Genomic DNA, 72,089 nt, shown 5'->3' on the forward strand with positions numbered 1-72,089 from the left:
CCATCTGTGGATGATCCTGGTATTCTCTGGGATGCGGTGAAGGGGTTCATTAGGGATAAAACTATTGGTTTTGCCTCTAATCTACACAAATCCAGATTAAAACATATTCAAGACTTAGAAAAGAAAATTGCTGAACTGGAGATCACAATGACTCCGCATGTTACCCCTGAGCTAGTTCTTGAGAGAGAAGTGTTATTTAAAGATCTTAACCATCTTCTCAGACATAGAGCGGATTTCCTCATCCATAGAACTAGACAAAACCATTACTTGCACAGCGCACAGCCAAGCCATTTACTAGCCTCAAAACTTAAAACCAATGAACAACTAGCAAACATCTCTTCAATTAAAAGTTCTACAGGTACTTTGTGCACTGATCCAACAGAGGTTAACAATAACTTCTGGGCATTCTACTCGGCTCTATATACTTCTGAGATTGATTATAATGATCAAGCTGTTAGTTCTTTCTTGAACCCCTTACAGCTCCCCCAGCTTTCCCAAAATGACTCCCTTGATTTAGATTCTCCTATTACGCTATCTGAACTATACAAAGCTCTTTCATGCATGAATAAAGGCAAGTCACCAGGGTTAGACGGTCTACCACCTGAATTGTATCTGGCCTTTTGGCCCCAAGTTGGCCCCTTGCTATTGGGAATGATTCATTCTGCAATCAAAAATGGCTCCTTCTCCAAAAACAACAATATAGCTATAATCTCTTTGCTCTTGAAAAAGGGGAAGGACCCTACTGACTGCGGAAGCTATCGCCCCTTGTCAATTTTAAATACAGATACTAAACTGTACGCCAAAGTTCTAGCCTCTCGACTGGAACCATTTATGACTACCTTAGTGCATGAGGACCAAACAGGCTTCATTAAAAATCGCCTTGCCTCAGACAATGTTCGCCGCCTTCTCCATATTATTGACTCTTCGAATATTACTGATTCAGCAAATGCTATTCTCTCACTTGATGCTGAGAAAGCCTTTGATCGTCTCGAGTGGCACTTTTTATGGGCGGTTTTACGCTATATGGGCTTTGGAGATCATTATGTGGATATGATAAAACTACTATATTCTAACCCGACAGCAATGGTTCTGACAGGGAACACATGCTCTAAACAGTTCCCAGTATCCCGCAGCTCGCGCCAGGGTTGCCCTCTCTCTCCTTTGCTGTTTGCCCTATCTCTGGAACCTGTGGCCCAGGCCGTTCGCCAGTCAGTCACCCATGATCCTATTACGGTCCAGAACACCAAACATCACATATCTCTGTATGCTGATGATATCCTTCTTTTTATTCAGAATATCCCTCAGTCACTCCCTCACCTTCTAAACATCTTTAATAATTTTAGCCGAATTTCAGGTTACAAAATTAACTGGGGAAAATCAGCTCTATTGCCACTGAATGCCTCAGCTAGACAGTTAGATATCTCACTGAACATCCCAGTGGTCCAGAATATTAAATATCTAGGTATCACTATCTACCCCTCAATTTCAAACACAGTATCAATTAATTATAAGAATGTGCTGAAGGAGGTAGATTCTGATCTACAAAGGTGGAAAACTTCACCCCTCACATTTCATTCCCGTATCTCAGTTATTAAAATGAATATTCTTCCACGAATAAACTTTTTTAGTTCCATGCTCTCTCTAGCCCCACCAAGTGGTTATTGGAAGAAACTACACTCTATCTCTTCTCATTTTATATGGAGGGGGAAGAAGCCCAGACTCAAATTCTCAACCCTCCAGAGGCTAAAAAACGAAGGGGGATTGGGGCTACCAAACTTCGAATGGTATTATTGGTCCTTTGTGCTGCGTCCTCTCTCCACATGGTTTGATCCGGCTGCTCGTGTTTCTTGGCGCCCCTTAGAGGAAAACATTGTCCATCCTCATAGGTTACAAGATGTAATATACTGTAACATTTCTATTAAACAGTCCAAATTGAAATTCGGCACCATCATCACTGAATTAATCTCAGTTTGGCGATGCGCAGAAAAGCTCTGCAAAATCTCAACCAAATGGTACCTCCATTCGCCTATATTTAAAAATTCAATTCTCCAGTTGGGAGGCCGTCCAATCTCATTTCCCCAGTGGAGTGACAAGGGAGTTCACACATTCTCAGATTTATTTGGGGCTGAGGGTCTCCGCTCATTCCAAGACATTCAGAGAAACTTTAATTTACCGGGTACGTCCTTTTTTTTCTACCTTCAATTACGTACAGCTATGCGCACATACGGGGTACCCTGGAATAGCTCATTAGACATACATCCATTTCACATAGCATTCACCAGACCCAGGGGTCAGGTCTCAGCTCTTTACTCCATCCTGGTTAAGGCTTCTTTAAAACCATTACACATTGACAGAGTGTGGAAAGATACTTTATCACACAATAACTTAAATTGGCAATTAATTTGGCAAAACATATCCCTTTCCTCCAGAAATCCCAACCACCAGGTTATCCATTTCAATTTTACTCATAGGACATACTTCACTCCATATCTGCTACATAAAATAAAGACCATACCTTCACCTAACTGTACTCTTTGCACCCGAAATACAGTTGGCACCTTTTTTCATATGGTATGGGAATGCCCGGGAGTGGCTGATTTCTGGAGGACAGTTTGTGATGCTTTGTCCCTGATCCTGTCCAAACACATTCCACACTCACCATTAGTCCTATTGTTAAATGACAGTTCAAACCTGGATCTAAACATCAAACAAAGACGCATCTGGCTGGCCGGCCTTACAGCAGCCAAAAGGCTTATAGCTTGCAGGTGGAAGTCACCCCATTTCTTGACTACGCAGAGATGGATATTAGACTTCATTGACATAGCCAGCATGGAACACTGGATAGCCAACAGGCATCATGCAATTTCGGACAATGTTTCATGCTGGGACCAAACTATAACCATCCTCAAGACACTATTATAGGCTAATAGATTTGCTCCTTCCATAGGGTCCTGTAGGGAGGGGGGGGGGGGGGCGGGGGGCTGTGATTGGGTGGGGGGTGGTGGGCGGGGGGCTGTGATAGGGGGGGGTGGGTGGCGGGGGGGTTGTGATTTGGCGGGTGGGTGGGAGGTATCTGGCGGGAGGGACATTTGTGGGAGGAGGGGTAGGTGGGGAATTATTGGGGTAAAGGGAGATTGGGAAGGGAAGGGGAGGGGGGGGGGTTGAAAAGTTTTATGCGCATTTTGTATTTGTACTGGTAAACCGTATTTGTGTTATTCTATTTTCTCCTTTGTTTATTTGTATGTTACCACTCCCCTTGTTTTACTCCCTGAAATAATAATAAAAAATTGATCACAAAAAAAAAGTATGCAGACGACACAAACATAACAGTTAGGGATGTAGACAGTGTGAAGAGAGTAGTCAAGTTATTAGAAGTATATGGGAAAGCATCAGGGGCCAAAATGAATGTAGAGAAGTCAGAAATACTGTGTGTAGGGAGTGTAGACATGAGTGAATGTGATATACCTTTGAAAGTGGCAAAAGGAATGATAAAAGTGCTAGGAGTGAATGTGGGTGTGAATGAAAAAGCAGCAAGGGATGTAACATGGACAGGGATTTTGAACAAGGTGAAACAAACACTGAATTCATGGAGAAGGAGAAAACTGAAACTAAGGGGAAAGGTGACGGTAATAAACTGCCTGATCCTATCAAAGGTGAATCATGTGTTGAGTGCACTAGATTTACCTTTGTGGGTCACGAAAGAATTGAATGGGGTGATAAATAGTTTTTTGTGGGATAGCAAGCAGGCACTAATTAGGCACGGGGTGTTAATAAATAGTTATAAGAATGGGGGGTTAAAATTGATAGATATAGAAGTGAAGAAAAGGGCACTTAGGGTCAAAATTGTGAAAAAGTTTTTGTATGGTAGGGATGAATATTGTTGGATGGGTTTCTTTGAGGATTATTTGCACAGATATGGAGGGTGTGGTGTGAATGGTCTTTTAATGGTTTTTAATAAACCACGGTACGAGGGAATGTCACTGTTTTATAGAGAGGTGTTTGAGGCATGGGGGAAATATTTAGAGCAGGTAAGGTACAAGTGTGTAGGGAAAGATGAGGTTTTAAATCAGCCCATCTTTTTCAACCCCAAGATCAAGTACAATAGCAAGATGATAGTTAGTAAGCATTTTGAACAGGCAGGGTTTAGACAGATAAAACATATAGTGTCAGAGAACAATTTCAAAACAGAGCAGGAGATAGTGCAGGAAATAAGGGCAGTGAATAGGGATATAAGAATAGGTGGGATTGCAGGAGTGTATAATAGAATTAGGGACAGTATAAGTAGGGAATGGAAAACGTTAATGTTAGGACAGGGAGAGGCAGGTGAGGAAAAAAGTATGGTAGAATTAAGGGTAGAAAGGAAAGGTTTAGAGGTCAAGTTTGAGGATGTGAAAACGAAAGGGATATACATGGATTTACTGGGTGATGGGTTGGTGAAGCCAGCGTCAGAGAAGGTGTGGGAAAGGGTTTTTGAAGGTATTGATGTGGGAAAGGTATGGGCAAATCTGGGTGTGAAATATAATAGCGTAGAATGTGAGCACAATGATTTTAAGATTAGGCACAATAGGGTTTACACAAATGTCGTTTTGCACCAAATGGATAGGAATGTAGGTAGGGTATGTGATGTATGTAAAGGGAGGGATGAAAACTTTGACCATTTTTTTGTTGAATGTCCAAGTTTGTCTGTCTTATTTGTGAAAGTAAAGGGGTTGTTAAGTGTACACTGTGGGGTTACCGTCAGGAATGAGATTGAATGGAAGGAATTGTTATTGTTTGGGGTGGTGGGAAAAAAGAAAGAAGTGAATGTAGATTTGGTAAATTTTTTGTTGAGTCACGTAAGGTATTCACATTATGAGGGGAAAGTTACCAGGGTGTGGGAGTTGTTTGTGTCACTATTTAAAAAGGATGTTAGGTTAGTGCACACACTGGGGAAAGCAGATTTTTGTAAACACTTTGTCAATAATAGCACTTTGGTGACTATTACAGGATCAGGGATGTTAGGTTTTAATATAGAGGATTAGTATCTGTGTTTGGTTTTGAGTCAGTGTTTGTTTGTTTTATGTTTTTTCTGAGTTGACCAAGGGCTGCCAGGCATAGATAAGACCTGGTATGCTACTTGGTCTCATGTTTGTTTTGTCTATTCTGGTTTTGTCTATTCTGGTTTTGTCTATTCTGGTTTAGGTTTAGGGTTTAGGGTTAGGGTTAGGGTTGTGTCTGTCCCACTTTTTGCGCTGTCTGTCATGAATCACCCGTTTTTTATGTGTCGTATGTCCTTTGCTTCATCATTCTTTACTGTTTTATCATTTCTATATTTGTTGTAGCATTCTTTTTGTCTCTTTGTTTGGATTATTTTGCGTATGGTTTATTTGTTATGTTTGACGTTATGATTTTTCTGATTTGACCAAGGGCTGCCAGGCATAGATAAGACCTGGTATGCTACTTGGTCTTTTTTGTTCTCGTCTTTTGTCTATTCTATGTCTGTCCCACATTCTGTTTTGTGCTGTCTGTCATGTCTCACTGTGTTATTTACGTATCGTATCTGTATGTGTTTTGTGAATAATGTAAATAACCAACTGAACAAATTATCTGTGAAATGTATTTTTGATAATAAAAGATTAAAAAAAAAAAAACACGCCCGATCTCGGAAGCTAAGCAGGGTCGGGCCGGGTTAGTACTTGGATGGGAGACCGCCTGGGAATACCCGGTGCCGTAAGCTTTTCTCAACCTCCACCAGTAGAGTGCACTATGCAGGGGCGTGTCCAGGGGGGGGCCAGCTCGTGCCACCCCTGAAATCTGATTGGCCACCCTAGGTGCCACCCTGATTGATTGGCTATCTGCCTAGTCACTCAGAGCAGAGGTCACTTCGCGCCACGAGACGAACTTTTCGAACAGAACACATTTTTGATCAGCGGTGAGGTGTGGTCTTGGCGCTCCTGAAGAAATGTGAGTACCATTAATAACGTTAGACTTTTGCATAGCTACATATAGGCTACGGTGTTGTGCTAGTGGTTAAAACGTTTTGCTTAACTTGGAATCAGAGTTTAGGATAAAATTCGCTTTGCTCTGCGTTGTTTGGAGCTGTGAGAACGCAAATTCGAAGTCACTCCCGGAGCAAACAACCAACACATGCTCCGGCGCTTAAAAAGGGTGGTTTCGCTCCGGTTAGAAACGACGCATCGAGGCTGTCCATAGGAAAACAACAGCGCATGCGTGTTGATCTAGATAAGAGGGGGACGAACGGGCAGTTTTCTATTTTCCTGACCAATCAACTACCACGTCTGTTGCTTCAATTGCCTATGTTACTTTGTTTACATAAAGGGCTGTGAGAACGCAAATCAGAAATAATTTATGCAACAATGTTGCAAACTCATCCGCTTGCTCTGGGTCATGATTCAGATGTTCATGTAAGAACATGACCTTAGTAGCCCAATTAAAGTATACAATGGGGAGTGGAGACAGAAATGGTAATAAAAAGCACAACATGGTGTGTACAAATTCACCAGAATGCAGGGAATTAAGTGTTACATTCTCAAAATTGTGCCACCCATGCATAACAAGGTGCCCCACCTGGGCCACCCCAGTGAAAAAGGTCTGGACACGCCACTGGCGAGGAAGCAAGGAAAGCCTTTTTGAGATTTGGCCTTAGGATAACTTTACCTGCTGCTGCCAATCCCACCAGCCTCCCTCTGTGCCCTCGGTGTTCCAAACCTCTAACTCAGTCACTCTGCTCCTGTCGACTTCCCCTTAGCTCTGAGAGGTTAGGGTGTATTCAAGATAAAGGGAACTCCGATTAGCCTAACAGAGGGCTAGGCAGAACTGTTTGCCAGTTTTTATTTACCTAGCCTCTGTATCACACTTGTGTGCGGCGTGCCCTGGGATGACTAATTCAATGCTTGTAAACCCACAAGGTGGAAACAGTGAGGTCTTAGTGAGTGAGTGAGGGAATTGGAACACACCAACTTTCTTCCTCATGATGACACACCTCAGCCTCAGTGTGGAGGGGTCTCCCCAGGAATGGAACTTAAGGATTTTGGCGACTGGCTAGCCGCAATTTCTACTGGCCTGGCTGATGTTCTATTAGCCCACAGTCTAAACCATGCTAAAGCTTACGTTTTTGAAGTGAATACATGTACAATATTTCAATTCAATTGTGCATCTACACAATTATTATTTCCCATATACAGCTACATAAAATTGTGACTGTTGGGTTATGACCTAGCTATTCTTTTGCAATGAGAAGACAAACATTTTAATTGGTTTGCTGGGATGGTTGTTCACTAGCCAGATCTGACAAATACTAACCTGGGGGCTAACAGGCTAGCTTAACTTCCATCCCTGCATGCCTTACACCTATTTGTAGTTGTGACCTTATCGATAACCTCCGTCCCTTTATAAGACCTGAGAGGACTGGTGAAGTGAAGCCTTCTGTTTCAACTCAGTTCTGTGCCTCTGTTTCGTTTGTTTAAGTAGAATTGAGTTCTAATGGTTTCAGTAACCAAAAAACTAAGTGTGCCCTACTACTACTGCTGTATAACAATACTTTTCCTATGTTCTCCTTCCAGATGTAAGTTGTGAACGTAATTTGCATGACTTATCCTGTGTTTAAAATAAACCACTTATTCATAAAAAATTAAAATTAAAATTAAAAATAAATTAAAAAAGCAACCAAGAACAAGATAGCCCTGACAACTGATGCCTGGACCAGTGTAGCGACAGAGGCATATCTTGGCATCACTTGTCACTTTATGAGTGATGACTGGGAGATCACCAACTTCTGCCTCACAACCATGCCACTGGAAGAACGGCACACTGGAACCAACATTGCTGCATGGATTGAAGAGGCAGTGGAAAGGTTTGAGCTCCCTCCAAGCAAGATTGTGGCGATTGTTCATGACAATGGCTCCAATGTTGTACTGGCTGCAAACATCTTGCAGGAAAAACATGGATGGTTGTCCCTCCGCTGTGCAGGCCACACTTTACAGTTGGTTATCAATCGTGCACTGAAACACCCTCAGATTAGTAAAGCTCTAGGAGCAGCGAGGTGTCTCGTCGAGCACTTTAAAAGGAGCGAACTGGCTTCAAGCAAGCTGAAAACCAAGCAGAAACAGATGGGGACCCCGGAACACAAACTTATCCAAGATGTGTCTACCAGGTGGAACAGCAGCTACTATATGGTGACTTGCCTGCTGGAACAGAGATGGCCACTGACTGCGACTCTGTCGGACCCGGAAGTAACACAGAGAGGGAAGCAATATCTAGACCTCAAACCTGATCAGTGGACCCTCCTAGAAGAACTGGCCAAAGCTCTCCAAGCCTTTGAAAGCGCCACTGTCTACTTGAGTGGTGAAAGCTATGTGACCGTCTCTGCCCTGCCTGCTCTAGTCAGAGGACTTTTGAAGTCCACCAACTCTGTCTATGATACAGCTCCTGTTCAGGCGTTCCAGGCGACTGCTTCAGAGGAGATCACTGCACGCTGGTCAGAAGACGTCAATGTCACAGATGACCCAAGCAAACAGCTAATTGCAGCCGCACTTGACCCACGGTTTCGAAAACTGAAATTCCTCACACCAGGGGAGAGGTTCAGTGTTCAGAATAAAGTACAAGCTCTGGCCCAACAGTCCAATGAGGTGAATAACCAGTGAATAACCAGCGCACCAGTGAGAATGAAGAAGCCACAGCGGCATCAGCTGACAAGGATGCCACAGTCTCAGCTTTGGATTCACTTCTTGGAGGAGACTCAGCAAGCAGTGACGGTGAGACCAATGAACAGGAGGCGCACAACCAAGCGATCATTAATGAAGTGCTGATGTACTTCGGAGCACAAGCCATCTCAAAGTCAGAAAGTCCCCTGCCAAGTATTTGACCCTTGCATCACAAGCCAAATCATTCTTGTGTATTCCAGCTACCTCTACTCCCTCTGAGCGTCTCTTCTCAGCAGCTGGGAACATCGCCTCAAAGAAGAGAGCGAGCCTCACCCCAGAGCACGTCGATATGCTCACGTTCCTGCACTGCAATTTAAAGCACTTGTGAAGGGGGAGTCATTTTGAACTGGAAGAAGTTGTTTTATTTACATTTGAGACCTTATTTGAACTTTGTATTTACGTTAAATGTCCAGGAGGGTGGACTATATATTTTTTCTCACTTTTCTGGACTTGAACGTCACTAGAAGCAATATACATTATTCTTGAGTCATTTTTGGACTTCCAGACCCAGCAAGATTTCAAATAGGATGGACTATTTTCTTTTAATAACTTTTTTGGACTTGAATGTCACTTAGTTTTTGAAGAGTTACAACTCCACAACGTGCAGATCATCAGAGTAAGACACACACACACATGCACTTTCTCTCACTCACACACAGCAAACAAAAGACCTAGAAGTCTGTCTGCTTTAACTCATCCTCCTTTCCTCTCACCCCCCCCCCCCCCATCTTCTCCCCCTACAGCTGTTGGAGATGGAAGGGTAGTGTGCGGATCCATGTTCCCCCTGGACCGGATTAACAGCCGCATCCGAAACGTGGTGCAGGGCAAGGCAAAACTTTGAGTTGTTATTTTATTTTAAAACATTTGCACATTACCAAGTTTTTATTTGCACTTTCATTTAATTATTTAATTTATTTATTATTTATTTTGTTTCATTGAAACAGAGTAGCCAATCCCACCAGCCTCCCTCTGTGCCCTCGGTGTTCCAAACCTCTAACTCAGTCACTCTGCTCCTGTCGACTTCCCCTTAGCTCTGAGAGGTTAGGGTGTATTCAAGATAAAGGGAACTCCGATTAGCCTAACAGAGGGCTAGGCAGAACTGTTTGCCAGTTTTTATTTACCTAGCCTCTGTATCACACTTGTGTGCGGCGTGCCCTGGGATGACTAATTCAATGCTTGTAAACCCACAAGGTGGAAACAGTGAGGTCTTAGTGAGTGAGTGAGGGAATTGGAACACACCAACTTTCTTCCTCATGATGACACACCTCAGCCTCAGTGTGGAGGGGTCTCCCCAGGAATGGAACTTAAGGATTTTGGCGACTGGCTAGCCGCAATTTCTACTGGCCTGGCTGATGTTCTATTAGCCCACAGTCTAAACCATGCTAAAGCTTACGTTTTTGAAGTGAATACATGTACAATATTTCAATTCAATTGTGCATCTACACAATTATTATTTCCCATATACAGCTACATAAAATTGTGACTGTTGGGTTATGACCTAGCTATTCTTTTGCAATGAGAAGACAAACATTTTAATTGGTTTGCTGGGATGGTTGTTCACTAGCCAGATCTGACAAATACTAACCTGGGGGCTAACAGGCTAGCTTAACTTCCATCCCTGCATGCCTTACACCTATTTGTAGTTGTGACCTTATCGATAACCTCCGTCCCCTTATAAGACCTGAGAGGACTGGTGAAGTGAAGCCTTCTGTTTCAACTCAGTTCTGTGCCTCTGTTTCGTTTGTTTAAGTAGAATTGAGTTCTAATGGTTTCAGTAACCAAAAAACTAAGTGTGCCCTACTACTACTGCTGTATAACAATACTTTTCCTATGTTCTCCTTCCAGATGTAAGTTGTGAACGTAATTTGCATGACTTATCCTGTGTTTAAAATAAACCACTTATTCATAAAAAATTAAAATTAAAATTAAAAATAAATTAAAAAAGCAACCAAGAACAAGATAGCCCTGACAACTGATGCCTGGACCAGTGTAGCGACAGAGGCATATCTTGGCATCACTTGTCACTTTATGAGTGATGACTGGGAGATCACCAACTTCTGCCTCACAACCATGCCACTGGAAGAACGGCACACTGGAACCAACATTGCTGCATGGATTGAAGAGGCAGTGGAAAGGTTTGAGCTCCCTCCAAGCAAGATTGTGGCGATTGTTCATGACAATGGCTCCAATGTTGTACTGGCTGCAAACATCTTGCAGGAAAAACATGGATGGTTGTCCCTCCGCTGTGCAGGCCACACTTTACAGTTGGTTATCAATCGTGCACTGAAACACCCTCAGATTAGTAAAGCTCTAGGAGCAGCGAGGTGTCTCGTCGAGCACTTTAAAAGGAGCGAACTGGCTTCAAGCAAGCTGAAAACCAAGCAGAAACAGATGGGGACCCCGGAACACAAACTTATCCAAGATGTGTCTACCAGGTGGAACAGCAGCTACTATATGGTGACTTGCCTGCTGGAACAGAGATGGCCACTGACTGCGACTCTGTCGGACCCGGAAGTAACACAGAGAGGGAAGCAATATCTAGACCTCAAACCTGATCAGTGGACCCTCCTAGAAGAACTGGCCAAAGCTCTCCAAGCCTTTGAAAGCGCCACTGTCTACTTGAGTGGTGAAAGCTATGTGACCGTCTCTGCCCTGCCTGCTCTAGTCAGAGGACTTTTGAAGTCCACCAACTCTGTCTATGATACAGCTCCTGTTCAGGCGTTCCAGGCGACTGCTTCAGAGGAGATCACTGCACGCTGGTCAGAAGACGTCAATGTCACAGATGACCCAAGCAAACAGCTAATTGCAGCCGCACTTGACCCACGGTTTCGAAAACTGAAATTCCTCACACCAGGGGAGAGGTTCAGTGTTCAGAATAAAGTACAAGCTCTGGCCCAACAGTCCAATGAGGTGAATAACCAGTGAATAACCAGCGCACCAGTGAGAATGAAGAAGCCACAGCGGCATCAGCTGACAAGGATGCCACAGTCTCAGCTTTGGATTCACTTCTTGGAGGAGACTCAGCAAGCAGTGACGGTGAGACCAATGAACAGGAGGCGCACAACCAAGCGATCATTAATGAAGTGCTGATGTACTTCGGAGCACAAGCCATCTCAAAGTCAGAAAGTCCCCTGCCAAGTATTTGACCCTTGCATCACAAGCCAAATCATTCTTGTGTATTCCAGCTACCTCTACTCCCTCTGAGCGTCTCTTCTCAGCAGCTGGGAACATCGCCTCAAAGAAGAGAGCGAGCCTCACCCCAGAGCACGTCGATATGCTCACGTTCCTGCACTGCAATTTAAAGCACTTGTGAAGGGGGAGTCATTTTGAACTGGAAGAAGTTGTTTTATTTACATTTGAGACCTTATTTGAACTTTGTATTTACGTTAAATGTCCAGGAGGGTGGACTATATATTTTTTCTCACTTTTCTGGACTTGAACGTCACTAGAAGCAATATACATTATTCTTGAGTCATTTTTGGACTTCCAGACCCAGCAAGATTTCAAATAGGATGGACTATTTTCTTTTAATAACTTTTTTGGACTTGAATGTCACTTAGTTTTTGAAGAGTTACAACTCCACAACGTGCAGATCATCAGAGTAAGACACACACACACATGCACTTTCTCTCACTCACACACAGCAAACAAAAGACCTAGAAGTCTGTCTGCTTTAACTCATCCTCCTTTCCTCTCACCCCCCCCCCCCATCTTCTCCCCCTACAGCTGTTGGAGATGGAAGGGTAGTGTGCGGCTCCATGTTCCCCCTGGACCGGATTAACAGCCGCATCCGAAACGTGGTGCAGGGCAAGGCAAAACTTTGAGTTGTTATTTTATTTTAAAACATTTGCACATTACCAAGTTTTTATTTGCACTTTCATTTAATTATTTAATTTATTTATTATTTATTTTGTTTCATTGAAACAGAGTAGCCAATCCCACCAGCCTCCCTCTGTGCCCTCGGTGTTCCAAACCTCTAACTCAGTCACTCTGCTCCTGTCGACTTCCCCTTAGCTCTGAGAGGTTAGGGTGTATTCAAGATAAAGGGAACTCCGATTAGCCTAACAGAGGGCTAGGCAGAACTGTTTGCCAGTTTTTATTTACCTAGCCTCTGTATCACACTTGTGTGCGGCGTGCCCTGGGATGACTAATTCAATGCTTGTAAACCCACAAGGTGGAAACAGTGAGGTCTTAGTGAGTGAGTGAGGGAATTGGAACACACCAACTTTCTTCCTCATGATGACACACCTCAGCCTCAGTGTGGAGGGGTCTCCCCAGGAATGGAACTTAAGGATTTTGGCGACTGGCTAGCCGCAATTTCTACTGGCCTGGCTGATGTTCTATTAGCCCACAGTCTAAACCATGCTAAAGCTTACGTTTTTGAAGTGAATACATGTACAATATTTCAATTCAATTGTGCATCTACACAATTATTATTTCCCATATACAGCTACATAAAATTGTGACTGTTGGGTTATGACCTAGCTATTCTTTTGCAATGAGAAGACAAACATTTTAATTGGTTTGCTGGGATGGTTGTTCACTAGCCAGATCTGACAAATACTAACCTGGGGGCTAACAGGCTAGCTTAACTTCCATCCCTGCATGCCTTACACCTATTTGTAGTTGTGACCTTATCGATAACCTCCGTCCCTTTATAAGACCTGAGAGGACTGGTGAAGTGAAGCCTTCTGTTTCAACTCAGTTCTGTGCCTCTGTTTCGTTTGTTTAAGTAGAATTGAGTTCTAATGGTTTCAGTAACCAAAAAACTAAGTGTGCCCTACTACTACTGCTGTATAACAATACTTTTCCTATGTTCTCCTTCCAGATGTAAGTTGTGAACGTAATTTGCATGACTTATCCTGTGTTTAAAATAAACCACTTATTCATAAAAAATTAAAATTAAAATTAAAAATAAATTAAAAAAGCAACCAAGAACAAGATAGCCCTGACAACTGATGCCTGGACCAGTGTAGCGACAGAGGCATATCTTGGCATCACTTGTCACTTTATGAGTGATGACTGGGAGATCACCAACTTCTGCCTCACAACCATGCCACTGGAAGAACGGCACACTGGAACCAACATTGCTGCATGGATTGAAGAGGCAGTGGAAAGGTTTGAGCTCCCTCCAAGCAAGATTGTGGCGATTGTTCATGACAATGGCTCCAATGTTGTACTGGCTGCAAACATCTTGCAGGAAAAACATGGATGGTTGTCCCTCCGCTGTGCAGGCCACACTTTACAGTTGGTTATCAATCGTGCACTGAAACACCCTCAGATTAGTAAAGCTCTAGGAGCAGCGAGGTGTCTCGTCGAGCACTTTAAAAGGAGCGAACTGGCTTCAAGCAAGCTGAAAACCAAGCAGAAACAGATGGGGACCCCGGAACACAAACTTATCCAAGATGTGTCTACCAGGTGGAACAGCAGCTACTATATGGTGACTTGCCTGCTGGAACAGAGATGGCCACTGACTGCGACTCTGTCGGACCCGGAAGTAACACAGAGAGGGAAGCAATATCTAGACCTCAAACCTGATCAGTGGACCCTCCTAGAAGAACTGGCCAAAGCTCTCCAAGCCTTTGAAAGCGCCACTGTCTACTTGAGTGGTGAAAGCTATGTGACCGTCTCTGCCCTGCCTGCTCTAGTCAGAGGACTTTTGAAGTCCACCAACTCTGTCTATGATACAGCTCCTGTTCAGGCGTTCCAGGCGACTGCTTCAGAGGAGATCACTGCACGCTGGTCAGAAGACGTCAATGTCACAGATGACCCAAGCAAACAGCTAATTGCAGCCGCACTTGACCCACGGTTTCGAAAACTGAAATTCCTCACACCAGGGGAGAGGTTCAGTGTTCAGAATAAAGTACAAGCTCTGGCCCAACAGTCCAATGAGGTGAATAACCAGCGCACCAGTGAGAATGAAGAAGCCACAGCGGCATCAGCTGACAAGGATGCCACAGTCTCAGCTTTGGATTCACTTCTTGGAGGAGACTCAGCAAGCAGTGACGGTGAGACCAATGAACAGGAGGCGCACAACCAAGCGATCATTAATGAAGTGCTGATGTACTTCGGAGCACAAGCCATCTCAAAGTCAGAAAGTCCCCTGTCATGGTGGAAGTTGAACGAGACCAAGTATTTGACCCTTGCATCACAAGCCAAATCATTCTTGTGTATTCCAGCTACCTCTACTCCCTCTGAGCGTCTCTTCTCAGCAGCTGGGAACATCGCCTCAAAGAAGAGAGCGAGCCTCACCCCAGAGCACGTCGATATGCTCACGTTCCTGCACTGCAATTTAAAGCACTTGTGAAGGGGGAGTCATTTTGAACTGGAAGAAGTTGTTTTATTTACATTTGAGACCTTATTTGAACTTTGTATTTACGTTAAATGTCCAGGAGGGTGGACTATATATTTTTTCTCACTTTTCTGGACTTGAACGTCACTAGAAGCAATATACATTATTCTTGAGTCATTTTTGGACTTCCAGACCCAGCAAGATTTCAAATAGGATGGACTATTTTCTTTTAATAACTTTTTTGGACTTGAATGTCACTTAGTTTTTGAAGAGTTACAACTCCACAACGTGCAGATCATCAGAGTAAGACACACACACACACACACATGCACTTTCTCTCACTCACACACAGCAAACAAAAGACCTAGAAGTCTGTCTGCTTTAACTCATCCTCCTTTCCTCTCACCCCCCCCCCCCCATCTTCTCCCCCTACAGCTGTTGGAGATGGAAGGGTAGTGTGCGGATCCATGTTCCCCCTGGACCGGATTAACAGCCGCATCCGAAACGTGGTGCAGGGCAAGGCAAAACTTTGAGTTGTTATTTTATTTTAAAACATTTGCACATTACCAAGTTTTTATTTGCACTTTCATTTAATTATTTAATTTATTTATTATTTATTTTGTTTCATTGAAACAGAGATTGATTATTGTATGTAATAAGTCAGTCCATTTATTAAATGTTCTGGAAGGTCCAAATTCAAATATTTCATGAGTCATTATTTGAATTTGCAATGGGAACGTATGTTAAGCCAGAGAGACTGGACAACAGGGTGACATTCACAGGTGTGCAGACTTGAGAAGGTGAGGTACAACATGCACTGGAGCCCGCGGCCACACGACTAATTGGAAAAATAATCGACAGATTAGTCGACTACCAAAATAATCGTTAGTTGCAGCCCTAGACATGATAGCCATCACATCTAGTTGAAAAACTGTCGCAAGTTGGAAATACCCGGAAACTTTCGCCAAGTTGGAGATACTTTTCCTGTTGTGTTTGAGACGGAGCCAAGACTGCTTGTTCGGAAGGACATTGGATCCGTGAGTAACGTAAACCTTCAGAGCTGATGGATGGAAACCGGTATCACAAGTTTATATTCTGTATATATTTTATTTTTTTTGCCATCCTCCCTTTAGTTTTGGTTGAAATTAGGTCGTTGTTTTGAGCGCGCGTGCACGCGGGAAAAAAAAACGCGCGCGGGAACAGGGCTCTCCGCCACTAATGTAAAAATTCCTGGAGGAAACACTGTAACTGTACATATCCTATTCTAATGGATCTTGAACGAAACGCGCATTTTTTAATTAAGTCGAATTGCTGTGCATGGTTTTAGGATGCTTAGTCCCTAAGGCTCAAGTTGCTTTTGCAACTTTATGAGAAATGATCTGCTGATCAGACCTCTGTTTCTTTCTCTTGTTGACTGCATTATAGGTATTTCACTAATCAATATCATACATTGATGGGGATTAACGGCAGTGTTGGGGATTAACGGAAGTTCGGTTGTGTACTTGCCCACACCGTCATTCATCGTGATTACATTATGATACCATTGAAACCGGGAGCACTTAACCAATAGAGAATATTGCCAACATTGTATTGGACAGGGGGATATGATTTTACCAAGGTCTCCGCCCGAGACGTGGGTGCGCTCCGGGCTCTCTCCCTGCTGATTGCGCGATTTCCTCTGTGTGTGTGTGTGTGTGTGTGCACACCTGCATTTTATAACGTTGTATTTAATAACGTTTATTCCGTTCTGCTTTTATTTGATAGTCGGGGTCTTATAGGGCTCTCCCAACCCGAGGTGCTCTCCGCGCTCTCTTCCTGCTGATTGCGCGATTTCCTCCGTGTGTGTGTGCTCCGTAGTAGTATGCAGTTATGGAATTATATTTATCACTGTGATGTGATTTAACTAGCCAACTGTTTTCCTCTGTGCGTGTGTGTGTGCTCCGTAGTAGTATGCAGAGCGAATTACGTGTGAAATTAGCATGGTAGCAGGTGTTTTCATATAAAATGTTATATATTATATAGCTGTGTGAGCCTGCATCAACCTTAATGCTATTCAAGTGCAAGAAGATTACATTTGTCTTCTCAGTTTAAGATACACACATTAATCTGCTGCGGTAGTAAACACAGCGCAGTAGAATGACGTAACAGGCGGTCAGATATTGGCCCTAGTCTGGAACGCACGTCGAACATTCGAACGATTAGCAAACGATTAGCAAGAGCGTTCGAACGATTAGGCCAGGATTTGGCATGACAGTTCCTGCCTGAAGATGACAAACATGAAGACCATCATTAGTTCATAATAACGGCAGCAGCACGACCTATCTATCTATCTATAAGAATGGCAACACAAACCTTTTGGAATTTTACAAGATGCTGCTCAGCTTGGGATGCAGACATCTTTCCTGGTCTTTTGAGGCCTTGTGATGCAGGAGGAATCAAATGGAGCAGGAGAAGGATAGAGGAAAGGTCACCGTCCCATCCTAAACAAAGAAGATATCCTGAGTAAAATGGTTCATTCCCATCATCAGTGACATTAACATTAACATTTCAGAGTCATTTTAAATAATAATATAAATGATAATTTTTTTATCATCTAACCATCAGCATTTGTGTCAGCTCCCTCATCATCTGTAGATTCAGCCATCTCGATCAGCTCCTGAAGTTCAGCTCCATGACTGGCAAGGGTCTTGCTTAGCGTGATGATCTTTTGCTTGAATGTAGTTGGCCACCTCTCCAAAAACTTGGCTGATGTCTCCTCTCCAAACAGCAGCACAAAATCCTGTTCAATCTGAAAAACATCAGGTGGTGAAGTAAGCAGTACAGGCTCTACTTGCCTTCTGCTGTTCTGCAACAGTATTGCCATGCTACGAACGGACAGAGATTGACACATGACATGTATAGAAGCAGCTGCACCGCATGAAAATAAGACAAGACAACAAACAAAACATTAGTTTTGAGTCAATTTCTTTCTCACAAAATATTTTACTTTTTCTCAAACACCGTTTGAGGCCAATCACCAGGATACACATGAATCGAACAACTACTATTACGGAAGTATTGTTTTTGTTTACATTTACTGGCCAACCTGAATTGGCATCTAGAGATTAAACGCAATGTATACAATTTAAAACTGTTCTTTAAAAAAGTCTTACCAAGCCCTTCACATCCAGAAAGCGTGGAAATTCGGTTAGGATGGTGGAGCATTTAATCGGGTCGTGGGTCATCTTCTTCCTGTACTCAAAGGTCGATTTCATCTTCTGTTTGACCGTTTCTTCATCAGAAGAATGCTTCATAAGAGAAATGGCCTCTCTGCACTGGTCTTCACTCAGGGTAACCGAAGTGGATGGACTGGACTCCCTCTCAGCAGTTGGCCCTCCAGAGTATAGTTGAGTGGGTCGTTTCTCAGATGAAGCCGATTTCCTCTGAATGGTTTTGATTCTATTTGCGAGGTATCCATCTCCACTCTTGGGGTCGAAATAATGTTCCTTAAGAAGATGAACGTGGTTACTAATCTTAAAGAAAAAGTTAACCAAGTCTCATTTGCTCAGATACCATACCAGACAAATTAAACACAGATGCTCTTTATCAGTTGTAATATATACTTGCATATCCATTTTCGGTGTAGGGATCCTTCAAGTATGGGAACAAGGAGACGATGCAATCGTGCAAACGTTTCCCTCACACTGCGCGGTGGTGCTGTCCTGAAATGGATATACACAAGCAGCATTCCTACTCTGTCAGGAGTGATTTTAGAAGCTGTATCATGCCAATCGAGTTTGATACAAGATAAATCTTCTCCCAATAGCAGTGGATGGCCAGCAGTAGCCTAACCAATTATTTGACTGAGATACTGATACAGAAATCATTCTTAACAAACAGCAGAGCAAGTACTGCTCTACAATTTTCATTATGAATCTTTCCTTTAAACTTACCCATGAGTCTCTGTCATCTCTGAAACAAGAATGTTGATCATCATTCGTCTGGTGCGGTCAGTGAGGCTTTTAGATTTGGAGTATTCCTTGATGACAACCTCTCCACCAGGTTTCTTATTGAGTATGCTCTATCAGCTGTAAGAAAACAGCAGTGTTGAAGGGTTAGTTTACTATTTTGAACGTTAGACCCCATTTGCGGTCCCTCTATGAACCTGAAACAAAGAGAGCTTTTCTGCAGGGCTACAATAGAAGTCAATGGTAGCAGTAGCAGCCACGTCAGGAAACTCACCGAGTGGTCGCTGGTGTCCGTTGATGTTCTGACAAAAAAAGTATGCTTCTTATCAGGTTTTATGTATCATTTAGCATTCAGTCGCAGTACAGCCATATACTTCCACTGAAAATAGTTCCATGCTAAATGATACATAAAACCTGATAAGATTTTTTTTGTCAGGACATCAACGGACACCAGTGACCACTCTGAGTTTCGTGACTTTGAGAGTTTAATTTTGAGTTTGGTAGTGGCTGCTACTGGTACCATTGACTTCTATTGTAGCCCTGCAGAAAAGCTGTTGCTAGCTCAATAATGGAGCGATCAGTGAAATGATGGTCTCTATGTTTCAGGTTCATGGTAGAGGAACCGCAAATAGGGTCTAATGTTCAAAATAGTGAACTAACCCTTTAAAATCAATTTGCTGGCACATGAATTGCAGAATGAATTACAAACATACATTTTTTGCTTCGTCATCAGATCTTTGACCTTTTCTTGAAGGGCTTCCATCCTCGCTCAAAATTATTGTATCATCCGACTCAAGGCCTGAGGCATTCATCTCAGAACCGGCAGAGGAAGGACTCATCAGGGGAGATGCTGAAATATACAATACACACAAATGTTATATTGAAAGTAATGCCACAAGTGACCAAGACTTGAAAACATAGATGGTTCCCACCCTATAGTTCCAACCACTATATCCTGATTTTACAGTTCATACATTTATGCAGTTTGAACTTCACACACTACACTGAACCGGCACCACCATAGCCCTGGACGTGATGCTGCAGAAGCTAGAGAGGGAGAGGAAGGTGGGCATCGCTGCCTTCATACGCACGATAAGACTGAGTCGTCCCCTGGTGGTTCAGACTGAGGTAAATACTGACTCCAGACTTAACCCCTATCAGACTGATAAAGACTGACTCTAACCCCTACCAGACTGAGGTAAAGACTGACTCCAGACTAACCCCTATCAGACTGGTAAAGACTGACTCCAGACTAACCCCTATCAGACCGGTAAAGACTGACTCCAGACTAACCCCTATCAGTGGCGAGTGCTGCTAATGTTGGCGACAGAGAAGAACTCGAAATGCCTCCTTCGTCATTTAAATCCCATGTATGGGAGCACTTTGGCTTCTCTGTCAATTATAACAATGACGGACAGTGTCATTGGAAGTGTGGTCGATAAAAAAGTTACAGTGTTTAAGCTTTGTGCAACGAGAAAGTCTTACGAGCATGGCCACACAGTTGCCGCGACATCACCCTGGTGTGTTGACGGGAGGCATGAAAAAGGCACCCTGACAACTTCTGATAATGTAGCCAATTTTTTCATACCATGTTTAAAGTAAGGTTTCACTTTATTATTTAGTTAAAAGTAGCATAAAACATGTTTATTTGTCTGCTTTAAAGAGCCCAGTGATTCACTGCTGCAACCAGGTGCCTCCTCCCTCTCTCCTACTGCATACCTTAAGTTGAATGTGTGTTTCTGTTTAATATGTAGCCTAACGTTTCGAGTAAGGTTTCACTTTATTATTTAGTTGAAAGTAGCATAAAACATGTTTATTTGTCTGCTTTAAAGAGCCCAGTGATTCACTGCTGCAACCAGGTGCCTCCTCCCTCTCTCCTACTGCATACCTTAAGTTGAATGTGTGTTTCTGTTTAATATGTAGCCTAACGTTTGAGTGTAGAATATGTTATGTATGTATATATATATATATATATATATATATATACACACACACATATATAGGCAGTGTTTCCTCTACATGCATTTCATCGTGGCGGTCCGCCACGATGGAATTTCCTCCGCCACCATTCAGATTTCTCAACCCAAAAAAAAAAAAAAGATTTAGGCCGCTTTTCAGACCTTCACAGCGCTAGACACACCCACAAGCGCTGAAACTGGACCAGTCCGTGTGTGTCGCGAGTATTGCTGCGTTCGTAAATTCGCTCTGAGAGCCCCGGAGCGCACACTGGGTTCAACGTCATAAAGGGACCAAGTCATTTGATTGGACAAGAGGCATTCCGTGAGTGCTGATCAGATTTCCAGAGCGCATTTACGAACGCGCCCTGGCTGTCACCCGAACACCGCGAGCTAGCGTAGTGTAGTGTAGTATAGGATGCGTAGTGTAGTGTAGTGTAGGATGGAGAGAGAGAGGAGAAGCCTCTCTATGTGTTACCTATGTCCAGTGTACTAGAACCACTCTAACAGGAGTGTTTGTCCGTGAATAACACCGGCTATGCCCGGGGTAGAAACACAAGACTATAGCTGGATAAGGTCTACAGGGTCATTTTAAGCCGTCGACCAGCCCTCTACGACCACGGGAAGTCATGTTAAAAGTGAAAATACTTCTGTTAAACTAAGCTAAGCTAAACATCGCTAATCGCTAACTCCCTCCTGGGCTTAAAGTGACAAGTAATAACGTTGTGAAAAAACCCGTCAGATCAGTGTTTTTGTTTTTATTGACAACGGAATTACATGCTGGAAAAACATGCAGACACAGACAATAAGAGACACACGGGAGAAGTACAGGAAAACATTTTTTTTTTTTTGGGCCCACCTCGAGTTTTGGCTGAAATTACGTCGTTGTTTTGAGCGCGCGTGCGCGTTTCATGCGCGTGCACGCGAAAAATCGCAACACTACCCGCCTCCATTGTAAAAATTCCTGGAGGAAACACTGATAGGCTATATATACCAGTTTTGACATCTTGAATGTTGTTGGGTTTTACACAGTAAAAGTGGTATTTTTTACAGAATTCGAGGAAAAAGCTTTTTTTGTGTTGATCCGAAAAATGATCCGATCCGTGACTCAAAAACCGTGACACGATCCGATCCGTGAGTTAGGCGATCCATTACACCCCTAGTAAAGACTGACTCCAGACTAACCCGTACCAGACTGAGGTAAAGACTGACTCCAGACTAACCCCTACCAGACTGAGGTAAAGACTGACTCCAGACTAGGGGTGGGCATCGACGATCGATAATTGATCGATCACAAAATAAAACATTTGGTCGATCACAATTTTTTTTTTTTTTTTTTTTTTTGTGATCGACCAAATGTTTCATTTTGTGATCGACCAAGATCCTTATCGATCAATTATCGATCGTCGATGCCCACCCCTACTCCAGACTAACCCCTACCAGACTGAGGTAAAGACTGACTCCAGACTCACCTCTATCAGACCAGCACATACCTTCATTGCCCAGTGTGAGCTTGAACACACCAAGATCTGACTCTTTCACCACCTCCTCAAACACATCCCCATCAACTTCAGTTCCAGATCCATCATACAGCTTTGCATCTGATAAACTGGTAACTAGGATTCCATTTTGGGAAAGCTGTGACAAACATTAAAACAACAGCCTACAATTAGATTTGCAATCATAATAGTAAAAGTAATCAGACTAAATGGCAAATTAAAAGCTTACCTTCAGTCAAAAGGTTGTCAAGTGTCAGGTCAATGATCTTGACATATTTTTGTTCACCATTGAACCTCACCTTGATCAGCATCTGGAAGTGGTGATACAAGATTAATTAATTAATTAATTTTGCCATTTAGCAGACGCTTTTAATCCAAAGCTATTTACAATTACGAATTACAGGGACATTCCCCCTGGAGTATGATAGGCCACAATGGATGAAAAAGCATTACATTTGTATTTCAATCATGACACATTACAAGAGACAACTAACTTCTTCACCAATACTCATTTACTTAGCTATGGTAATTTCACAGTACAATATAATAAAGACAGACTGCAGGGAGAGGAGCGAGCTAGCTAGTTCAGTGTTGCCAGATTGGATTGATTGGCACGCGATAACTTAGACAACTCCCCACACAATGCAGTCTTTGCTTTCACTGGAATCTATGAACATTAGCTATGTTAGGCTAGAATAAAGAATACAACAGTCACCCTCCAATTAGCTAGTTTAATGTTGCTCATTTACATCTGCTGTGATGATGCTAACGCTAATCGTTGTAGGATTCCCCGCGCACATGTTAAGTAAACTAGCCATTCAAGCTAATAGCTATGTTAGCCAACTCCCCACACGTGCACGTTGTTAACGTATTTTTACTGGAATCGAGAGACATTACAAAAAAAGACAACACAATCACCCCTCTACACTCTGTTAAGAACGTTAACTTTACCTCTACTGACATCGTCATAAACAACACTACTCAAAAGAATAGACACACCAAGCAAAAGCAAAATAAAGTCCACAAGAAACACTGGAGAGGCTAACCCTAGAACACTATGGGCCGGTTTCAGAGACTAGGTTTAAGCCTAGTCCTGGACTAAATCACACTTTCAATGTAAAATCTCCATTGAAGATGTTTTTAAATCTAGGACTAGGCTTAAGCCTTGTCTGTGAAACCGGCCCTGTGTCTGTATAGGAGGCGAGCTAATAGTCCGGACGTTCCCGTCAACAACAGCGGGACTACAGTGGCCCACAGGCCGCGACAGATGATGAGGTAAGGCGTAAAGTCCACTTAAGAACGTTAACTTTACCTCTACTGACATTGTCTAGTTAGACGTTAGCTAACTTGCCTTAATTATCTTCATGTGAACACTCGCACATGACGTTAGCCCTTTGGAAACCAGTATTTTAAGATATAAGATCAGCTGGAGTGTATGGTGAACAACAATATAAAGTTATTCTAAAATGCTGCTTCTATTGAAATGCCAAAGTATCCGTTTAATTAATAGATGATTAGGAGACACTTACCGCAGTCGTTCGACGTCACTCGAAAATGGCCTTCTGTGAAATGGCGCAGTGAAAATTCTGCTCCGCATAAAGAAACCACGTGACTGAAGAAACCACGTGGAACTGATTGACAAATGATGGGCGGGGCTTTCCAGAGTAACACCGTGTCAATTAACTCCTTGAATTATCACCAACACTGGAGGGAATATTACTCTAGCTGTTGTTGTAATAACTCGGAAAGAGTCAATGTATGTTTACACTGCCTATTTAACACTGGGGAATTTACTGTGAATCCTGTTACATCTTAATTAGCCTAATTGAAATAGTACCTCGGGAGAGGGTTACACAATCATGAAAATCAGAATGATTTTCTATAAGAATCGCCCTTCATCTACAGAAAGAGGGGGTAACCTACATGCCATAGGCTACTGTACCTTTTCACTATCATCGTCATGTTCTTATTATAGTATAGTATAGTATAGTGGATAGTGTATGTTGTGTCCTGTCTGCACTATCACCCCCTCTCCCTTCTCTCTATCACCCCCCTCTCCCTTCTCTCTATCACCCCCCTCTCCCGGCCATCACGCCCCTCTCCCTTCTCTCTATCACCAGTATATGTACAGCACAGTGTTTTATTTGTATAGTATAGTATAGTGGATAGTGTTCATAGCCTTTATTTATGTAAACCAGCTCTTTTCCCTTCTTGTTTTTAGTTTTTTTTCCTAGCACCAGGGGAGCCCCCCTCCCAAATTTCGTTGTTTGGTACCTGTACTATACCAATGACAATAAATCGACTTTTTAAATTATTATTATTTATTTATTTATCAAAAAAAAAAAAAAAAAAATGTTAGCAGCTCCATTTAGCTTAATGTTGTCGTGTATTTCTCTTATTAGTTATGAATCAAAGAACAGTTATTGAGTTTAAGACGATTTAATTAAAGTAAAAAAACAGGTTTATACATACATGTGTTGATCCGGGCTGGGCTGGTGAAAAAAAGAGGCCGAACTCCTCTGCCCTGCTAGTTTTGTTCCAGTTCCCTAGATGCCTGCCCTCTTATGCAAATATCTACCAGTGCCCCTATCAGTCTCCTAGATGTCAAGAGGGCCGTCCCCTGTGATGTCACTATTTGCACAACATTGCACAACACTCCCCTTCAGCATATATATATGGTATGGCCCCTATCATACTATCTATGCATGTGTGTATTTAAGTAGAAAATATACGACACATCCCCCCTCGGACCACCCAGAGGGTGTTCCGAAACTAAACGACCACAAAACAAAAACAAAAACACAAAACCCCACATAAGAAACCAAAGAAAAAAAAAAAAAAAAAATGTTAGCAGCTCCATTTAGCTTAATGTTGTCGTGTATTTCTCTTATTAGTTATGAATCAAAGAACAGTTATTGAGTTTAAGACGATTTAATTAAAGTAAAAAAACAGGTTTATACATACATGTGTTGATCCGGGCTGGGCTGGTGAAAAAAAGAGGCCGAACTCCTCTGCCCTGCTAGTTTTGTTCCAGTTCCCTAGATGCCTGCCCTCTTATGCAAATATCTACCAGTGCCCCTATCAGTCTCCTAGATGTCAAGAGGGCCGTCCCCTGTGATGTCACTATTTGCACAACATTGCACAACACTCCCCTTCAGCATATATATATGGTATGGCCCCTATCATACTATCTATGCATGTGTGTATTTAAGTAGAAAATATACGACACATCCCCCCTCGGACCACCCAGAGGGTGTTCCGAAACTAAACGACCACAAAACAAAAACAAAAACACAAAACCCCACATAAGAAACCAAAGAAAAAGATATTTTTTTTTTTTTTTTTTTTTTTTTAATAAACAACAACAAACAGAAAAACTACACCAACACACAACACAAGAAGCACAATAACACAGACCAACCCAGGACCAGTATTAGGACCCAAAGATATCATAAACCAAAAATAGAAAACAACCAATAATAAAAAGAATCTTGAAAATAACAATCACAATTAAACTAAACACAGTTCATCATGCACAAATCAATACAGAAACTTCCAACGACCGATGTTTTCTTTGTCCTTGAAGCGTCAGGGTCAGAGGTTGCTAGCACGTGAACCCAGTTGGAGAACAGCCTTTACCGCTGTCTCAGATTGATAACACTTTCATAGTCAGGAGCTTCCATTTTCGTTGCGCTAGGAACAGAACCTCTCTCCTAGCTTTGTATAACCACCACATCACTTCTCAACTGACCTCAATCACACGATATAGAAACAAACAAACAATACACAAATAATGACATTCAGTTATCATAACACATAATTCTCCAACAGTAAGCACAGGACAAAGGGAATGCATTAATGCATAGATCTTCACCTCAGGTGAGGACTAGTCTTCTGAAAAGTTCATTAACGTGGACTGAGTGACTGATTTTCCAAAAACAGTCAATGAGGCCCTGCCTCCTAAGAAAGTCAAAAATCATGTCTGCTATAATAGGTGCTCCTATCTTAGCAAAATAAGTTTCCCATGCCCCTAAGACCGTTTCCAGCCATGCTATCATCTGCTGTCCATTCCCGTCGTTCCCTTTGATCTGCTGCTTCACTACCCTATTCATAGTCTTTAATCTTTTCCTAACTGGTCGTCGTCCGTCAGTGTCATTGAGGTTCAGGCAGCCGCCTGGTCCCCTCCCACGCTGATCAAGGTCTGGGGAGTCGCCCTCAGCATCATCTGAAGCATGATGCAGGCACTCGCCAGCATCCCCAGTAGCACAGGTGTCCAGGCTTTGGACACTCCCAGGCTGGACCTCCAGACTGTCAACCCTCTCTGCTTCGTTGGTTTCTGGTTCATTGGCATCTGGACAGCTTTCCACTGTCCCCTCGGCTTCAGGCATTGCCGGTAATATCACTGGCTGTAACGCTGGCATTGCCACTGGCTCAGGCAACACCACAGCATCTCGTCGTAGCTCCTCCTTCTCAGGTTCTCTGGGGACCTCGGCACCTGTTGGCACAACATCCTGCCTACTCTGTACATCCACCCCCCTGTCCACCACCCGTGGCCCTATTGGGGTAGGGATATGCCCAGACACCACTGGTGTACCCACTCTGATGTTGTTTCTCCAGCAGACCCCACATTGACCTAAAGCATGGTCAATCTGTTCCATCAAATATGGACTCCAAAACCCATATTCCTTGGTGATCTTGCGTCTTACCTCCCCCCTAGCCACGTGTGCTAATCCATGAGCTTCCCGTATTAACATGCCTATTAAATCTGAGGGTGCTACAACCAACCCCTCATGATTCCTCCATAGACCTGTGTCATCCTGACTTGCCCCCCTTGCTAGCCAAACGTTCTTGTCTAACGTAGTTACTCTACTCTGTAACATCAATAAATCCTCAAGTGTGACCATGCCCTGTAATTGCTTTTCATGTGTGACCAGAAGACCTTTACCTGCCTTGTCTGCTCCTGTAATGGCTTTGGCTGCATCCTCTGCAGCCCTGTTACCTTGTGTGACATGTGATGAGTCAGACCTGTGTGTGGCACACTTCACTATGGCTAATTCCTTTGGCTTCATCATGGCTTGTAACAGCTTCATGATCTGTGCGTGATGCTGTATAGGCGTACCATCAGTTCTCTTAAAACCCCGCCCCCTCCATACAGCTCCATTAAAATGACACACATTATGTGCATAGGCAGAGTCGGTGTACACTGTCACTCTCCGTCCGGTTCCCAAGTTGCATGCTTCTGTGAGGGCAATCAACTCAGCCAACTGAGCTGAGCATGGCTGAGGAACTGCCTCAGCCTGTTCTACAATAAACTTTGAATTCTGTGCTTCAACTAAGGAATACCCAGCGCACAAAGTTTCTCCTACCCCGTAACAAGACCCATCAACCCAATATTCTATATCAGCTCCCTTTAAAGGCAAAGCTTGTAGGTCTGTTCTATGCTTAATCACTCTGGCTGTCGATGGAATCTGAACACCGGATGGCACCGTCACCTGACAGCCGTCAGGTGTGCATTTTACTGTACAGTTCAATTGGCATAGAGCATCTCTCCCTAGCAGCCCTGTTGGCGTGTGTTCTGACACAAATGTTGACAGAGTTGCTCTCTGTCCCTTGTACTCTAAGTCTACAAGCTCAGTTGTAGGAATCAGCTGTTTAATTCCCTCAAATCCGATTGTCTTCACATATTCTCTAGACATAGGAAGGTGCGTGGCGCCTTCAGGCTTCTTTGTCACCACCAGCTGGCACCTCCCACTCGGATCTTCCGGGCACCCCTATAGGCCAGCTGCTGGGCCTCCGTAAGGGTTCATCACTCCTGGAGCAGGTGTAGTAGGGGGCCAATATCCTCCTCCTTGGCTCCCCCCTGCGCCCCCCTGGGGCCTGTTGCAGCAGGTACAGGCTAGATGTCCATTCTGGTCGCATTGGTAACACGGTTCTAGCATCTTCTTCCCTGCTGCTGTCCATCCCCCTGGTGGTGGTCCTTGGCCAGGCTGTGTGTACATCTGGTATGGAACCGTTTGCACCCCTGGTGGTCCTTGTGGGTATGGATACCCCCCTTGTGGCCCCTGTGGGTAGGACTGGTAAGTAGCAGGATACCCCCCTTGTGGCCCCTGTGAGTAGGACTGGTAAGTAGCAGTCTGCACTCCAGGTGGCTGTTGCTGTGGGGCTAAAGCCTGCACTCCCTCTATGTTCCTCTCGCTTTCGGTCAATTGCACATGAGTCAATATTCTGAGTGATTCTTCGTCTTGTGACTTCTGTATCTGAATATTCTTTCGATATAACTCAACTTGATGAGCTACGTGGTCTATATAAACAGCTTTGTTCATGTGTCGTAGCCCCACCACTTCTGCTAGCTTATCCTTAACTGGGGTAGGAAGCCCTTCTTGTATTTTTTCCCTGATTATGGATTTTTCTAAGGGGTTATCTTCAGCGTCTTTCCCTGTCACACTTCTCCATTGAGAGTGCACACGGGCAACAAACCCCCGGGGATTCTCATCTCCCCCCAGTGGCTTCACAATGATATTGTCTGGGTGAATGTGAGTAGGGTAAGTCTCTCTGATTGCTTTCCACAGTTTGCCTCTGTTTGCTGCGAAGAGCTCTGGATCATAAACTGATGTATTGATATATCTATGAAGTCCTGCCTTCATCAATATTTCCTGCATTGTATCCAATCCTGCAATAAAAGCTAAGAGTCTTTTCAGGTCTCCCATTGCGGCCTGCGTTCCTGTCAGTCTCACGTCCATCTCAGTAGTCCACGGGTATCCACCATCTTGAAGAACGGGGAGCTTCTCTATCACTTCAGACAGATCTGTATGATGCCACGGATGATATTCCATCTTGTTACCCCGAATCAGCACTGGACAGTTCTTTAATGTATTTGATGACATTCGGTGACAATCTCCCTCTTTCTCCCTTTCTCGTTGCTCCTTCAGCCATCTGTGGTGTCTTTCTTCCTCTCTTTCCGCTTTCTCCGGGCGTCTTCTCCCACCTTTCCTTTCGGCTGTGGCTATCATCTTCCTGACCTGCGCGTTGTAGCCTCCATCTGCACTGTCGTCATCTCTTGAGTCTTCACTGCCATCTTTGCTGTCATCTTCCTCGTCACTCCTGTCGTCCCCTTTTCCCCTTGGCTCCTTCTTCTTCTTCTTCTTCTTCTGGGAATGGTCCTCCAGTGCCTTAGCATATGGAGGGGGACTGGAGACAGGACACATGTCTGGGGATGGAATGTTCAATTTCTGTTCCAGTGTTCTGGCCAATTCTTTTTTCTTTTCCGGTTCCATCTGAGCTATTTTCTGTCCCTCTACCTTAAATAGATCTAAAATAGCTAACTCTAACTTGCGTTTCTCTGATCTAATCTTTCCTCTTTGATGTGCTTTGTGCCCATTGATAAGTATTTCCAATGTTGCAATTATTTGTAAATTAAGGCTGCCCTCTTTCGGCCACGGCTGTTCAATGTATGCCCAACGGCTATTCCATTTCGTAGACATTTTGCTAATTTCCCTAACAAGAGGATTCATTTTTTCCACTACAGCCATAGGGGATAACGTAGCCAACATTCCACGATGTTCACTAATATCTTTTAACAGCTTCGTTGAATTTGACCCCATTCTACTTGCTCAATATGCTGACAATATTCTATATTAGATAAGGTGTACGCTTCTTACAACCCACCTTATTTTGCCTTATTTGCTAAACAAATGCTAGTCCAATATAACTGTATTAACCGTCCACACAAAACCACTACAACCCAGAACAACAGATTTGCCTCTTGTGTATGTCAGTGCAGTATTAACTTAAATCTAATATCTGTGTAAGTACTTTATACTTAAATGTGTTTCCTAATTGTTTATGAATATGTGTCACTTCATTACTCATTCAATACTAATTACAGTTCTGGTCAACACAATTATTAAATCACAAAGGCTGGTCAACACCTAAGTATTCACTGATTTACAAAAACCCTTTTACTGCTTAATTATCAATACAATCTATTCTGCTATTCCTAATCAAAAGCTGTGGACATGACCTAACTTGAAATAAAAGATGTAAATTACAAATATTAATTATAACCTGTAAAGAAATCGACTTGTTATTTGGAAAAGAATGAATGATTAATTATTAATTACAATCTGTAAAGAAATCGACTTGTTAAGTGAAAGGAATGAATGATTAGTTAGAATTATTCATTGACACTTCATTGATGTAAACCTGTGAAGTCAATTAGCTATTATCAACATATCAAACAAAGGAATGGTTATCATTAGATTGTCACAAAACAATTGATCAAAGTTTTGTGAAAACAGAAAAATAAAATGATCTGAATAATTAATTCAATCAATTTGTAATTAATTAAATTAATTAAAGTAATGTAATATATTACAATCATTTATAACCATCATCAATGAAGGAGGGTTGTATTTCATCAATTTACAGGGAGACAATGTTCAAAAAATGTCTTGTCGTGTTTTGGCCAGCAGATGGCGCCGGCAGCCTACAGCTCTATCTCACAGAACGACTCTATAATCTTACCTAAAACTCACAATCTATCTTTTACTTTTAACAAACTATGACAAATATCTTTAAACTACTTTAAATATCCCGATGATCAATTCACTATCTTTCTATCTTTGAATTACTACAATCTATGTAATGCAACAATCACACGCAGCCCCCTAGGGCGTTTCTGCCGCGTGAATGAAGGAATGTATTTGTGTACGAGCGCGGACGCTCGTGCATGTGTGAGCGCGCGTCTATCCACAGGAGAGAAAGGGAGAGGGAGGGGCAAGTCTTTGTCCTTCCTTCTGGGGGGAAAACCGCTCCTGTGAAAAGATTAGTCTCACAACATATACTTTTCCACAATAATGTTATTTTCTACGACACAACAATTTCACGATTATCTTTCAATCCAGTTAAACTATTATTTATCTCATTCAAATATTCTACAATGCATTCACGTTTTCCACACAGTCTCTTCACAGAGATATCTAGGCTTCTTTGTGCCTCTGCTTCTGGGCGTCTGCGCGCGTGCCCGAGCGTGCGTGTTCTTGCTTCGTTTACACAATGGCGTCCTTTCACACAGACAAAGAGTCTCATATGTTTTTCACTGCTACAATACAAAATAGACTACACAGTCCATTTACACTTTAACACAATTCTACACACACACTCACGATATTCCGTAATACCACTATTAGTTACACAACTAATATCTTAACATAAAAAAGCGAATTACCAAATTCGGCCCTATATCACCAATACAAACACTCAAATCCCTTACCAATCTAATCGTATATTTACAAAAACGGACTTCAAAATCCGGCTCTCACCAACCCCACTTATTAAAGATTATGAAAGGTTTGTTTCTATTCCAACAAGATACTTTACTTTAAGGTTGTTTTAGTCTCAAAGAAAATGTTTGAAAAACACAGCTGTTCCACACAATCATACCTTTCTTTGCAGCTTCAGTTTTCAAACATAGATTTCCCTTTTTAGACTCCTGGGTTTTTGGCTCGCCACTAATGTCGTGTATTTCTCTTATTAGTTATGAATCAAAGAACAGTTATTGAGTTTAAGACGATTTAATTAAAGTAAAAAAACAGGTTTATACATACATGTGTTGATCCGGGCTGGGCTGGTGAAAAAAAGAGGCCGAACTCCTCTGCCCTGCTAGTTTTGTTCCAGTTCCCTAGATGCCTGCCCTCTTATGCAAATATCTACCAGTGCCCCTATCAGTCTCCTAGATGTCAAGAGGGCCGTCCCCTGTGATGTCACTATTTGCACAACATTGCACAACACTCCCCTTCAGCATATATATATGGTATGGCCCCTATCATACTATCTATGCATGTGTGTATTTAAGTAGAAAATATACACAATGTGTTGAGGTAAATTGAGCCATAGCTAGCTAGCACTTTGTCATACACGCACACTGTTTTGCTTTGCAGTTGGAGTGGCTCATTTTACCTGAACACTGATCATCTCAAAAATGTGTGTCTGATGTTTCAAAATCTGTAGGGCTTGAACAATTATATTTTATTACATCAATTCAACACACACATATTAATAACACTCCTTATTAATCATAAAAAATAGAAACGCGTTACCATTTCGTGTGCATGATTTCCTATCTTGTGCGTACAGATTGATTATCTCTTGCACACACATATTTAATTTGGGGTCTTATGGGCTCTTTATTTAAATCTTCGTGTGACATTTGCACACGCGCAAACGAATATGCCGTACTATACAATGTCGACCATTGTCAGTTCTAACATGCAGTAGTCTAACATTTGAACGTTGTCGATCTTGAATGCAACCCATGCCTGCAGGATTCATCATGTAATGGCACGCACCTGCTGCGCTCAGGCAATGGCCAGCCGAGGGGAGGTGTGGACACAAGTGGCCTATCGCAGTTTGGAAGTAGATGTTGTTCGGGTTATTTGGGACTGTACTCTCAACCTAAGACATCGTGGTAAGGTTGAATGTGGCATATGGTGATGTATAGGGCGCCTCGAGATCTTCTGTGGTCATCACTAGACAAATCAAATGTGTGGTCAATGACAGTTATATTATAAGTGTCTCATGCAATCAATTGACAGGGATGGCATTTGTGATCAGAAGGTCCTCTTTGCTGATATTTTGTTTATATGCTTTCAAACTTTACAAACGAGACATATTTGGTATAGAACTCAGTTCATGATGTAAAACTGGACCTAGTTTAAGGACATGCACTCAAAGCAAGGCAACGTTTCTGTCAAGTTTTTGCAATACAAACAGAAAGAAGCCGACTTTAGGTTATATATCAGTGCAGAGATCCACAAACAGAGCATTTTGACTGGCTTGCATGAATTGGCACATTTCCTTGTGTAGCCTAATCCTCTGTTGTGGTGAGATATTAATGAAATGGCCCTGGTTTTTGTTTGTTGCAAATGTTTGTTTATTGTTTGCTACATTTCATTTCAAATGTTACATGCTACAACAATGACTCTACCTCTATTGAACACATTGAAATGAAAACTGTAATGTTCCACACTAGACTAGTGTGAAGGTGAATGCTACCAAACGGGAGGTGACAGTTTCAGTGTTTCCCAGTTAGAGAATGCTCTTATCAGACAGGTATATTTACATATCACATAATAAAGCCTCAAGAAGTAGTAGCAGAAGTACGTCATGTGACTCCCTGTTTGGTGCAGGTGTACCTTAGAGGTGACACTGACATTTAAGCAGGTCATTTGTGCATTCAAAATGAGTTTTGTTAAGCAATTGTCTGTTTGTATTTAAAGTTGGCATAAATGAACACTTTCCAGTTAAGTGAATGAATATTGGATTTGGTATGGTTTGTAAAAACAACAAAGGGTTGTTGATCCAGTCTTAAGTAAAACAGAATTGATTCATCCCTTTATTCTAACAATAGGGTTAATTTCCGTTTCCATGTCTTGTGTCACTTCTGCATTCCAACAGAACCATGCGCATGGTCACCCGTCTCACACACACACACACACACACACACACACACACACACACACACACACACACACACACACACTGTTGATCATGTTTGTAACTCATTGTGAATTCTGCATTCCAACAGAACCATGCGCATGTCCACCCGTCGGGTAGCTTTTCAGCTGGTCGTTGTGGCCTCCACAGTGTTCCTCGTCCTGCTTCTGGTTCTGCAGCATGACAGTTCTGGTTATGCGCCCTGGCTCCAGGACCTGGGCGACGACCAGACCCAGGGGATGGGTGTGGGTGTAGTCAGGGGCGCTTTCATAAACATGGGCTTCCAGATCGGCACCCCTCTACCCATCCCCTCAGGGCGCCTGGCCGTCCCCACAGAGTCCCACTGTCCACCAGGGTTCTACAGCAAAGAGGAGCTCAAGCCTCCCCTGGAGAGGCCCTCCCTGAAGAAAAACTGCTTCAACCAGTTCGCCAGTGACCGCATTTCCCTGCATCGCAGCCTCGGCAATGACACGCCATCCAGAGTGAGTATAGGGGTGGGCATACTTTTTTTGGGGAGTCGGGCAGTCCCACTCTTTATATACAGTGGGTTCGGAAAGTATTCAGACCCCCTTAAGTTTTTCACACTGACATATTGCAGCCATTTTCTAAAATCAATTAATTTAATTTCTTTCCTCGTTCATGCACACACAGCACCCAATATTGTCAGAAAAACACAGACTTGTAGACATTTTTGCAGATTTATTACAAAATAAACACTGAAATATCACATGGCCATAAGTATTCAGACCCTTTGCTCAGTATTTAGTAGAAGCACCTTTTTGAGCCAATACAGCCATGAGTCTTCTTGGGAATGATCCAACAAGTTTTTCACACCTGGATTTGGGGATCTTTTGCCATTCCTCCTTGCAGATCCTCTCCAGTTCTGTCAGGTTGGATGGTGAACGTTGGTGGACAGCCATCTTCAGGTCTCTCCAGAGATGCTCAATTGGATTTAAGTCAGGACTCTGGCTCGGCCATTCAAGAACATTCACAGAGTTGTTCTGAAACCACTCCTTCGTTATTTTAGCTGTGTGCTTGGGATCATTGTCTTGTTGGAAGGTGAACCTTCGGCCCATTCTGAGGTCTAACACTCTGGAAATGTTTTTTGTCCAGGATATCCTTGGCTGTACTTGGCTGCATTCATCTTTCCTTCAATTGCAACCAGTCATCAATTGCAACCAGTCATCCTGTCATCATGTCATCATGCTAAAAGTCTAAGTCTAAATTTAACTAATCTAAATTTAAGATCTAAATTTAACTAATCTAATTTACTTTCTCCTCCTCCCTCTTCCTCCTCTCTTCCAGCTCTTTCCAGCTGCCATGCAGACTGTGTCAAATAAGATTGTCCAGTCTCGCACCAACAGCACGCTGGTCGGGGTGTTCACCATCATCCTTGTCTTCATCTCTGCCTTCGTCAACATGGTGAGACTGCTCAGACTGGACACACAGACGCACGCTCACACACACACACACACACACACACACACACACGCTCACACACACACACACACGCACACACATGCGCGTGCGCACACACACACACAAACCCACACAGATACACTCACACACACGCACACACGCTCACACACGCACGCACGCACGCTCACACATGCACGCACACACACACACACACACACACACACACACACACACACACACACAGATAAACCTTTTCCGTTAAAGAATCATGTGTGTGCGTATATCTTCCTACCATGCTGTTTGCCTGTGACACTGAGAGGCTGGTGGACTGTGTTGCTCGGGAGCTGAACCTGTCCATCGACATGGTGACGCCCTGCCTCATCCGCACCCTGAACGTGAGTGTGGACGGCGGGCTCGAGATCTGCCCCAGCCTGGGCCCCTCCTGCCCCTTCCCTGAGGTGAGTGTGTGCACCTAAGCATGCTTAAATCACTTCATTATATGTTTAACCGTTATTTAACCAGGAGGTCCCTTGAGATTAAAATCTATTTTTCTTTCTGGGGAGACCTGGCCAAGATAGCACAGCAGTACTAGAAGTACTAGGTTACACAATTGTAGAATAAAACATAATAAAAACAGACAAGGGACAACAGATAAATATGATAAAATCCATTTTAGGAATAGCAGTCGCACTCTTCTGTCACACAATTCTTAATCAGAGCTTTGAACTCTCCCAGGGAGATTATTAAGCTGTCGTGTGTTGTGGAGGTTATTCCATGACCAGGGTGCAAATTAAGAGAAAGAGATTATTCAACAGTCAATGATCCTCTCTGTCTATTCTAGTGGGTTTGGTTCCCTGTGATAAGATCAGGGCTTTTCTCATTGCTCTATCTAGTACTGTTAGTTCTTTTGCACTTTGAGACACTTTGAGACACTTCCTTATGAAAGGGAAACGTTTGTCTTTCTCACTAGCTGACACACAATAAACATTTGAGATACCAGAGTGTCTCACTGACTTGTAGCCTTTATGCTCGACACGTCAATAGCTGATCAATATGAGCTATTGCTGATCAACAGTATCTATCCCTAACCCTATCTATCTATAAATCAATAATCAATCCCTCTCTCTCTCCCCCCCCTCTCTCCCTCTCTCTCTCCGCCCCCTCCCTCTCTCTCCCCTCCTCTCTCTCCCCCCCACCCCCCCCCCTCTCTCTCTCTCCCCCCCACCCCCCCTCTCCCTCTCCCTTTCTCTCCCCCTCTCTCTCTCTCTCTCCCCTCCTCTCTCTCTCTCTCCCCCCCACCCCCCCTCTCCCTCTCCCTTTCTCTCCCCCTCTCTCTCTCTCTCTCCCCCCCTCTCCCTCTCTCCCCCCCCCTCTCTCTCTCTCTCTCCCCCCTCTCTCTCTCCCCCCCTCTCCCTCCCCCCCCCTCTCTCTACCCCCCCTCCCTCTCTCTCCCCTCCTCTCTCTCTCCCCTCCTCTCTCTCCCTCTCCCCCTCTCTCTCCCTCTCCCCCCCACCCCCCCTCTCTCTCTCTCCCCCCCACCCCCCCTCTCTCTCTCACCCCCCCTCTCTCTCTCTCTCTCTCCCCCCCCCTCTCCCTCTCCCTCTCTCCCCCCCCCCCACCCCTCCTCTCTCTCTCTCTCTCTCTCTCTGTCTCAGTATTTCAGTTACAGTGTGCTGCTGACCCTCCTGGCCTGCTCAGTGTTCCTCCAGATCAGCAGCATAGGGAAGCTGGCCCTCATGCTGCTCATCCAGCTCACCTTCCTGCTGCTGGTGGAGTGGCCACAGGTGGCGCTGTTCGACAACGCAGACCTCTTCGTCACCTCAAATGCCCTGTGAGTACTCTACTGCCGCCTGGGAGTGACACGACGGATAATATTATTCGGGTTTGCGTTACGCCTTGATCAGAGGGAGGGAGAGAGGGGGGGTGGGCTGGAGAGAGGGGGGAGAGAGAGAGAGAGAGAGGGGGGGTGGGGGGGGAGAGAGAGGGAGAGAGATTTAAAAAAAAAAAAACAGGCGTCTGGGTTAACGGTTGGTCTCTTTTATGGTGATGGACCCGTGGCCACGAGACTTTGCTATTTCCAATGCTATGGAGGTTCATTCTTTCTTTCTTATTATACGGGGAAAGATTCAAAGTAACATTACAAATGTTAAAATGTGTTGCATTTAGACTGGCCTGACTCAGTTAAAACTGGTTTACTTACAGCTAAAGTTCTTGTTCTGCAGCACAAAAAGACCGAATCACATAACAATCCAAAAAGTAAAAGCGGCAACAGTCACAGAACCAAGACAGGAAGTCATAAAAAGCAGAAGTGAGAGTTGTCCCGGTCCAGACAGCTCTGTATTCAAACCCTCAGATCCTGGTCACGTTCGTTCTGTTCAGTGTGTTTGTTGTTCTGCCTGCGCATCTCCTCCCTAGCTTATTAGATGAACTGCTCACCCATGTGTTCCTTCGCAAACAAATTCAATAATACTCTTTTCTCTTTTTCATCTCTTAGTGATTTCAATGAAACTATTCAATGGTAAGAATGCATTTTATTATCATTATATCTCCATCGCTCTTGTTTGTTTGGAGAAAGTTGTTCAATGTTAATGTGATTGTTATTCTCCCCTCAGGTCCAGTTTCAATGAAACTACAGACCAGTGGTACGTTTTGACACAATGTTACAATGGGCTTGTTGAAAATCATCTGCTTTTATCTCTCTCTTTCTCTTCCTTCCTGACCTCCTGTTCTGTCTCTCCTCAGCCCGTTCAGTGTGACCAAAGTGTCCCTGAGGGTCATGACCCCTGTGATCCTCACTGTGTTTGTGCTGGCGCTGTACCTACACGCCCAGCAGGTTGAGTCCACTGCGCGTCTTGACTTCCTCTGGAAACTACAGGTACCATGAGCCTCTAGGGGGCACTCCTCTACCATGACAACAGCAGCTCCCAAGTATTTCAGCTGAATTACTTTCCACTGCAGGATTCTTAGATATCCCCACCATACAACTGTTTCATAATAATATATGTTACTATACTATTACTTACTATTACTATTATATACATACTTATCTGTGTATAGAAATATAAAGCGAATATTTAAAATCAAATCACTTTACCTCACAGGGAGAAGGGCAACTGCAAGAGTCATTTCCACCAGAGCTCTCACCAAACATTAGCTATCATGACGTATCCTATCTAACAATTATTACAACAATTATTGTAGGTCAGTGTGTATTGAACACCATTTCCTGATATCTGTTAAGTTCAGAATAGATTTCAAGATCCTTCTGCTTGTTTATAAAGCTCTCACTGGCACAGCACCAGAATATCTGAAAGACCTTTTGCTAGCATATCAGCCCAATAGAGCTCTCAGGTCTTCTGACGCTGGTGTACCACACATGTACAAAAGAAGAGATTTGGTGAGGCTGCATTCTCATTTTATGCACCCAAATTGCGGAATGCACTGCCAGTTTACATTAGGGATGCAACCTCAGCTTATGTTCAAGTCAAGACTAAAAACCCATCTTTTTAATATTGCCTTTAAATAACAAAATCATTAAATTATGATTACATAATGATTGGAGCACTTTGAGCTGGAACATTTGCAGGAAAAGCGCTATACAAATAAAAGTTATTATTATTATTATTATTATTATTATTATCTAATAAGTCCCTCTGGTGGTCCGCTCCCAGGCCACCGAGGAGAAGGAGGAGATGGAGGAGCTGCAGGCCTACAACCGCCGCCTGCTCCACAACATCCTGCCCAAGGACGTGGCCGCCCACTTCCTGGCGCGCGAGCGGCGCAACGACGAGCTGTACTACCAGTCCTGCGAGTGCGTGGCCGTCATGTTCGCCTCCATCAGCAACTTCTCCGAGTTCTACGTGGAGCTGGAGGCCAACAACGAAGGGGTGGAGTGTCTGAGGCTGCTCAACGAGATCATCGCCGACTTTGACGAGGTAAAGGAGGAGGAGGAGTGGATGAGTGGGGATACCGTAGAGGTCGTTTTAATATGATATATGCCACTTAGCTGATGCTTTTTTCCAAAGCGACTTACATTGCAGTGAGTGCGTTAATTTTTCGGTATATTATGGTCCCAGCGGGAATCGAACCCACACCCTAAGCGTTGTTAGCACCATGTGCTACTCACTGAGCCACAGAAGATCACTAATTCTAAGTCCACTAATGTTGTGTCATTGCCCCCGTCCCCCTGTCCCCCCGTCCCCCCTCAGCTCCTGCCCACCCTAGGTGTTGGTTCTGGTGCCGGCCCTGACCTGCAGACTGTTTGTTCCACAACAAGCTCAGCGTGTTAGTGTTGTGTTGTGTTGTTATGTTCCTCTCAGATCATCAGCGAGGACAAGTTCCGGCAGCTGGAGAAGATCAAGACCATCGGCAGCACCTACATGGCGGCCTCGGGCCTGAACGACTCCACCTACGACCGCGAGGGACGCTCCCACATCACCGCGCTGGCCGACTACGCCATGAGGCTGAGGGAGCAGATGAAGTACATCAACGAGCATTCCTTTAACAACTTCCAGATGAAGATAGGTGAGGAGGATGGAGGGGGGGGGGGGGGGGGGAATAAGAGGCCAGCCCGAGGTAAGGGTGAGGTTCTAGTTTAGACGAGTTCCCGTTAATGAGGAGGACAGGAATAGATGAGACAGACAGACATGGTGATTGGATTGATAGAGAAATGGGTATTGTGGGTGTTACCATGGGCAGCGGTAGCCTAGTGGTTAGAGAGGCCGGCTAGCAATCGGAAGGTCTCTGGTTCGATCCCCGCCTCAGGGAGCTGCATGTGCCTTTGAGCAAGGCACTTAACCCCTTATTGCTCCAGGGGCACTGACTTTGGCTGACCCTGTGCTTAGAGAAAAAAATACAAAATTCGAACAATTTACTTTGAATGACTTGGTGTTAAGTAACGCGTCCTGCTCTTGATTCTCAGGTCTGAATATTGGGCCAGTGGTTGCCGGGGTGATCGGAGCACGGAAGCCACAGTACGATATCTGGGGGAACACGGTGAACGTGGCTAGTCGGATGGACAGCACAGGGGTCCCCGACCACATTCAGGTATGGAAGTTGTCTATAATGCTCACTGTCACTTAGTTATACTCAAGTCCTTAATAGCAATACTGTATGAAGCCCTGGTTTTATTTACTTTCTCTTTTAAGTGCATAGTTCCGGACGCCATTGCTGCACTTTGTCTGAGCTTGGATTTGAACCAACATCCTTTAATTTCTGTTAATAATTGGCCAATGTTGTGGCTTTCTGCTCAGGTGACCACAGACCTACACCAGGTGCTCGCAGATAAAGGATACGTGCTGGAGTGCCGTGGGGTTGTCAAGGTCAAGGGCAAAGGGGAAATGACGACCTACTTCCTGAATGAAGGACCGCCCAATAGTTAGCAGCCTTCGCAGCGCTAGCCAGGACGATTTCCACTGCAAGGACACAGCACCACTTGAAAGAGGACTCGCACCAAGCGAGCTAACGGCTAACAACTAGCGTTGCCATCACTTGAGCTAAGAGGATAAGACTTTGAGACTCCGGGACTTGAGAAGGAAAGTGTTCTTGTTGAGAAAGAGAGTGTTCTTGTGTGGCAGCCATGTTTTGGCCCTCATACACTGAAGGACAAGTATTTTTCTCATGTCTAGCCTCTCTCTCAGGCTACTTGAAAGATGCAAAGTCTGTTTATTTAAAACAACGCCTTTAGCCTGTGTCAAAAGAAGAAAAAACGCTGTACATATGGCTACTTTTTATTTGACTTTATTTTGTGTGATTTTTTTTTTCAGTCATTTTTATCTCATGAGAATTATGAAACAGGTACCGGTACTCATGTTTTATTTCTGGATTACTTATTTATTTTAATCTTGATGTTTTGTGCAAAAAGTCCTTTATGAAAAAGTGTGAATACGCGCACAAATATCCAGTTTATTACACGTTTATAATTGTGTATGTACATGCATATTTGTGTGTGTATGACTATGTGTATAAATTGAGAAGGAAAATATTGACCAAAGACCAAAGTATTTACTAGAAACAAGGCAAGACATGTCTGTTATGTTCTCGCAAAAGTCTGCAATGATCACCCACTTAATCTGTTGCACCCTCAGTCTTTTCACTCCAGTGCTCGCAGCAAAGGCTATTGTCTAGTTCGGACAACCTATGTGAAACTAATTTCATGTTCTTAATTGATTAGCCAATAGAGATCCAGTACAGTATATCATCAACCACATCTTTAGGATAACTCTTGCCTTTTCCTCTAAACCACGCTACTGCAGAGCAGAGAGAGGCTTGGAAGCTGTTGTTTTCAGCTCAGCCCAACTCCTGGTGTAGAGAGTCCAGCAGAATAAGAGGAAATAGCTGTCGTACCCAGGATTATGGTTCCCCCTTTTCCTCAACCCACGTCAGATTGGTTACCCCTTCATGGCTCAAAAGAGCTCAGAGTTGGAGCACCCAAGAGACAGTTGTTTTCTTTTCTGGTCACAAAGGTATATTATTGTCAACTGCCCCCTCCCTGTCAAATAAGTATTTTTGGTGCAAATTGAAATGAAAGGATTCAGAACAAACAGGATGTTCCAGAACCATCCAGGGAAACACTTGGCATTGGGATGCAGCGCTACCAGACAGCCTCATAGGTTTGAATTGCTAGTGAGAGTCTTTTCTAAGGAAAGAAGGAAAAAAGTATATATATATAGAGATTATGACTGAATACTGTGCTTTGTAATCTTGAAGGGGCATAACTATTTTCACTGTGAGGTTTATATGATACGACAAACTGCTTTCTTGCCAAACTTATCTGCTCTAAAGCATGTCTGATTGTGGTATCCTCTTTTCATTTTTGTTTGTTTGTTTTAACGTTGGGTATTTTGTATCACCTCTGTATTCATCATTTGTATTAATATTATTGTTGTTATTATTATTATTATTATTATTATGATTCTGATTAATTATTATGCTTATTATGGTGATTCCATTCCAACGAAAAGGATCAAAGACCAGAATGCTTTCTTGTAAAATGCCAGATGTAAGCTCAAGCTCATTGGTACCAACTGATCAACTGCAGCAGCCAAACCTAATCTTTGCTGCTTCACCACCGGTGTACAGTATTTCAAACACTGGCCATACACAGTAGATATAATCACAGCACACACACACACACACACCCATCAGCTGTCGCTGTGGTATCAAAATACAACTGGTGCATATTCTCCAATTATGAAGGACTGAACAGTTAACACATGTGTTATGTAAGGACTATACTCTGTCGCTTTTATCGAGCAAACACGACTGCAGTACTTCTACTCTCAGCCAGCTTGTAAACGGATCCCCTCACTACCAGGCTTCAGGCCTTTCCTGAATAAGACACGATGATGATGATGATGATGATGATGATAACGATGATAACGATGATGAAGATGGCACAACGAGCAGTATGGCAACTGGTCTCTCTATCACTAGTCTGCTACTTTGAGAGGAGGGCAGGAGAGAATCAATGAATGTGGTTATTTTGTAATTCAACCAGTCTTTGAGGGGAACTGAAACAAGTCCTCTTGCTGTAAGATTTGATGGCCTTAATAGAACAAACCACTGGAGAACACAGCTGAAACAGGAACCGTGCCTGATTGCCACGTCTGGGCTGCTGCATGAAAGTGGACTACACAGAGAGAGAGAGAGAGAGAGAGAGAGAGAGAGAGAGAGAGAGAGAGAGAGAGGGAGAGAGAGAAAGAGAGAGAGAGAGAGAGAAAGAGAGAGAGAGAGAGAGAGAGAGAAAGAGAGAGAGAGAAAGAGAGAGAGAGAGAGGGAGAGAGAGAGATAGAGAGAGAGAAAGAGAGAGAGAGAGAAAGAGAGAGGGAGAGAGAGAGAGAGAAAGAGAGAGAGAGAGAAAGAGAGGGAGGGAGGGAAAGGAGAGTAGAGAGTTGGTTCATGAAAGCTCATGGAAATCCTTTAGTGAACTCAGCATTGACTAAACATTGACTTCCATGTTTTAGTTTGCTGTGCAGCACATTTCTTTGGCTGTCTCCCGTCGTAACATCCTCAGAAAACACCCCTTATTGCTCCTTTCTGCAACACTTTTAACGGCAATTAACAGTTGATCACGTTTGTACCAACGCCAGCTCATGCAGCCTTGCGCTATTGGTCCCTCGTGTGCAATGATGTTTGACCTTGAGCGTGTGGGACCGCCAAGGAACAGTTAAGGTCGGGGTCAGTACATGTCAAGAGGTCGTGACCGATGGAGTGATTCACATACAGTACTAATAGCATTTATAGAATGGACGTGATTTTTATGACAATGTGCATTCTATCTAGTCTATTTCTATGGGCTGTCCTGTCCTTGGGTTGAAGGTTGACTCTTGGGATGTTTTTATAGGAGGGGAGGAGGGTCAAACCAGTACTACTGAAACAGTGTTTTGCTCAGGCCTGATGAATCCTACCCTCTTCTTTTTGTTTTATTTGATTGATTTTTTTCTCCCTGAGGTGAAGGACAGGAAGAGTTGAGGACTATGACAAAGAGAAAAATAACATTTCCCCTTGATGAAAAAATAAAAATAAATCAATGGCTGTTTTGATCAGTTTTGTGTGGTGATATTAATGGCTGTTTGTGAACACCAGTTATAAAAGGTAGGATTATTACTATTGGCTGATTATCGAAGCAAGCAGTCCCTTTTACCCAATAACCTTTTCATACATGAGTGGTTTTGTATACTTGTCCTACCCATCTCTACCCTGAGGTAGATATAGTGCTCAAGATAAAGATGCCTGGTAGCTAACAGCCAGATCCTCTGAATTTTTTAAAACCTCCATTGAGATTGTGTGTGCTGACAGACAGCCTCAATGACCCTGTAATTGGAAACAGAGTCGCTGCCCGGGTCAAGTGGCTCTCTCAGAGATCATTACATTTCACAGGACTTCCTTGAGCTCAGCTCTGCACTGTGGAAATGGCAGTTACAAATAAAAGCACTTACAGTGAATAATAAGAGGGAGTACAGGGACAAGAAGTGTGATGAGGGAATTGTTGGTGTAGGAAGGGGGGGGGATGATGGGATTCTTAAGATGTGGTCTTGACACAAACGTGGAATGGAAGAAAGGAAAGACAGGAAGTAATTGTACCTGATAAATCATTCAGTAATTCACTTCAGACAGTTCTGTCTGAATATTTGTTTAAACCCAATTCCTAACTTTTAAAACTAATTAGGAAAAACGGCATCATGAGCAAACATGTCCAGTTAATGTTTTATTGACATAAACACTTCTTTATAAGATACAGATTGGATAGCATTTATGGTATAGGCACAATATTTATTTAATACAACTCTGGAGCACTGTCTCCAAGGTTGTCGCTGTCAGTAGCTATCGCTATAACAACTACAAAGCTAAAATATAGCCCATACATAGCACACACACACACACACTTGGCAGCAAAAGACCACTCAGTAACACTGCACCAGATAACAAGAGATAACCATAGGAACGATCCCCTAACAATCTTACAGAGTGACAACTGCTAATTATTTAAACACTATCCCCTGACAAGTAGGTATTATTATTTCATACCAGTAGAGGGAGCCAAAAGCTTGTTTGTATAACACATTCAAAGGCAGTTCGGCTTTATGAAAAAAGCAGCCACAACCTCATATTCAGACAACTGACATGCTATATGGCTCAGTTTGTTCATAATGAAGGGTGGAGGTCATATGCATATGCATCCCAAAAACAGCTCCTCAGTTTATTCATAACACTACTGTATCATAGTAGAAGAACTAACCTTTAAAACAAAGAAGAAACGAAAACCCTCTCCATAAAGTGTGTTTTATCATCATTTTAATCTTGGAGTGTGTGTGTGTGTGTGTGTGTGTGTGTGTGTGTGTGTGTGTGTGTGTGTGTGTGTGTGTGTGTGTGTGTGTGTGTGTGTACCAACATGAGTGTTTGCATGCATGTGGGGGGAGTGTGTGAGTGAAAGAGACACTGCTGGAGAGAGGATTTAGAATAAGCTGAACTCTCGGTCCGTCATCGACATCTCTTTCACAAACCTGAGGAAAAGAAACATGTAAGCAGAGTGAGAGCAGAACACTGGCATCTCAATTTCTATGACAACAGTTGACCAATCAAAAGACAAAGATAGACATGGTGCTCACTTGGTCATCTCGCTGTTTTTGCGGGGGAATCTTGTGACTTGGGACCAGGATTCCTGCATCCTTTCCTGGCCTCCGCTGGATATCCTCCACCCATACCGCTGGTTGTCCGTCACGGGCGCTGAGCACAGCTGGTTTGGGGCTACGGAAGAAAAGATCTGATTCAGATCTTGGTACTGATATTTCAAAGTAAGCTTGACTGACTCCCCACCACTATACAGTTACAGTATATTGACTATATTCAAACTGACGTCTTGACTTTCTTTCTTAATGGCACAGTTCAGGTCTGAGAGAGCATGTCTGTCCAACTCATTCTATTTCCATGCAGTTAAAAAAAAAAAAGCTTCCTCTACTGTTAACTTACATCTGGGTGTCTGAACCCGTTTGAGCATCTCTCTGTACCGCTCCTGGCTTCCTTTGTGTATGTCTGGGCTGTAGGGGATCGGCTGGTTGTAGATGCTGCATGTGTCTGTACATTTGGGGGGTCCCCTCTGGACTTGAATGGGGGGCAGCAGTCCTGACTGTTTAGTCCAGTTTCTTGAATCAAACTCATCATCTGTAGAGGGAGGTGTAGTAGGCCTACTGTAGACTGAATACTTACAATCATCCATAGCTAGAAATCACTGCACTGATACAACTACAATCGTTTAAAAGTGAGTTAACACAGACGTTATAGGTACAGAAGTAATGGACAGGGCAAACTTCCAAACAACGGGCTAGCTGGCTAACGCGTTAGCTTACTTACTGATACGCAAATAAAAGCGCTCCTCACTTGTCTGGCTAGTGGCTACTACTCACCGCAGGAAGCCGATTCTCTTCTTGGATTCAGTAACATTTTATCTCCAATGGGATTTTGATAGCCCAAATGTGTAATCCCGAAGAAAGCCATCAAGCACCGTTGCCAGCAACAGTCTGGAGCTGTCCGGGATAGCGAGACAACGTGTGCAAACCGCAGGCTACCTTTACCGAAATAAATCACAACTTCTGTTTTATACGAAACCATGGTAACAAGGACCGCCCATGAGTTGAGCGTCTGGACAGCCGTGGTGGGGCGTGGGTCATCCTTGTCATTTGTTTTAGCAGGAATAAACGTTTATTATGGGTTCTAGCTGCAATCATGTAGATTGTAGAAACTATAATGGTAACAAGTTCATCAACGTTTTAGTTTCCAATTTGGGACCATGAGAAATGTCCAACATAAATCCATTTAGGCTTACCACTGGATGTCTACGCAATTACGAGTAGAGTTGAATTGAGTAGAATCGAGATGAATTCAGATTGTAAATGTTTCACAAAGCTTTGGCTGATTATGTGAGTTATACTGCCATGGGTGTCTCAACCTGAAGGGAGAGTGGGAAAGGCAATGTTAAAGTAACATTGCACTTCCCAATATTCCCTAGTGGTGATGGATCTGCTACACTTAACCTAATAATAAATACAATTACAAATTTGAAATAGGCCTAAGAAATTATTTTCCTACAAATGCAATAATTGTGATATATTGATTGTTTCACTATATCTTATATGGTTTCACTGAACTACTAGAACAACGTGAACTTGAATGAGTGGGTGTATTATAAACATAGTACTTCAGTCATGGTGTTTAGGAAATAATCAAAAGTTTATTTATCTGTCAATAGATTTGGCAGAGAATGCAATAATAAGGCTTTAAGGACAATCCAAGTGTGGTCATAAAAAGTACACACTAAGGGGGAAGGGGATGGTGGAGAGGGTTTGACAATATTTAATAAGAAGGATAACGATCATCCTTAGCAGGACTCCTTTTTCTTCCCTCTGTCTTTTCTGTCATTCACTTTCTTGTCAGGCCTGTCCTGGTCTTTGTCTTGATGAATTTAAAGAATCCTCTCAGATTCAGATTCAGATTCAGATAACGTTTATTGCCATTATGCTTGACACATATAGGAATTTGTTGTGACATTTACAGAAGGTGCATTTATGCTTTTTTCACATATAGGCTACATGAACAAAACAAGTACAAACACAAATGCAAAAACAGGACAACACAGGACAGACAGTGCATGGATAGTGCTGTATATAAAGTGCAGTGCAGAGTTATTCAAGGTCCAGTGCATGTTCAGTCCTGGGCAGGCTTGGAGGCGGGGGGGGAGGGGGAAGCCAGAGTCATTTAGCAGCCTGGCGGCTGATGGGAAGAAACTGAGCCTGTGGCGGGCCTTTAATGGCAATTTAATTTGACTGAAACAACAGATATGATATAAAAATACAAAACCACACAATGACAACAACTTCAGGCTTCATAACATGACGATCAACTCTTTTTGACCTGTTTTCAATTAAATTATGTCAATAAGTCCAATTATTAATTGAAGTGTCTGTACTGTAGGCTTACCTTTTTCTGAGCTTTCTCCAGCTCTATGGCCATCATGCCGAGCTGATCTCTCATACTCTCTCTCTTCTTTTCACGTGTTATATTGACACTCACTAGTGCTGATCTGAGGTGACTCTTACTAGTGTAAAAATGGGTTTTAACTCTGTCCAGTGTTAATGTAATTACTCACTAGTGCTGATCTGAGGTGACTCTTACTAGTGTAAAAATGGGTTTTAACTCTGTCCAGTGTTAATGTAATTACTCACTAGTGTTGATCTGGGGTGATTCTTATTAGTGTAAACATGTGTTTTAACTCTGTCCAGTGTTGTAAATTACAATGTAATTACTATCTCCCTTGTAAATGGAAATCAAAGCACTTGGAATTCACAATACATTCAAGAAAAATGTTTAAAACATTAAAATATGTTCTTAAAATGTTTATTTAAGAACAAACAAATCAAACATAACATTTGACCTATAGGCCTATACAAATCGCACCGACCAATTTAAAAGTAAATAAAATAATCATTTTGGTTTCTATGGACAGACAAAAAATAAATAAAAAGAAAGAATTTGTCCATAGCTTTTAGCCAGGGCTGAAACTCAGGATGTCCACCTTTTACTTAAACTGTTATCAACTGACAGTAGGGGACAATGTAGTCAAAAGAATCCCTTGCTCCATATGACATGAGCAGATCAAAAGGTTTGTGGTACATGATGTCACTCACATGAAATACCTTGCATGGTGGACTTTGCTTCAAAACAACGTTAAATGCATGCATATGATCATCAAAACATATGGTTTCAAGAGCTGACCCAACCAAAAAAACAGTCTCCTCTTTCACAACAATATCCTTAATTTGGTAAAATACTGGCATTTCACTGACAAATTCACCACATGACCAAATCAAGACGATATTCTGTACCATGGTACTTCACCCATTTAACTGACAAAACATATGTGAGCACTGAGACATTCAACTTGACAGCAATCGGGTCATTGACCCTTGACATCTTTCCTGGACCTATAGTTTATCTATCCTGGCTGAATGTTTCCCAATTATATGCCATGTAATGTTGGTGTTTGTTGGCTAAGGTCATAGTGACATTCTTAAAACTCTTCAGTTGCTTTTTAAAGAAAGTGTTTAGCTTATACACCATGAGTGAAGAATGGGCCCAATATTCCGTATACAACGAGGATAATGTATCATGAAGTGGTGTTTCGGTAAGAGATTTCTATCAGGAAACAAATACTTGAAAAGCCTATGATGTTCAGCTATTAAGTGTTTAAGATAGATAGTCATACCCTCTGTTAGAATAGGAGAAAACACTATGGGCCGGTTTCACAGACAAGGCTTAAGCCTAATCCTAGACTAAAAAACATCTTCAATGGAGATTTTACATTGAAAGTGTGATTTAGTCCAGGACTAGGCTTAAGCCTTGTCTCTGAAACCGGCCCTATATTTACTATCTGTAGTAGTAAGAGAAGCAGCTGCCAATATTTATCACCTTCCTGTACCAGATCCCCAAATATCAATGGCAAATTACGGAGAAGACACCAAGTCTGAGTAGCATTTAGGCCCAAATCATTGCTCCCATCATCCAATTTGACTGCAGGTGGACGATTCCTCCTCTCTGTGTACCCATAGTTAAATGAATGAATTCTACTGTACACCTCTTTTGCAGTTACAAAGTTGGCTTGTATATACTGTAACACAAGTTTTACCTCAAATTGCGCAACTCTTCTTCTAAAATGTCATGCATTATATCAACCGAAAAATTTTCAGTAGTATTGAAATACTGCAGAGTTCAGTAAGCAAGCAGCCTTCACACCGTACACGAGGTGTTGTTGGGTTTGACTGCACAGTTTGACAATGGTCTGAGTGTGTGTTTTGTCCGTAAAGTCACTCTTGGGTCATCCTCAGAGAACACAGTTTGAAAATCCCCTTTCTCAGTGAGACAAAAACGGCAGCAATAACGAGCACTAAATGATTCCACAAAACCAAACAGGCAATGTATACCGAGATTATCTCCAGTTACTTGGACAATACTGCCATGTATATGACCACTGAAAAACGGAACTGCAATACCCTCAGTCTCAAGTACTTTCAAATCGCTTACTATTGGCTCAAGAATGGAATCAAAGCCATAGGTTTTAAGGTCCTGGCTGGGTATAAAAGAGTGCACATAAGTGTACATTTACCAACATTGAATTAAACTTTGGTGGGAAATTTCTCAAAGTAAAATATATACCCCCCAACTTGTGAATACCCTTCTTTGATCCCAATGGATTAGCTATCTCAAAGTCATCGTAAAAAAGCTGAATTTGTACTGACTTTCTCTTTAGAAAAGAGAGGATGTCTCTTCATATATAGTCCATCTTCCAAATCATAGTAAACTCCATCTTTAGAATCATGCTCTGAGTGAAACATGCCACTTGTGTTTGGGTTCTTAAAAATTGACTGCAATGTCTCGAGAATTGGAACATAAGTAAATTTATCAGTTATGACTCTTTGATCATAAGTTCCAGTTGTTTTATTTCTTCTATTGTCAAATCTAACGCCAATGACTTTCTCAACTGGTTGAACTGTTCCCCATTTTTGTCTAAAATAAGCACTTCGTTTTGATACTGAATTCAACGATGTGAAAGGATTTTTAATATTCTGAAAAGACTGTTCGATTTTTCGTACAGTTTCTGGGTCGTTTGAAGATAATGTAGCTGCGTCTTTAACTTGACCCTGTATCTCTTCAACAACTTCTTCCATTGAAGATACAAAACTATTTACAGTGTTTTGACCTACACCTGCAGCCTGCAGTTGTGCAATAGCAGATGCACACATTTCATGTACATTCTTGTTACATATTGGTACAACATGGCTACAACTAGAATTGGAAGGCAAATCAACATTACTTGGCTGATTATCAATAGCTGGATTATCTGCATTAGCATCAAAGTTAGCGTTTAACAAAATTGGACAGTCTCCTGCATGTGTCTTGTTCAAATGCTTCCTAAAGCCTGAAAAGGTACCAAATACACGACAACAATCTGCTTGACCACATTTTAGTCTAAGAGTTCTACCAGGGCACATTCCATGTACCAACTTGAGATGCCTCACAAGCAAGTTGGTACTTCCATGAGTAGCATGGCAAACAAAACATATAACAGGCATCAGTGCAGTTTACCTCTAAGGCATTAGTGCAGGAGTTTGGCTCTAAGCTCAGCAACCCTTGGAGTTTCCTTCACCTTACCTATGTCTATGTTGTACACAGTTGTCTGGATAAAGGTGTACATGCTGCGCAGAGATGTATTGTAAGCAGTACAAAAAACGAAGTGAGTCTTGAACAGCTCATCGAAGGCACCAAGAGCACTTGTTGACTTGCACGGCAAGGCTCGCTTGTCCAGGATGATGAAGTACGCATGGATGATGCTCCTCCTGGTCCCCACTGCTAGAAGATATGCTTGTTGGCTCTGGTCAATCGCATCAAGGTGCTGCTGGATACTGGTTCTGTCATGCCAAAACCTGGCACTGCCAAATCCTGGCAGGGCCATCAACGGCCTAATCATTCGAACGCTCTTGCTAATCGTTTGCTAATCGTTCGAACGTTCGACGTGCGTTCCAGACTAGGGCCAATATCTGACCGCCTGTGACGTCATTCTACTGCGCTGTGTTTACTACCGCAGCAGATTAATGTGTGTATCTTAAACTGCGAAGACAAATGTAATCTTCTTGCACTTGAATAGCATTAAGGTTGATGCAGGCTCACTAGTCAGCTATATAATATATAACATTTTATATGAAAACACCTGCTAGCATGCTAATTTCACACGTAATTCGCTCCGCTCCGCTCCCGAGCGAGGGCTGCCCGGGGGGGGGAACAGACTGTGTGGAGGGGGGATAGGTCGTGGTAGGGCCGGTCTCCTAGCGGCCCACTAGTAACCCGCGCAGAGCTGATGAACTTGAACTTGTATTTTATTAAATAAAGTGATATATCTTTTTGGTACACTGTGGTCGTGTGAGTGGTATTCTCAGGGTTCTGACATCCGGACCAGACCGGTAAAACAAAGGTGGTGGCAGCGGCTCTCAGCCTATCCAGGTGTAATACCTACCAGATAAACTTTATTACAATAAATTCCATAACTGCATACTACTACGGAGCACGCACACACACACACACACACAGAGGAAATCGCGCAATCAGCAGGAAGAGAGCGCGGAGAGCACCTCGGGTTGGGAGAGCCCTATAAGACCCCGACTATCAAATAAAAGCAGAACGGAATAAACGTTATCAAATACAATGTTATAAAATCCAGGTGTGCAGCACTACAATCCCATATTACGGGGCTTCAGCTGGACAACGGGGCGCTTGCAGCGTGCCTTGGTGACTATTCGGAAAAGTAGAACTTTACGCACGCTGATCAAAGGTACTGTGGTAAACCTACTAGGTGCCATACAGCCACTCTCCGACTCCAGTTTGCGGCGCTCCTAACAACTGAGCGTTCCACGTTCAGCACTGTGTCGACAGGTTTTAATAAGTATTAAAAAGTCTTGGGGCGCTTAGGTGGCGTAGCGGGTTAAGCGTCGACCATGTAACCGCAGGGTCCCCGGTTCGAATTCCGGCCGGGACATATCCTGCATGTAATCCCTCCTCTCTCTCTCACCCCTCCTTCCTGTCTAAATCTTCACTGTATCTGTCAAATTAAAAATTAAAAATATGAGTGGGACTGCCCCACTCAGAAAAAGAAAAAATAATAATAATAAAAAAAAAGTCTTATCACGATTTTATGAGGTCTTGAATTTTTGTAGGTATTTTTCTGAATTAGACTGTCCAAATAATTTCAGTCCTAAAAACTTTGAGTAAAATAATTTATTAGTTTTATAAAAAAACAAAGATGAACCGGAAATTCTATGATAGTGGTCTAGTCTATTGCAAACTAAAACTGTTAAGTTAAAGGTGTCACTGATGTAAACGGTTACAGCTCGAAGTGGCGGTGAGGTCTGGAAAAATATTGACAAGGTCTTTAAAAAGTCTTAGAAAGGTATTGAAATTAACCTCAAGATTCCTGTATATACCCTGATAATGCTTGTGTGTGTTTTGGGTCTGTGTCTGTAGAGCAGCTGAACTTGGCTCAGCTCTGCCACCTAGAGGAGGAGCTGGGTGAGGCGAGGAGGCAGACCCAGCCTGAACCAGCAGACACTGAGACAGACCCAGCCTGAACCAGCAGACACTGAGACAGTGAGCCCCTGACTAGGCCTACAGCCTCTGGCTACACTCTTACAGCTATGGCCTCATGTTCATGTTTGGGGTTTAAAAAACAAACCAAGCTCTATTTATTGCCTGTTTCAGTTTTCGAAGGTGTTATGTTGTTGATAGTGACGTTTGTGAGCTTGTTGTTTGAATGGTTCAGGTTGAGGCCAAACAAAAATCCTCCTGTTTCCTGTTTGAGAAAAGTGTTTTAGTGAGGATGCAGCTAGAGGCTGTTGGTAATCACTGTGTTATAGTTTGTCTCTTCGCCGTGTCTGTAGAAACAAAGAGGCGGTTGTTTCGTGTTTGCGATTGTTTCTGTTTGATATTGAGCAGTATAGCATTTACATCATTAGTTATTGTCTTATTCGAGGCTGATCAGTTTGTGTACACACACACACACACACACACACACACACACACACAAAGTCAGCTTTGGCTTCATTAAGATTTAATAAAATAGATTTTGTTGCTAGAACATTACATAATAAAATACTGTTTCTTTTTTTTTTTAGAGAATCATTAATTCCCTGTGCAAAATTTCCATTAATTCTGATTGTCTTTTTTACCACCTTTGTTTATAGAACAATTACACAACAAGGCACTTTACTGTATTAAGAGAACATCATCCAGGTGACATTCACCTTGTGAATGTAGTATCAACAACCAACTATTTATATCAATATTTACACATCCCTTATGGAGAATAATTCAAAACCCAATTTGCTCAAGTGTGTTCACCTGGGAGCATTCTGTTTTTGCTTTAGACAACGTGTTGCTGCTTGAGCGAGGCACCTACGTAGTATGGTCTAAACCAGACAGACATATACACAGATACCCAGGCTACAAACATTTTGTTCTTACTATACTTGTAAATGCTCTTCCCAGGTGTTTGGTGTACACATGTACAGACAGACAGACAGGTTGACAGCCTGCTGAGGGCGTGCTTAACCCTCTTATGTAAGTAATAATTATGGCCTCGTTCCAACACTGTGAAAACATATATCCTTCCTCCCCTCCTCTCCTCTAAATGTGATAGCCGATCTCACTTGGTCCAGGAAGGAAGGAAGCCAGCAAGGATGGACATTTTACATCCCCCTAATGGTTAAACATTTAAGAGATGTCTTCTACTTCAAGCCCTCTCAGAGTAGGGTTAGGACAAGACAAGGCATCCAATGACTCCTCAATGTGAGGTAAAGGAAAGGCATCCTTCCGTGTTCTGCTGTTCAGTTGGCGATAGTCTACACACATACGGAGGCTGCCATCTTTCTTTTTCACCAGGACAATTGGGGAGGCATATATATAGATACTACTTCCTGAAAGGAAACTGGCATCTTTGCTTCCTGTCCTTTACTATTGGATTAAGTGATTAATCAGATGTGCAGCACACATTGGGCACACCCAGCACACACCTGATTAATCACTTAATCCAATAGTACAAGACAGGAAGCAAAGACGCCCGTTTACTTTCAGGAAGTAGAGGAGCTTCGGCATATAGCCTATTCATGTTTAGGGTGGTGAAGACAATTTTGTCACTGCCGGAGAGAACTGCATCTTGCCATGTAAATTAAGTTCAATTAACCAATATCCAGCATCCCTAGTGGCACAGTGGTGAGGGCATTCTGCTATTAACTGGAGAGTTGCTGGTTTGAGGGCTGCGAATGCCACTGATCATTTGAACTGGTGACTGTAGGGGAGCCAGTTCACTTCTCTAGTCACTGCCGTTATCCCAAAATTGGACCCCATAGCCCACTAATAGTTACTAATGGCACTCACACTTTCTCTGGTGTAGCCGTGTGGGAACCTCATACCCATCCCCAACTCAAACTTCCTGATGGCACTGACACACTTTTTTGGTGTATTAAATATGGTGACTACTACTTACTAATTCTAAATAACTGATTCTATTTCATATTTTAGTGTGGTGGAGACTCTACTGTCATGACCCTAGATAACAGTGTCTTGCAAGAGGAAGAGGGGGCTCAGGAGCCTTTGCCAGCTATTCAGCTCTCCAAAAACAACAAGGATCTGCTCCCACACAAGACCAAGAAGTCAGGGTAGGTCACTCACACCGCATCCTACTAACGCCCCACGACTAACACCCCAAGTCACATTACTTGACACTACAGAAACAAAAAAAATTGCGGATGATGACTTTAAACAAGGTGCCTTTTGAAAAATGCATCAGCAAATATCTCCACCCCTGCCTTCATTCTATTGAACAAAACCCAAAGTGAGGCCCCGCGGTGGTGTAGCGGTCTAAGCACTGGCCATCTTTCCATCCCTCCATTTCTCTCTACCTCCCTCCCTCCATCTCTCCATCCCTCAATTTCTCCCTCTCGCCATCCCTCCATTTCTCCCTACCTCCCTACCTACCTCCCACCCTCCCTCCCTCACTCCCTCTTCCTCTCTCCATCCCTCCATTTCTCCCTCACTCCCTCTCTCCATTTCTCCCTACCTCCTTCCCTCTCTTCTTCTTCTCTGACCAGGTTTTTGAATCTCTGTCCCTCCCATGCTGTACAGTATGTTATATACAGTATGTTGTATCCTGCTGCTTTGCCTTTAGAAGGGGACGGCGGCTTGCCTTGCCTTGCAACAACGAGCACACAGCACCTCGCTTGTACTCACCCTCTCTCTGCCACTAGGTGGTGCTAGAGGTGCTTGCCCTGTGACGAGGTACAGTGTTGAAACGAGCAGTGTGTTGTACATAGAGCATGATGCAGTCAGTGTGTGACTACACCCTGTGACAGAGCTATATTAGTATATTAAAGTTATAATTGAGTTATAATGATAACATCCTGTCTGCTGTATTAACACAACCTTGCTTCCCCTTCCCCCCGCCCCCTCCCCTCCCCCCATCCTTATGTGAGCCTAAATGTATACACTTTTAGTGATTTTAGTCAGACAGCCATCACCTCCCTACCAAGAATATGGTGACGCAATGGCGTTTGCTGTTGGTGCCACTTCAGAACACAGAGAAACTCTTGATAATAATTCTTGGTAGATGTAAAATGAAAAATCATTTTAAAACACAATTACACCCAGAGTGGTATAGCCTACATTCTAGAACACACCCAGGCACTCTGTCATGGAATATCGCTTTGGAACTGGAATGTCCACACGGGGAACGGCATATTGGGCGGCTGCTCCCGAGGGGGGTATAGGAGTAGTTCCGGACAAGGATCCGTCGCGCAACAGCGCCCCCGTCTGGTGCTGGAATAACGGTGCTGGGCTCGAGGAGCCAGTCAGCTAGTCTGCCTGGCGGCCTCCTCTGGGACTGCCGGCCGCGGGGTCGTGCGGCGGATCCCTCGCAATAGGCAGGGGATAATTGGATGCTAGGTTGGGTTCAATTGACTACCAAATTGGGTGAAAAAAGGGATAAAATCTGGAAAAAAAATAAAAAAAAATAAAAAAAAGTGGTTGTTGTGGTTGGTAAATATCTGACTTTGTTTATCACTAGAACAGCCGTGAGGTGTTAAACAGCACCAGTGAGTACAAAAAAAATTCTACCTTTGCACTCGATCACATTTCAGGACCCTCCTTTCATGACTTTTCCTAGATATGTGCGTTCTACCACCCAGCATTTTTACATTTTCAAAATCGAGTTAGTATAAAGCGTTTTAGCAGTATTTCTGTGTGTGTCTGTGTACTTGTGGCTGCCATCTATTTCTCCAAGCCTGCAATTCTCTTTTATATCAGCAGAGGTAGCAAGGGGGCACACACTGTGCTCAAATTCAGGCTTCAGTGCTGAATGAGACACAGTGCATAAGACTGATATTTGTGTTTATATATAGGCTACAATAACAATCAAAATAAGATATGTATATGTGCAGACAGTTATGAAAATGATAAACTGTACAGTATGTCTCCCAATCAATGTTCGTTCAGACAATACAACCAAAGGCGTAAAAATACTGATGTTCTCATAATGTAATTATATATAGCTAAATTAGACTGTAGACTGCTATGGAGGTATATTGAAACCAATATATAGATTATATATATAGATTATATATACAACCTGATTGGATTAAATAAGATTCTGTTGTGATTGTGTTGACATTGTTGTGATTGCAAAATAAATCTTGGTTATGTAATGTGTAAAGAACATGATGACACGAATGCCTATTATGATGATATGCAAAAGGGACAATCTGTCTATGAATCTTGGTTCAATCAAGGTTGTACATAGATATACGCAGATTCATATTTGGATAGTTGATTTTGGCACCATTGTATAGTAGCCAATTGCAGAGAGTATACATTATTTTGTTTGTTTACTGCACATTATAAATGAAATGATGTGTATTAATTATTTTTGTTGGTTTGAATCCTCACTGTGTTCATGTGTCTGCTGATGTTAGGGCCGGCGTGAAGTTCACGACAAATAAACAGACTGTGTGAAGCTCATAACTATGATAACACAATATTGCAATATTTATTACTATTCTTTTTTAATAATGATAATCAACTTTCATTCATTAGTAAAGCTCCCGCACTCTCAATCAATCTCCTCTCCATATATAGCATTTAATCTGTTCCATAGTTCGTTCTCAGCTGACTCAAGCTTCATCAGATTGCTCTAATAATTTCCCCACTTCTCTGCTTATAGGAACTTTATGCATTTTAGAGAAACATGCAGAGCATGTATTTGACAAAGAAACGTGTAGGCTAAGAACTAGTTTCTAAAGTGAGTTACAATCACTTGATGGTTGATACACGGGGGAGGGTAATCTTATTGATCGTTTCCCATTAGCAAACAATAGCTGCCAATTAATGAGCGAGCCAAGCGGGTTTCAAAGCTGCCAAGCGGGTTTCAAAGCTGCCAAGCAGGTTTCAACGCTTACAAGCTTACAGCAGTCGATTGTCTGCTGATGTTACGGGCACGGCCGGCGTGAAGTTCACGACAAATAAACAGACGTTATCACTGTGAAGCTCATAACTATGATAACACAATATTGCAATATTTATTACTATTATTTTTGTATAATAATAATCAACCATCATTCGTTAGTAATGAAAACTCCCGCAGTTCCGATCAATCTCCTCTCCACTTTACACATTACATAACCAAGATCTCTTTTGACATCACAACAATGTCAACACAATCACAACAGAATCTTATTTTATCCAACCAGGTTTTATATTTTGATTATGACATCATGTCTTTCAACATTGTCACACTTTTCATTACACACATTAGCGGATTTATCATTCTGTACTCTTTCTCTCCTTTCTTTCATGTATTTTCTTTTCTTTTTCTCAATTAGTAGTCTCCTAATCTCGCTACAGTTTGAGCGAGACTGTAACTGTCATTGTTTGAATGAATGAATGAATGAATGGTCTTTATTTGTCATTGATATAGTACAGGTACCAAACAACGAAATTTGGGAGGGGGGGCTCCCCTGGTGCTAGGAAACTAGGTGCTAGGAACTGGTGCTATAACTGTGTTCATGTTATAATGTTTAGTGAACGAACAATTGTTGGGTGTTTGCCACAAATCGGAATTATCTTGCCGTGAAATGTACATCAAATAACATGATGTCGGCGATCTACTAGAACTGCGGGACGACTGCAATGTAGGCTACCATATATATCTGCCATATCATACCGTTTTATATTGAAAAATATGATGGTAAATAAATACATGTGGGACCGATGTATGATATGGCAGAGGTGTGGTGTGTATCAGTCTGTCTCGTTCCAGCGAGTCAACTCGTGTTGACTCAATAAGACATGCGCTTGATGGGGGGAGGGTTGATGGCTCTCGATCGTTTCCGATCAATGAACAAAGACATCGGGTTCCCCCGCAGTCACAGTGCTACATGAAAATATCTAGCCACACACCACATAGCATACCTCCGCCCTATATGTATTTATCATCATATTTCTCAATATAAAACGGAGGTACGATATATGGCAGATATATGTATGGTATATTATGGCAGTTTCTGGCGCCTGTCCCGTTCTGTTGTTCAAAGAATATAATATAAAACGCATCACTGCACTGCTGTCTGTCCTGTGTTGTTTTGTTTGCATTGCATTTTAGCACAGTGCGCCGATTAGATAGAAGATGTTCTACAGAGGGTGATGTAACCCCTCCCTCCCCTCCCTTCCCCCACCCCTCCCCTGCTGTTGTGTCTCGATACCTGGTCAACACAGCTTGGGATTCCAAGGAAATTACTTGGAACTATGTGTGAAAGGGACAACATTGCAATATATATTACAGTTATTTTTTAATAATGATAATCAACTTTCATTCGTTAGTAATGAAAACTCCCGCAGTCTCGTTACATACATGCATACGTTATTATATATATAAATAAAGCCTTGAACTGGCCAAGCATAAAGGCTGAAGATGGAAAGTCACTACAGGCCTATGCACTGTATTTGAGAGGATGCAACAATGCCATGCAAGACTTGCACTATCTGGAAGAGCTTGATAGCCCATCAAACCTCAGGCTTATTGTTTCTAAGTTGCCCTACAAGTATAGGGATAAATTGAGGTCTATTGCCTGCAATATACTTGAGATTAGTCATGGCAGGGCTAAATTCAAAGACCTTGTTGGCCTCATTGGAAAAACAAGCCACAATTGTTTTAGATCCTTTGAATTTAGATTACCATCCCCCATGCTTCAACCATTATATCAAGTGAATGGAACTGACTTTAGAAACGAGTTATTCTGGTTTATTTGCGAGGACCACAGGAAAGGCCAAGGATTTCCACTTACACATGTGTGAGGAAAAGTAACAGCGTTTTGTTACAGAACTGTTCGCAAATGTTCCATTTGTTCATTTGCTTTATTGAGGTGACTCTGCGAAATGACAATAACTAAACAAGTCCTGACAACAAAAATATATGTATAATATTGTATATAATGTTTTTTCTGTATATCACTGTAGACCACAGTCTCACTCACATATACACAACACAACACTGTTGTGTATAATACAGTTTTCTCAGTCGCTTTGGTGCATTTCTCACATCACTATTAACATTTGCACAACAGTTGTCAGTGTCATCAAAATGAAAAGTCCTGACACCATTGTTTATGAACAAGATAGTCAAATGGCTTTGTCATGTTTTCATTATGACAGTTCACTCTGTAAGTGTTTTCCAATGCAAAAAAATTAGATCTTGAAAGTGAAACCGCAGGGTGCGTTCGTAAATTCGCTATGAGAGCGCCGGAGCGCACACCGGGTTCAACGTCATAAAGGGACCAGGTAATTTGATTGGACAAGAGGCATTCCATGGGTGCTAACCAGATTTCCAGGGCGAATTTACGAACGCATGCTAGCGAATTCGACAACGAAAATCGTCAGAGGAGATATACGGGTTATTTTGATAAGCTGGACACATTTTGGGAATATATATTGGTACTTTCTCACCTGAAAACATATTAAAACTTCATAAAATGACATGGTAACACTTGTAAAGGCAAAATCACAGCATTTTTTTTTTGAAAAAAAATGGAGGATTCAAAACGCCTTCTGCTTGCCGGTGCGAAATGCATTCTGGGAAAAGGCGTCGGAGCCTGGCAGACGGCCTTGTGTGACATCGCCCTCCAGCGATCTTTGTGCGTCAGTACACTCTTCTCTATGTTAAACTATCATAGTGCTGAATCACACCTCATCGCGATTGAATAAGGTCGCGATCCGCCGCGGTCCTAGTGTTAATCGTGGCTAGGGGAGACATTTCACGATGTCAAATCTTTCAAGAGCACTTGACTACTCGTCACCCGTCTCACCCGATCTCAAAGCTCCACGAAAGCCTGCCAGCAATCTGAATCAATCAGTGATTATATATCATATCTAGGCAAAATATCTGACTTTGTTTAATCGTGGCTAGGGGAGACATTTCACGATGTCAAATCTTTCAAGAGCACTTGACTACTCGTCACCCGTCTCACCCGATCTCAAAGCTCCACGAAAGCCTGTCAGCAATCTGAATCAATCAGTGATTATATATCATATCTAGGTAAATATCTGACTACTCGTCACCCGTCTCACACGATCTCAAAGCTCCACGAAAGCTAGCCAGCAATCTGAATCAATCAGTGATTATATATCATATCTAGGTAAATATCTGACTTTGTTTAATCGTGGCTAGGGGAGACATTTCACGATGTCAAATCTTTCAAGAGCACTTGACTACTCGTCACCCGTCTCACACGATCTCAAAGCTCCACGAAAGCCTGTCAGCAATCTGAATCAATCAGTGATTATATATCATATCTAGGTAAATATCTGACTACTCGTCACCCGTCTCACACGATCTCAAAGCTCCACGAAAGCTAGCCAGCAATCTGAATCAATCAGTGATTATATATCATATCTAGGTAAATATCTGACTTTGTTTAATCGTGGCTAGGGGAGACATTTCACAATGTCAAATCTTTCAAGAGCACTTGACTACTCGTCACCCGTCTCACACGATCTCAAAGCTCCACGAAAGCCCAAGTGTGCCCGGTGTCGCAACCACGGGATGATCGTCCCGCAGAAGGGCCATGCGGGCAAGTGTCCCTTCCTGCAATGCGCCTGCTGGAAATGTGCCCTGATCTCAGCCAGAACAAAGATCACGGCGACTCATAGGAAACTAAAGAAAGCGCAAAAAGAGGAAGAATGTGCCAGTGTGACACACGGAGGAGTGTCGTCGAGGCCGAGGGTCGGGGGTGGCACGGTGGTGGACCACCTCAGGGCGCTGGAGCGGGAGGGCTCAGCCACCACATCTGGACTACTGTCCCCCCCTGCAGGAGACAGTCATATGAGATGTGTGTGCTGCTGGCTCAGCTGTGTGAGTAAGTGGGGCTTCAATGCGATCTTTTAATCACTACCGTAGAAAACGCTACACACCCCCGTGACCGTATGAACACGAGGAAGATAACCAGCCTCGAATGGACTCGATACGGTCCTCCTATCGAGATCGACAGGCCGATAAGCAAAGTTCGGGAAATAACTGACGCTTTCGTTTTCATGCAATGAGTTTAATACACCCAGACGAGGTGCAGCTATAATAACAATTGCAACGCCCGGTTATACTGCGTTTCTGTTTAAATGTATAGTTTCTAGAGACATGGTGTCATAATGATGGTATTAAGAGGTGGAATAATTCAGGTAGGACATCACTGAAGGCCTAGGTGTGAAATGCACCGCCCGCCACTGCAATTAAGTAAACTCGCACCGCCAACAAAATGTCAAGGAGAGGACGTAAACAAAAGGGAAGGATGACAGACACAGATTTGCTCCTTGAGAACATTAACAAAGTCACTTCTGACTCCGGGGACAGTGATGATGCTAACAGCAAAATGGCTAGCTCTACCGTGACTAACAAACCGAGTGCCACTACACCTGATGCCCAGGCGGAGCCCTCTCTGGCTAGCATCCTTGCAGCTATCCAGAAAGTAGAAGGGGACATCAACATGAGGTTCAATGCACTGGACACTAAACTACATGCAGTCCAAACTTCACTAACTGACCATACTATTACGTAATACGTATATACGTATTGATGACCTGGAGGAGAGTGGCAACGACTACGAGACACGCATTGCGGCCCTAGAAACACTTTGCAACGAGCTGGTTAAAACCAACAACACCATGAAGACCAAACTGATTGACCTCGAAGGCCGTTCTAGGCGCTGTAACATAAACATCACTGGCCTACCGGAGAAAGTGGAGGACGGCAGACCAACAGAGTTCATTGACTCAGGATTCTTACCTAAACTCCTAGGACTGCACAACTTCCCAGGTGGACTGAAAGTGGAACGAGCGCACCGCCTAGGTAAGCCATCATCCACTAGACCAAAGCATCATGATCAAAGCCAAAATCCACCACTCCCAGGAGAAGGAGAAGATCCTGAAGCTCGCCCGTCAACAAGCCCCGCTGTCCTCCAACGGAGCACGGATCAGCCTGTACCCAGACTTCTCTAAGCCTGAAGTGAACGAGCAACGCAGAGCCTTCGACGGAGCAAGAGAGAAGCTGAGAAAGGCTGGGATGATAAAACACGGCTGATCCCTCTCCCTGCGAGATTGATCCTCACCCACATCTAACCCTAACCCTCACCCACGCAAACGAACAGAAGAGATTCCAGACACCCGAGGAGGCCGAGTAACAATACATTTTCAGTTACTGGCCACAGAAGTCAGGTCCTGAGCTCTTCATCTTAGTATTTCTGAAGAGGTATGCATTTGAGATTGATGTGAAGAGAGTGGCTAGAGAAGCTATGGTCTCATTCATCTGTTTAGTCAAATCCCAAGTATCAAATCGTAGGTAAAAAAACATTTAATTAATTAGCCAGATGTTTATCTGAATTAAAACCATTGAGAGTGCCCCCCCCCCCCCCTGTTGCCCTTGACCTCTGACTCCCATCCCCCCAGAAGAAGCAGAAGGAGGTAGAAGCGAATTGGGGGAGATGGATGACGACCTGCTGGATGTGGAGCTGGGCCTGGGCCTGGGCTGTGTTCTGGACCTGTCCCAGTCCAGCAGCAGCAGTGAGGAGGAGCAGCTGATCTCCCTGCAGGAGATGCTGGACCGCAGCATCAAGCCTCCAGATAAGGACGCCTCCTCCACCGAGCCCACTGTACCTGTGCTGTCCAGCGGCTACTCCCAGCCTGTAAGCACTGATATGTGGTTTTCCACCATCTTTGCCTTGAGTGTGTGTTAGTTTAGATCTTCATTTGTCATTTCCTGTTATCCCCTGCAGCCTGGAGTCGCATCCAACACCAAGCCCCTCAACTACAAGAACACCCTAGAACAGATGTTGATGGAAAAAAAGAGCTATCAGAGGTATAGATTTAATCTACATTACCTACGGTACTCAGAATTTCTCTGTAGAAACAGTGAGTGTCTATCAATTTTGCTCTGTCCTTTTCCATGTTTCACAGCTTTTCCATTATCCAGTATCTCGGAATGTGCACACATGTCCGTTTTGCAAGGAGATTGCAGATGCTACGAGCTCACCACCAGACCTGCCTTGACAGAATGAATAATGAGGTAAGACTCCTACACAAATAATAGTGAAATGTGGATCGGTAAACATATTGGTTTGTTACAACTTCAAAGAGAAGTGAATGCATTGTCTGGCAAGCTTAAGCTAGCTTCACTGGACTCTAGCTACTGTAGCTAATGTTCGCTAACATAGCTAGCACTACCACAATTGACAGCTAAGGAGATAACTTTAGCAAACTCGTCTGCAAGTTAGACGCAAAGTCATCTGGCACTTTAGAGGCTGTTAAAACGAAATATGTAATTTTAATGAATGAATAAGGGACAGTGTTCACGTAACGGCAGTGGCGTTTTAAAAATGGTTTCCGATGAGGAGAGACGTCGAGACCGGGAGGTGCTCGCCATTCCGACATAGACATCTAACGGTCGGAATGGCGGTACTTGTGTCGGACTGGCGGCACGGCACCTAACCACGGAGTTGTGTACATGGTGCTGCATGTGTTCATGTGACCTCTCAGACCCTACTGTCCAGATTCTCATCAAACTTAATAGGACCATGATGTACCTCGCTATGGTTTTGACCATGTTTAATAGTACGGGTGTGTCCATGAATTTTACACATGTATCCATGTACAAAGAAATAAATCCATAACCGTTGAGGAAAATCCCCAACTGAAAAACTATTGAATTTCGTACCTTTTAACATTACATTAGCTACAAGCAGAACCATAAGTAATGTAATTATTTCCATGAATTATTTTAAACATAAAATCTTATCTGTGCAGGGTTTTAACCAAGAAGAAGATAAATGTCAACCTGTTCCTGACTCAGAAGGTTCAGAGGAAGAGAATACACACATGAGAGAAACCATACCAGTGCTCCCAGTGTGGGAAGAGTTTCAAACGTACAGGAGCCCTGAAGACACATCAGAGAATACACACAGGAGAGAAACCATACCAGTGCTCCCAGTGTGGGAAGAGTTTCAATCGGTCAGAAAACCACAGAATTTAGGGTGCTCTTAAACTTTCTATGTTACTTCTCATATATCCCATAAACACTAGAATAAGAAGCCCACATCAAGTGTTCAAAGTTCAAACTAGTGGGTGTGGGGCTGCTTTATATCGGCAGGAGCATCACTAGGATACAGGGTTTTTTCCCTGTCAGGTCACTCTAGGATCTAACCGTTACCAACATACACCTGGTAGTAGACTCCACACCAGTATGCCATCTCCATTCTCCCAAGCACTATTCCTGCTTTTAGTGAAAGAATCAGGACGTTTTTAGATCAATTAAAAAATCTAAAACTTGTCCAGATTCAGGAATGTTCCTGTGCCATATTGGATTTACAAAGTACAAAGTTCAGGTTAATAGTTGAAATGGGTTTGTATATATGTTTGCACTTGAACTTCAATCTTGTTATTACTCCAAAGATAACTTGAACGTAGGGTATTTTACCGGTCTTGTAAACAATTTGTGTTGCTGAAAGACTATGTGTGTACGCTTGATATCACAACAACAAAGTGCTAGGCTACACCTCATAATGGTGGGAAGTATACTATTTCCAATCAGTTGTTTATCAAATGCAGTTGATTGTAAATCTATAAACAATCTGTGACGTGACCGTGTGCATTCTGCTCAGTTCTTGCGGCACTATCTTCAGACATAAACGCATAACTCTTTGCCTTCTTTGTTGGAATTTCAACCAAAAAGCAGGTTGATGTTGTTGGGGATAACTAATTGGGCCGGTTTCACAGACAAGGCTTAAGCCTAAAGGCTTAAGATGGGGGGTCCCATCTGAGGTTTTACCCCGACTTAAGCTCCGCACTGGCGAGGAAACGCACCGCTTACAACGGCGTCAAACAGGCACTCTACCAGAAGGGAGTCCGGTTCCGTCTGATGCACCCCGCACGTCTGGTGGTAACCTTCGAGTCACAAACTTTCACATTCGACTCACCTGAAGAAGCCCAGGAGTTTTACAAACGCCGGGTAGATAAGGAGTGATGTCTGGAGGCATTCGTATTGAGTAAAAGGACCCATGCATGCGTGTTTGGCGAACGGGACTTAACACAGTCTCGCTATTACTGTCTGAAATGGGTCCCCGCTGCCAGGTACATTATTATTATTTTCCCTGCCTTTTTTCCTGCAATGTGCACGCTGGAAATCGTTTGGTTTGAACGGGTTTGTTGTTGTTTCGAGTCATTCTGGCTGTACACATCAGCAGTGTAGTGGTATATTGTTCTTTTCCCTGCCTTTTTTTCTGCGGTGTACGCGTTGGGATTCGTTTGGTTTAAAGTTGTTTACGTGTTAATGTTCGCCTTTGGACTGACACTAACGAAACAACTATTACCCCAACATGTAAATTTACATTTGTTATTGTGCTGGGTCATTTATCTTATTTTATGTAGTGGTATTATGGATGTATAGTATATGGAAGGCTACATTGTATTGTAGTAATTATATTATTGCTATGTTTAATACTGCCTATATATACAGATCTGTTTCTATTATTTTATTCGTTTTCCCTCTTTCGACATATTTACTATATGTTTTTGTAGTGATGTTACTACCTATACAAATTGATCGGGAGTTCCTCGAGTGAAAATAGGGTTAATGGGAATAGGCCTACACTCGCGGAAGACCAATGAAGATTTGGTGAGCCTGCAGTTTGCCTCAATTGGGGAGGCAAACATAGGCAACGTTTATGTTGTTTTTTTCTATGTTGTATTGTTATCTAGGGTAATCTGGGATTTTGTTTGGGTTAATAGGGTATTGGGTGTGTGCATCCCTGGTCATTTTTGCAGTTTTAATTGTTTGTTTTCAACATTTTACTATACATTTATAAGTGGAGGTACCTTTTTACTTGCTATACGTGTTTTTTCCAGTAAGTGCTGGGCTGTGATATGGCAGAACATATATTTCTTTATATGTATTACCAACAAATTTCATAGATTATGAACAGGACACAGAATAGTAGTCAGACTGCAGGGGGGGCGAATACAAGATTTATTTCATGGAATGTTAAAGGTTTGAATGGACCTGTTAAACGGACCAGAATATTTGCACATCTTAAACTTTTAAAGTGGGAAATTGCTTTCTTACAAGAAACACATTTGATGGTTAGAGATCATAGTAGACTTAAAAAATCAGGGGTTGGCCAAATCTTTCATTCAGACTTTAATTCTAGATCACGTGGCACAGCGATCCTAATCCACAAGAAAACACTATTCAACGCCACTGATATTATATCTGACCCACACGGCCGTTTTATCATTGTCTCAGGGTCCCTCTACCATAAACCTGTAGTTTTGGTCAATGTGTATGCACCCAATTGGGACGACGAGAAATTCATGGAAAAGGTCATTTCATCTATACCTGACCTAAACTCACGCTGCCTTATTTTTGGTGGCGATCTAAACTGCATGATTAATCCTTCCTTAGACCGTTCCAACCCAAAATCAAAGAAACCCTCCAAGATGGCTAAAATGTTGTCAGCGTTCATGGACCAAATTGGATGTGTCGATCCATGGCGCTTCCAATTCCCTCACGATAAAAAAATCCACCAAAGTCCACCATTCGTATAGCAGAATTGATACTTCTTTATAGACAGAACACTACTTCCCTTTGTCAAAAACGTAGAATATTCAACCATAATTGAATCTGACCATGCCCCAGTACTATTGGATCTGTCCTTCCCACTTAACTTCTCTGACCGCGCTCCATGGAGACTTGATACCACACTACTAACAGATAAAGAATTCTGCCAAATGATTTCAACTGCCATAGACAATTTCTTGGAAACCAATAGGGACGACACTGTTTCTCCCTCCCTGCTCTGGCAGACCCTTAAAGTAGTAATAAGGGGGGACATTATTGCATACACATCTAGGCTGAACAAAGCTAGGAGGCAAGAACAGGAGCAACTTCTCAACTCAATGATTGACATAGATCAATACTCTGACTCTCCCACCCCGGAGCTTTACAAAAATAAGCTGAATCTCAAAGCCAAATACGAGTTATTAACATCCGATAAGACAGAACGTATGTTGCTGAAATCACGAGGCTTTGTTTATGAGCATGGGGAAAAGGCTGGTAGAATGTTAGCGCATCAATTAAAATGTAAATCCTCTGACCAACAGATTCCACAAATTAAAAGAGAAAATGGGGAGCTTACAACTGACCCCCTCGAAATCAATGAGACTTTTAGGGCATTTTATTCCAAATTGTACACTTCTGAGGCACCCAATGATGATACCAATATGCAACATTTCTTCACAAATTTAAATGCCCCTGTTATCAACCCTGTTCATAAAGCAGAACTTGAACTACCCTTCCAAGACACCGACATTTATAATGCAATCACAGCTATGCAAAGTAGTAAGGCCCCGGGCCCTGATGGATACCCCATCGAATTCTACAACAAATTCTCAACCAAATTAACTCCGCTCATCTTAGAAATGTTCAATGACTCAATGGATAATGAGGCCCTGCCACAGACGCTAACAGAGGCATTCATAACCCTTTTACCGAAACCAGGGAAAGACAGAACGGAGTGTGGTTCACATCGCCCCATCTCGCTGCTCAACAGCGATGTCAAGATATTAGCTAAAGCACTCGCCCGGCGTCTAGAGTCCGTCACAGACGAGGTGATCTCCCCTGATCAAACTGGCTTCATGCTGGGCCGCCACTCATTCTCTAACATCCGAAACCTTCTAAATGTCGTACATTCTCCTACGTCCGAGGAGGTACCTGAGGTGGTTCTCCCTGGATGCGGAGAAGGCTTTTGACAGAGTGGAGTGGGCGTACTTATTTGAATGTCTGAAAGCTTTTGGCTTTGGACCCACTTTTATTGCATGGATCAGACTACTATACTCATCTCCTAAGGCATCGGTAGTTACGAACGGGAAACGCTCCACATTTTTCTCATTGTCGAGAGGGACACGCCAGGGGTGCCCGCTGAGCCCACTCCTATTCTCATTCGCCATCGAACCTCTGTCTATCATGTTAAAATCTTCTCCAATAATAAATGGAATTTCTAGATGGGGGAAGGAACACAAGGTGGCGCTATATGCCGACGACTTACTGTTGTATGTATCTGACCCGGTGCAATGCATTTCCCATATAGTTCAGATGCTGCATAGATTTGGTAGCTTTTCGGGATACAAGATCAACCTCACTAAGAGCGAATGTTTTCCAGTGAACAACCTAGCTCTCGCAATCCCACAATGTGACTTGCCCTTCCATTTGTCTAAATCTGGCTTCAAATATTTGGGAATTAATATTACACGGTCCTTCTCTAAACTACATGAAAAAACTTCACGCCCCTTGTTAATAAATTAAAAGATGATTTACAGAAATGGAGGTCCATTAATTTATCACTTGCAGGGAAGATCAACTGTATTAAGATGAACGTTCTACCCCGATTCCTCTACCTTTTCCAATGTCTCCCTATATTCCTCCCAAAGTCCTTCTTCTCGTCCATAGATAAGTCCATATCATCTTTCATTTGGGGGGGTAAAGTCCCTAGAATACAGAAAAGACTTCTACAGCGACATCGGTCCCAGGGCGGACTGGGCCTACCAAATTTGCTTTATTATCACTGGGCTGCCAATATTCAGAAAATCATATACTGGGTCCATTCACCACAGCCGTCTTGGTGCGAAATAGAAAATGAGTCATGTCTTTCAACATCCCTCTCCGCCTTGATTACCTCCAAACTCCCTCTATCTGCCCCACACTACACCTCTAACCCTGTTGTTGTTAATACATTACGAATATGGTCACAATTTCGACGCCACTTTGGTTTAAAAGATTTCTCCAACCTAGCCCCTATCTGCAATAACCACCTTTTTGTCCCCGCCAGAATAGACAATGCTTTCGCCTTATGGAAAAGACTCGGTCTCTCCAAATTTAAAGATCTCTATACTGAGGGCGTCTTCTCGACCTTTAATCACCTCTCTCAAAAATTCAACCTTCCCCGCTCAAGTTATTTTCGATACCTCCAGGTCCGACATTTCATTAAAAGTTTGGATCCAAACTTCCCAAATGCACCACAACCTTCTGCTATAGATGATATCCTCCAAATTCCTCCCAATCTAAAAGGCCTAATTTCAAGTATTTACTCTAGCATATCATCCCTCGGAGACACTTCCCTCCACAAAATTAAAGAGAAATGGCAGGAGGAGCTAGGGGACGTAATACCCGATGACTCCTGGACTGAGGCTCTGACGAGAGTTAACGGGAGCACATCATGTGCTAGACTAGGCGTAATCCAATTTAAGGTCCTGCACCGAATTCACCTTTCCAAATCTAGGCTAGCCAGAATCTATCCTGACGTGGATGAGAATTGTAGCAGATGTCATAACGCTCCGGCAACGCTAACACACATGTTTTGGTCATGTCCCTTATTATTTGATTATTGGTCAGCAGTTTTCAGGACCCTCTCACAGGCACTAGATCTGAACCTGCAACCTAACGCCTACTCAGCTATCTTTGGCATAGCGCCAACTGACCAACAGATTATTAACAAGCATAAAGACATTGTGGCATTTGCCACTCTACTTGCTCGACGGAGGATTTTGCTTTGTTGGAAATCCCCCAAACCACCGAATTCCTCCTTATGGTTGACTGACCTTATGCTTCACTTGAAACGATTAAATATACACTTAGGGGGTCCAAAGACCGCTTTTATTTCACCTGGAACCCAATAATATCCTATTTCAACAAACTAAAAACCCTCCCTGACAATGCAAGTGCGCTGGATGCTGAGTGATGACATATGTTGTGAATCTATTTATCAGGATAAACCCCTAGAGATACATCATCTCGTTCTAGAGAGGGACATATTACAATCATAACAGACATGGTATCACAGACCAACACGACCATCTCATCTATCCTCACTTACAAATGAATTGCACTTTATTTCTCTTTATCTCTTTGATTACTTACCTGTACTGTCTTCATTACCTATCACCACTGTTATTATTATTATTATTATTTATTGTTGTTTATTTATGTCCTTTGTCCTGGGATGCACCACTTGGGATTTTGTGGGGTGGGGGGGGGGGGGGGGGGGGAGGGTTGGGACATGTTTGTGTTTTGTGTAAAAACAAACCAAAACTGAAAAGTATTATTTTTGTATATCTGTAACATCTCAATAAAAAGAAAGTAAAAAAAAAAAAAAAAAACTTCCCCCATGTGGTTGATGCAGTGAAAGGTGTGACTGGTTTCCAAGTAGAAACACACCTTTATGAAACGCCCTCTTTGGCTCTCAAGTTAGGCCACAAAGAGGCCTAAAAAAATTTGCAGATATCATGGAGTGTGATGCAATGATGTCAGGGAAGAAGGACATCATTCAGAATGTCAAGAGTTTGACACATCTTTAACACCAGGTGGAATGAATGTGTGTCAGCTAGTGCCCTCAGACAACTCAGTGAGGCGAAGTGGAACAGACCTCAGCTCCTCCCTTTCGCTGAAGATGTCAAGAAGATGCACATGTATCTTGATGAGCAAAGGAGAGAAACCCAAAGCAAACTTCAAGAGAAGCCCAACAGCAAGAATTGGTCAAATCTGTACCCCTGAGGCTGGTTTGTCTGACAATGCCCCACCAGGATATGAAAAGTCAGTTCTGCAATAAAAGTTATTAAAACTAGATATTTCAAGTGATTTTTATGATCGTAAAATCAAAAGCAATTTTTAGCAGTTTAAACCATGTCTCTAGAACATTTAGAAAGTACCGTCCCCATCATTCACCTCCTAGTCATGAGTCCCCATCATGTGATAAAAACAAGTATGTGTGTGTGTTGGGGTAGGACAGCATTCATCAATCAGATTAGCACCTCTTAGCACCTATTAACACCAGTTTTTTTCAGGATCAGCAAAAACCTTCTGCAATCCATTGCCCAGTCCTACAAGGAGAATGGTGCAGTACCACGCCAGAGGAAGAAACGTGAGCGAACAAACAAAAACTTCCTCAACACTGAAGACATCAAAAGAGTGGTGGCGTTCATCATGAATTTTGCAGAAGACCACGCCATTGTCCTCCCTGGCAGGCACCCTGGTCACAGAGACTTGAGTGCAAAGCTGCTGCCAACTAATATCACCAAAGCCTCTGTTTGGCGTCTCTACAAAGTTGCTGTGG

At 42.9% G+C, this 72,089-nt stretch overlaps 2 protein-coding genes across 2 annotated transcripts; one reads left to right on the forward strand and one right to left on the reverse strand.

Annotated features, from left to right (window-relative positions):
• Positions 1-14,076: 14,076 nt before the first annotated feature.
• On the forward strand, positions 14,077-40,848 carry LOC308160359 (adenylate cyclase type 5-like; the record flags this gene model as incomplete). Its single annotated transcript, XM_080534273.1, has 10 exons — positions 14,077-14,792; positions 33,980-34,370; positions 35,194-35,310; positions 35,607-35,765; positions 36,963-37,138; positions 38,050-38,182; positions 38,979-39,242; positions 39,627-39,831; positions 40,229-40,353; positions 40,560-40,848. The coding sequence occupies 10 exons, from the start codon at positions 14,077-14,079 to the stop codon at positions 40,686-40,688; spliced, it is 2,415 nt and encodes an 804-aa protein (XP_080390399.1). The 3' UTR covers positions 40,689-40,848.
• A 4,414-nt stretch (positions 40,849-45,262) lies between these two features.
• On the reverse strand, positions 45,263-46,302 carry LOC308159978 (sperm microtubule inner protein 11-like; the record flags this gene model as incomplete). Its single annotated transcript, XM_080533816.1, has 4 exons — positions 45,263-45,311; positions 45,417-45,555; positions 45,778-45,969; positions 46,212-46,302. The coding sequence occupies 4 exons, from the start codon at positions 46,300-46,302 to the stop codon at positions 45,263-45,265; spliced, it is 471 nt and encodes a 156-aa protein (XP_080389942.1).
• Between the last annotated feature and the right edge of the window lie 25,787 nt (positions 46,303-72,089).

Source organism: Nansenia antarctica (assembly GCF_963989245.1).
Source record: "Nansenia antarctica genome assembly, chromosome: 6".
Lineage (NCBI taxonomy): Eukaryota > Metazoa > Chordata > Actinopteri > Argentiniformes > Microstomatidae > Nansenia > Nansenia antarctica.